Source organism: Gymnogyps californianus, chromosome 1 (genome assembly GCF_018139145.2).
Source record: "Gymnogyps californianus isolate 813 chromosome 1, ASM1813914v2, whole genome shotgun sequence".
Taxonomy (NCBI): domain Eukaryota; kingdom Metazoa; phylum Chordata; class Aves; order Accipitriformes; family Cathartidae; genus Gymnogyps; species Gymnogyps californianus.
Genome location: NC_059471.1, coordinates 92,909,257 through 92,981,345, shown reverse-complemented (window position 1 = coordinate 92,981,345; position 72,089 = coordinate 92,909,257). Strand labels below are relative to the sequence as shown.

At 40.3% G+C, this 72,089-nt stretch overlaps 1 protein-coding gene across 1 annotated transcript; it reads left to right on the top strand.

Annotated features, from left to right (window-relative positions):
- Positions 1-36,517: 36,517 nt before the first annotated feature.
- TMEM47 (transmembrane protein 47) lies at positions 36,518-64,213 on the top strand. The gene is made up of 3 exons (XM_050908532.1): positions 36,518-36,850; positions 51,536-51,676; positions 60,444-64,213. Exons 1-3 carry the CDS (start codon positions 36,625-36,627, stop codon positions 60,620-60,622), a joined length of 546 nt encoding a protein of 181 aa, XP_050764489.1. The 5' UTR covers positions 36,518-36,624; the 3' UTR covers positions 60,623-64,213.
- Positions 64,214-72,089: the final 7,876 nt, after the last annotated feature.

Sequence of the window (72,089 nt, the reverse complement as noted above, 5' to 3'; positions counted from 1 at the left end):
TCCTAAAACAAAACGATTATTTTATGTGTGTTTTTTTGGAGCCCAAAGATTTGCAAGGAATTGGGCTCTTTTGCAGCTCATCAGAGAGTTGTTTTTATAGCGTGAAATGGGAGGATATATATTGCATGCTGTAGGGCATGACAAAAGGATATATAGGTATGTTTAGGACACAAAGCCTGAAGAGATGTTAGAAGACACTTTTAGGTGAACAAGACTAAACAGTGTGATCATCTGCTCAATGCTATCTTTTTGGATCAGTTCTTGGAGTGAAGAATCTATCAAGTTTTATATCTTTGTTTGGGTGGTCAGTTTGGAGGAGTGGGGTGCAGTACTCAGCCTTTCTCCTCTTTCTTCTTTTATTTAGCAGCATAGAGATACCCACAGAAACCTCAAATTATTTCTAAATGTGCTAGCTCAAGCATAAGAGACTGCATAATCATTTAAGCATGGAACTGGGACCTTACTAATTTGTCCTACTACTTGACTCAGCGCTAGCTTTCCATTATATGGAGTAGCAGAGCCAAACAAGTCTCTGTTAGTCACATATGGGGAGTTATATTTTTATACATTTATCTCTATATTAATATTTACCTTAAAATTTTCTATCATCTAGGCACGTACCAGATGCACAAAACAGCACCATCCGTCCTCTGCCAAATGTGAAAACCAAAAGCATAGGAACTCTAGATCTTCCTAAAAGTCAGAATTTTAGGAGGAATTTTTAAATGCAGAATTATAAAGTGCAGAACAACATTTTTCTGTAGCTTCAATTAAAAAAATGTCTGGGCTGCTTTAAGTAAAATTCCTTCCAAACTTTTCAGACTGACCACCAACTTGAAATGTTTGAGGGTTAGTTTCTGAACTTTTTCTGGGTTGCATGAGAATGGAAACAGCAAATTATAATAAGAAATCTCATTAGCAATAAAGGATGCTTCCCAAACTCTCTGTGGTTTTAGTGGCTCCCAAAATCCTCTAATCAAGCTGAAGGGTTTTATACAAACACAAAGGGAGACACATGGATCCTGCATTGATTCCAGGGAAAGGTTCACTTTCAGAATTGTAATATTATAATACAAAAATTCATCTAGTAATCATTTTAATTAAATAAACCATGAAATGCATTATTATATTTAGATGCTGAGGCTTTAAGCAGGAGTGTAAATTTGAGAGTGATTAGATTCTTTGCAATGTTATTTTGCAGGTCCTTCTTACTGATCTTAGCAACATATCGTACAAACAGCCTTTCAGTGTCATTTGAATCCTGGTGTCATTGAAACAGTATCACAGGGAGGCAAGGCTTATTTAGTAGTTATATAATGTATTCCATATAAGTACCTGGATACGCAATGCAGCATTTTTTCTGTGGTGTGTCTGTAAAGTTACCCAAAACAAATCAAAATCTTTCTGCTTGATTTCTTTGGTCACTGGTGTTGTACAGATTTTCAAGAATGACTGCAGCCTTTACCCTATATTTGTTGCTCCTGCTTCTTTAAAATCCAGAGTTCAAGCACAGTAAAATCAATGGCAAAATCTGTTTATTTCAATGGAACCAGGTTTTGGCCCTAGCAGAATACACAGAGAACCAGCCCTCATCTTTTTTTACTGCCAATGGCTGTCTGTAGGCTTATTTCAAAAGAAAAAGAAGTCTTTCTAGAACATAACGCTTGGTGAGAAACAACCCAAAAGGTCCAGCAGGTCAAAAAAGGAAGAGGAATCTTTGAAAAAAATAAACAAAAAGGATTAGCTAAACTTTGTGTAATATTTATGAGAACTGTAAAATTCCTCTTGCCGAGCACAGGGGGCCTTAGAAGGTTGCTACTCTGCTGGGCTAATCCCTACCCAGTGCTCTCCAGCCCTGCCCAGGATCCCTGGAGCAGCAAGTCTCTTTGCCAGAAGGCAGTAACTCTACACTCAGTAGGTGAGAGCATGGTACTGATAAACACAAATCCTGCAGCAGGTGTTTGCGGAAAGAACATACAACTCCTGCTAAGTAAAAAAATACTTTGGTTATTCTCTCAAAGAAGGAAAACACTGGAGGTGCTGGTATATTGAAACCAAACAGTGTCCCAGTTCCCTAAGTTGAGCCCAGTAGCCTCTAATTGTCTCAGTTCAGTCAGATCAAATACTGGAACATCAGTGCTTGTAACACTGGGATTATGTGTCTGTCTCTAGCAGTTGCCAGTGCTTTAAAATCCAGAGACTTTTTATGCAGAAAGAATAAAAGAGGAAAACTTTCCTGGCAAACTCCCTCAATAGTTTCAAGCAAAATTGTGAAAAAAGTCTACTTTATGCTTCCAAGGATTATTTTTCAGTCAGAATTTTTTTTTTACATCTATTTCAGAGCTTTTGAAATTTATGTTTTGAAATTTAGCACATTACATTAATAAATCAGAACTCTGTGGAAACAAATTATGAGACATAGTTATACGTCAAAAAGATAAATCAGAACTTAATGGCCAGGATAGAAGATATTTTCTAATCAGACAGCTAGAGAACTAATTAATGTTATCATTTGTAAACCAACCAAAGAAATACAGCCATGTTCTTAGTTGGAATGCATAAATCTCACGGCAAAGTTAACACTTATCATTTGGATCATTTTGTCTAATGTTTATAAATCAGTCTGTTAAATAAGATTTGAGCAAGATCTATAAATTAACCCACTAAATTAAAAGTGTGGGGTTTCTGCTGATAGATAAGGACTTACAAGTGTTGGAGGTAACCAAACAGACAACAAATTCACATTCCTTGATTAGATGATGGTTAACCATTATAAATCAAAGCTGTAAATAATGTTAATCTCCTCAGATGTTCATGTTTCAGAAAGCTCATTTTAACAAAAAAGAGAAAAGCTGTGAATTTAAATTCAGTCTCCTCTTTAGCATACAAATAGAGTACGTAGTAAAGACCGAGAGGAGCATGAGTAGATTCTCCTATATGAACTGCCACAATACTAGCTTTTGTTCTGCTTTGTTTCTAAGCTTTGCAGCAAGTGATATACTGGTATATGACTTGCTATAAGACTGTGGTTCATACTATTACGCACATCTGCAAATCAAAGAATGACTGTTTTTCCCCCCAAAATGAACACGACTTGACAAGACGGAAGAGTATCAGACTTCCCTCTGTGGATTTTCATCCTCCCCTGCTCCAACTGTCTGTGCAAACAATGGGAAGTTGAATACATCTCATGCCAGAAGGCAGCAGGTTACTAAAATACCCATGACATATTTATGCAAGAAACATGCTGTATAACATATGGGCCTTGGGAGCCTTTCCCACCTTCTGTCTGTGTGTATTTTTTTTAACTGTGAGAAGGCCTGATGAAGAGATTTACTTCATCGGGAAAATGAATTTTAAGGCAGGATAAGAGAACAAAGCAATCAAAACGGGTGACTGTAGACACAAGCCTGAACTTCAAAGCACTTTACTAGTTCTAGTGAAATAATTCTTGCAAACTTTAAGTCAGATGCCTAAGCGTCATCCTGGGTTAACAGGTGGAGAAACCTGAGCCGTAAGGAGGCTGGAGCCAAAATGTTCAGCAGGGGCCACGGATTTTGAGTGCTTGACTGAACAAATACATCCAGGGCTTCAAGCTGAACATGAGAACATAGCAGCAATATAAATCAATGGTTTCTTTTGAGAATGCGGTTGTGGACTGAGGATGGCTGGAAAGGCAGCGGCGACAGCACTAGAGCTCAGTCACTTCTGGCTCCTGGCTTACTGCTGAAACCTTACCTCTTTCTAAAGACCTTGTCCCAGAAACCTTCACTTACATGACAGCTTTAAGCTTTAAGACTGCAAAGAATGAAGTATTTTCATACTACATAGTCCACAGCATGAGGAAGAAGGTTTCTGCAAATTATTTGGCCTATATAAATTTAGAAGCAGTTACATTTGACCCACATGGATACCTGGGAGGGGATCACTTGCTGTCACACAGAGGACCTAAGTCCAATAGATAAATACCTGAGCAGGGTTGGTAAGAAATGCAACAGTGTTTAGCAGCAAACTGAAAGTTTCAATTTCTGCCAAACTTTTGCTTCTTTTACTCCTTTGCTGTATCCTAACCAAAAGGTCTCCATCTCCTAAGCTAGGATTTGCTGTCTTTAATAGGATAGAGTGTGAAACGTCAACCCTGATTATAAATCAGGTTTCCTAGATCCCAGTCCTACAATATCACTCTCTTGTATCAATCAGCTCATTTGGGGTTTGCATGAGCACAGTTAGCATTAGATAAATTGTCCTAATCACTGAAAGTAGTTTCAGTAAGTAATTTTGAACACAAACTTCAACAGTTTGTCAGACACATGGGAATGGAGCCTTGAAAAAAAAAGACTGTGCTTACACAGAGAATTATCTACTAGAAACAGAAAATAGTTAAGTATCTTTATTTTATTCTTAAGAATAATATTTTTTTTTATGTTATTATTTAGATATTATAATTATTACTATACATTATTATTAGTTAGAATGTGGTAAACTAACAAGATTATCCATAGATGGATGTTTTTTCTTTCCTCTTTGGAACTGATTGTGTTACCATCAGTTTCTGTGTTTCACCAATGAAACTGGATAGTACCCTTAATTTGAAGGTTTCTGGGCAGCCGTGTGTGAGGAAATAGATTGGAAAAGATACCATTTACATTTATGTAATCAGCACACATGGATAAGCGTCCCTATTCAGGCAGCAGGAGATGTACCGTCTACGAATGTGCTAGCCTCGCTTCACTGGGAGAGCCACACGTTCCTAATTTGGCAAGCTGATGGCAGCTTTATAATCCCCACTTCTCTCAGTGAGGGGGGCGACCACGGTGACTGGTGAGAGAGCGTCTTTTATTGGCGCTGTTAAATCTGTAGCGATGTGTCAGCATCTGAGCCTTTATGAAGCTTCTCTAATTCTGGTAATCCAAGTGAAAGGATAGCTTTTGGAGGAATACGGCATCTCTCTCTTTCTGGCTCCCATGTGGAAGGGTCAGGAGTGAAAAGGGAAGTGAAGGAAAGTAACAACCCCAAAGCTTACACTACACAGTTCAACATTTCAAGCAAAATATAAAAAAGAAAAAAAAAAAAAGGAGGAGGAGGAATGAAGACAGGAGAAGAGGACAGTGAACCTTGCTGCTAGCAGTCTGCCAAACAGTTGCCAGATTTGCATTTGGGTAATTGCTATCTGACAAGAAAGGTTGTTTGATACACTTGTGATGGACTTCTAGCTCAGCCCTTCTCCAGCAGAGATTGGTAAAATACTCTGATATGTACTAGGAAAAAGCAGGAGTTAATACTGCAGTAGCAAGACAATTAATGTACTGCTTTGAATCCCTGAAGTCAAACCATGAGTCTTACAAACATCATACGCAACTTGCTAAAAGAGTAATTATGTCAGTTTCAATGCAAGTAAAGTGCTACAACTTTCAAGGCTGAACCTTTAGCTGTCTGCATTGGGCTGCAGTAGAGCTGCTTCAGTGAGTAGTGAAATATTGTGCCCAGTGTGTTTCGTTATAGATGTGAAGTGATGCTTCCCTTTATTCTTCGGTTTCTGCAACAGAGAAGATGATGTGGCCAAGCTCGTAAGGAGCAAATATTCATCACCAGCTTGAGGTAGTGCCATTGATTTGCACCAGAGCAATATGACATGAACAGAGAAACCTGCTTAAAACCGATGTCACATGTGAGCCCAGTATCGTCCCCAGAGCCAGGGATTCAAATCACCATGGGCGTGGCTCAGAGTCCCTTCAACTCCCTTCTCGGCTCTCAAGGCCAGGCACAGTGCTGTGCTACACGGTGTCACATCCCATTAAGTCACTTCATGTATGACATGATGCAACCTGACATAACATGTTTGGAGGGTTGAAAGAACGTTATCTCTGTGTCCACAGGCGCTGAACACCAAGCTACTAAGCCTAAGCATGCAGGCAGCGATTCAGGGAATCAGTGAATAGGGCTTGTCTTTTCTTTTGGGGAGATTACATTAAGGCATAATCATGAATCATTTTTCACTTACTTTACATAAGTCATACTAGGAGTCTTAAAATTCAGATTTTATGCCTTTAGATATACTTTTTCACCTCATAAGAATTAGCAACCATGCAGAGAACTTGAACAAACCCCAGGACTCCAACGCCAGTACAGATGTCTGGGTTTGGAAAAACACTCCTTTCATTATGAGATTTATGAAACTTGGAGTCAGTGAATTTCTAATTTAGATTTTTTACTTATGTTAGAAAGTGGTTTATGCTTATCTAGCATAGACCCAAGCACAGGTGTAGACCTATTTGTATGATGAGTGAGGAGGATGCAAGGGACTGAGTGTTGACCTACTAAAATTAATAAATGTAGATTCTGTTTCCATCTTTGCCTGTGACAGAGTATATGATGCTTATCAACTGATTTTTTTCTCTGGGCCAGAGATGGTGAAACAGTATCATACAACAAGATCAGTAGATGTCTACTGATTTAAAGTATAAGGATCTCTCAGTCATATTTTCTCTGCATTGATTTAATTCTCACTATAAATAAGCTTCAAAATAAAAGATAATTTGATTTTTAAATAATCCAAATTTTTTCCTGTTCAGAAAATGACAAATCAATATACTTTGACAGCTTTGACATTTTTACCAAATTGAAATTAGGTTAAATCAATCCTGTCAACTCATGTATTCTGATCAAAAAAAGAAAAGAAAACCAAAAGCAAAGTTCCTGGTCAAGTTTACCTGCTAAATTGCTTGCAATGATTTATTTGTCTCCAGTGAAGACAGTTAGCTTTAGTGACTGTTGAACATATACCCCACTTGAAATTTAGTTACTTAAATACATTTGCATTGAAAGCCCATGCAGAGACTAGAATAGGAATATCTGCATCAGCCTCCCACCCCCATCCTCCCAGATTTCTTCCCTGGCAGACAGGCACATAAAGAGCAGTTGCCGGCATTGCAATTGCTATGTCTAATCCTGTTTGGGGTGGGTCTAGCTCCATGGCTCCAGCTTGGAGGGATGAGCAAATTCCATGTGGGACACAGGTGTCAGATGAAGGCGGCCTTGCCCAAGCGAGGTCCACTGAGTGTGGCACTGGCCCAGGTATCTCCACCCGGAGCTCCTCCAACAGGCTCTGAGGCACAGCAGCCCCAGAGGAAGATACCGGGGCGGGGGGGATGAGGGGCTGGCGTGAGGCTCAGCTGCCCCCATATTCAGTGTGCAGTTGTCCCTTCTCTGTACACAATAGCATCAGAAAGCTTTCGGTAGGGTTGTCCCTCCCACTTCTGTTCACTCTGCTTTGTCTGAGCCATCTGCCTAAGCACTGGTCATAGAACCCTAATTCCTCATGTAATCTCTGTTTGCAATAAGCCTAAATGCTTCCGTATCACCTGCAAGCAACCCCTCTAGCTACCTGGGATGAGAAACGAGCAGGCTGCATCACAGCTGTAGGTGCCATGATGAAAACTGACCACTTCTTTATCACGGGACAACAGACTGGTGGGTGCAGTGCTGTGAAGCCGTGGGGGGCGACAAGCATCACTCCCGGCCTCCCAAACTCTTGTTGTTCCTCAAGTTGTCTTGCTCAGGGGTGAATTCAGAGGTTTTGAGACCCAGGCAGATTCCCTGTTTAATTCTCCTCTCTCCCTCCCTGTGTGGTATCCATGTCTTTTCTACTTACAGTGGTGTACATGCTGAAAGCATCCCTGATTCGGAGTGACATGTTTCAGTTTGGAGCATTCAGAAACTCACAACGTATTTTGTTTAGATGCCTGCCTCTTTGATCAGCTGCAGTCACAAGCTCCTGCGTGAATCTTCTCAAATGAGCAAGTGAGTGAACGTGCCTGAGACTGCCGTGTTCAGAAGGTTGTAATTCTAGCTGAATCAGACCAATTTTACTGTCACATTTTATCAAAAGCAGAAATCAAAACTTGTGCAGGAAACATAGGTAAGCTATACCATGCTGAAAGCCCTTTTCTTATATACATGGGCACATTTACTACATGTAGAAATACAGAGATATACCTACAGATCAGCTTATCATAATGTGTAGGCATGAAGTGTGTTTCTTTTTTAACTAGTTAGTTCGATTCATGATTTAAAGACAGTTATATATTTGTGAGCTCATTGATTTAACAGGTTAACTGGGAGAGAAAAATGTTTCTAATTTCATCTAATCATGAATACCTTCTGGTTACTCATCTAGTGACAGGAAAGGAATTGCATTATTTTCTTTTAAAGATGAGGGATTTGATGTATTCTGACAAAACATGGTTAGTATTGTCACACCAAAACCATATACTTTTCCAATCTGCATTTCCATAACTGACAGCTCCGAGACAACCCATATAAAGAGCAGTCATAAATAATAGCCCCAGTAAGGGTATATATACTGTGCTATCACTGTCCCTTGTTAGTGGAGTATTCACATTTTATAAACCAGTAGAATAAAATACTTTTACCTGTTGACTGAAGGCTTAATATTTTTTAGAAGTGCTGAGAATTCACTGTGTCGGTGAAAGCCAGCTGCATGTGCCTCACACTTCCCTAACGCCTAAACTGTGTTTTCCGAGTGGTTAAAAAGACAGAGGGAAGAAACGGAGACAAGTTCCCATGTACTGAGCTTCCCGTCATCTGGCTAGATGAAAAGACACACTGATAGATGGTGAAATGTAGTTCTCATAAATTTTTTAACAAGGAAGGCAGGACATGCAATAGCTTTTAGACTACATTTTAACCTAACTTAGAAGCAAAATGAATAGCGCATTACTGAAGCAGTATGAGGAAAGAAAATGCAAATCCCCAAAACCCCTGGATAATTAGTAACTCACCCAGCCCTGCACTCTTTCTAAATGTTGCATTAAATATGTACATGGAATTCTGATTAACCGTTAGATTGCTGCCAACATTTTTCTCCATTTGTATTGGCTTTGGACAGATTTCTGTCATGGAAAAAATATTTCACATACCAAATATCAGTCTCTGCTCTTGTAATTTTCTGCAATTATCCTAAATTGAGTGACTCCAAAATGATTTTGCTACCTAAAAAAATATGACCTCAAAGTGTGTCTAATGGTATTTTGATAGCAGGAAAACATAAAACTTAGAAATACAAGTAGTCACCTTTCAACTGTAAAGGAAGTAGAGCAAGTCCCACCTTTTGTGTATGGGAAAATCAATCATTAAGTGTCAGCAGACACCCAGTTTGCCAAGGGAGCTGTTCCAGACATACCACAGTTGTTTTGTTTTGGGTTTTTTTTAATATGCTATTGATTTTCTAAACAGTTGAGTATGGTTTATAATAGCAATAACCTGCATGAAGCCAGCCATTACACAGGTAACACCTAGTTTATAGAACATTAGCTTTTGCCTCCAGTAGTTAATTGAGAAACTAGATTGAAAGGGGGGTGTTAGTTTTTGTTTGTTTCTTTCTTTTGTTATTAGTAATGAGTGACATTAAGGTGAACATTACTCGCATATTTTCAGGTGCTTTTGGAGTGGGGGGAAGATACGAATGATCAGCCATCCCCTTCTTTTTTTTTAAGGCATTAACTGGCCAGTAGTTTTGCAACCGGATCACATACAGGCTGCATTTCATCAACGTATTTAAGCATGTGTTTACTCCCTACTGGAATTACATGCACTGAAAATTAAACATGCATTTAAGGGCTTTGGCTGAATTAGGCTGTTTAAAAGAGCTTTGGTTCCTAAATGAGAGGTGGCAAGGGATTATTTGTATGTATCCTAACTCAAAAAATTGGAACCTGGTCTTCATGTTTTCCCCTAAAGCAAGTAGAATACTGGCCACTTTATCATGTGTGTTAGATGTGAATAATTTGGGGTTGTATTCAATTCTGATATTATTAAGAATCCTTAAGAAAGTTATTCCTACCCTGTTAAAGGAGATATGAATGTTAAAAACTATGAAGTACACAAATTACAAAAGCCTATTTCAAGTGTGCCTCATTGCAGGTTGTTGCTGCCATCTTCTCATGCACTGATATCTGCCCTGCAGCACTATTTACTGACTCCACCTCTCTTTCTCTGATTTATCTTTTTTTTTTCCTTCTTTTTAATAAGCATATTGCTTTTCAATACATTTAGCATGCAAGTTTAGTGAAATGGTCATATTAGTTATTGATGGTTGTAGCTAATGTAATATTATTCATCTTGTTACAGAGAGTGAAAGTCAATATTTTTTAATCCTGTAACCACAAAACTATTTATGCTGTGGTGTCATCTCTTGTACTGCATCCCAATCCATTTCCACAGAGGTTTGAAGGGTTCCAGAATAATTTTGTTGGTTTATCTCCCTATTGGTTGTTTCATTTTAATATATATGTGCTAGTGTTAATAGTTTTGACAAAACATATCCAGTCATTATACAAAACATAGCAGAATCTCATATTCCTATTTTGTTTAAAATATGTTCAAGTCAACAGATAGTTACTTATAGGTACAAACTGTGAAAACCTCCAGGCTGGGATATGCTCTGATCCGTAGATATGAATTACTAAAACAGTAATAAAGATCATATGCAAAAATTTGATTTCTGTACTTCAGTCTGAGGTGCTTGGTTCAGACCTCTAAACTCATTTGCTTTTAATCAGTACCTGTAAAAATCTATACGTTTAAGGGAGGCATTATTCATAGAGAAGGCTGTTCTTTTTCTTAGAAGCCTGAAAATTGAAACAGCAGCCATACAATTCTCAGCATTTACAAAACTGAAATATATTGTGTGTTGTTTGAGGGGAGGACTGATTTTTGGGTTTTTTTGGTTTTGTTTTTCCCTGAATGCATGATATGCACAAGAGGTACCACCCTTGTAGGATATATTACTGAAAGAACTATGAAAGCAAAGGGGCTGTAAGCTTTTAGGCTCTGTCTATCAAGTCTGATATTTTGACCACTGTAAATTGTAGTCTTCTACTTTTGGCACTATTTTTGGTAACTTTTCAGTGATAATTCAGTGGATTTAGAAGAGAGGTCTAGCATTCAAATAAGAGCTTCAAGGTAGGCGAAATCTAAGCTCTAAATAACTTCATACTGGTTGTAGAATAGTTTATTACAACATCTCAAAAGCTGTGTTTGGATGAACTTAGTGGAGCTATTAATTACTTTCTGTACTTATTACTATTAATACTATTTCTATAAGCTTTGGAATTAAAAATGTAAATAAGATATTAAGCTGCCTAAGTATTTAAAAGGTTTAAAGGAAAAAAGGCTTGCATCACTGTTTAGTGTTTCAGTGACCTCCAAAGGACAGATAACCGTGAAGACCAGCAAAATCGGACATTCACTGCAAAAAACCATTAACTTATTATTATCACATATTAACACATCATATATCTCTCACTCTTCCAAATTCTGCTTATATTTCTGGAAGCTGTAAGCTCTGAGCTACATATGGCGGCAGTGAGTGGCGAGGCTCACAGAGCAGTCGGAAGAGCTGCTCTGTAAATCATCCTGTTCATTAGGAAATGGTAGTTAAGGAGTAACTGTGCTTGCACTTCACTTTACAGCCTCGTACATCAGCTGAGCACTGTGCCCACTGTTGGTGCCGGATTCCCAAGTAAGGGACGTCAGCGTTGTTAGACTGTAAAGTCGTCCTCCTTCTCTGACGTCTGAGGGACACAGGGCTAGCAACCCCACACTCTGACGCCTCATGATTGACTCACAGCAATATGCAAAGTAGGAAAGTCAGGCTTCTTCTAGTCAAATGGGAATCTGAAATGTGTCTGATGTTCTCCTAACCAGTCGCCCCTACAAGGCATTGAGGAATGTGTGTTTTAGATCACCTACATGCTCAGTCCAAAACTCATGTGCGTGTTTTACATCCCTGGTTCAGAAGCCTTAGCTTTCTTATCTTGATTTGGGATAGCTCAGCTTTGTGTCCTGGACGGCCTCAGTTTGATCCCTGGTTTGTTATATAGGAGGGCATCTGAAAAGGTGCCTTTTCTACTATTCAAGCTGGTGTGAGCTTGGAGAATTTCTGTTGGTCAGCAGAAATATATCACCCACTGGTATACCAGTGCAGGCACCCGGGTGGGTCTGTCTGACAGACTCCCCTCAGTGCCTGAGCTACGTGGCCTAGGAGGCCCACCTGCACCTGCTGGATTTCAACAAAAGCCTGTGTTGGGAGAATACTAATGAGCCATACCAGCAGAGATATCAGTTGTAGTACAGCACATTCACTCCTCTGGCATTTTCATTTGAAGTAAATAATTCTGTGACTATACCTCAGTCTCTCAGAAAATAAATTGAAGCCATAACAGCTTCAGTGTTTTCATTACCTGTCCTATATGGAAAGCATGAGCTGGGGAAGCTCTCCAGAACTGTGTTGACATCTTCTTCTCTGAGACTCTTCTTGTCTTCCTTCTCCTGATGCGTACCTGAAGGCTTCATTGGTACCAAGAGAAGAGCAGCCTCTTGCAACGGCTGCACTGCAGAAACATTCCATCCTAAGATTGGAGGGAAGCATTGCACAATCCAGCTAGATTAAAGCAGATTAAAAGACATATCTATTAAGCGGAAAAACAACTGGAAGCGAATTTCAGGATAGTTCAGTAGCAGATGCAGGAATCCCTGGGTGAAAGTCCACGCTATGCAAATCCAACTAAATCTGTGAACTTATGGTGTGTACACTGGAATTGGCACATGGTGCTGCTATTAGGAACATGCCACCTGCTCCCTGGCTATGGTGTGGGAACTTGTATGTTCTCAACACACCACCGTCACTTCGCAAATGCACCAGCCATATCTGGAGAAGCTTCGCTGTTGCATGGAGACGGGGACCAGGAGGTCATAAGACAGCTAAAGACTTTCTTCAGCTGAAATCGCTGGCCATAAACCTGATGTGGGGTGTCAACTAGATGGTCTTTTCAACCGTCAAGTCTAGGAATGGTCATGTTGAGAGGGCATTGTGCAAAAGCTTCTAGCTCTGCAGGAACTAGATGTCTTTGTCAGGTATCCAGCTCTCTTCATTTCACACGCACTGGTATACTGCTATCTACAGAAGTTGTAAGAGTCTTGAGGATGAAAGCCTTGTTCACTTTAACAAAAAATTCTAGTAAACCACTGATTTTGAAAACCTCTTGCTTCTGCTTTTAAATAGGAAGATGGGAGTCTAACTTTGGATTCTTAATCTGAATGGAAAAGATGAAGAGATTTCAGATCTTACTTAACTTTTCAATTTGCAAATCAATTTTTATTCCATATATTCAAATACAGATATTGTAAAATTAGGTACTTAATTGTGATTTTAAATAGAGCTGGAATACTTATTAATTGCCACATTTGCAGCATTTGAATTCTTTTCATCTGTCAGTATATTAAGTGAAAAAGGAACATTCAAAGGCAGAATGGGAAAATTTTTACTGGGAATTATGTGCTTGTGTTGAGAAACAGAATGCAATCTGAGAGCAGGGAAGACCAAGGCTGAAGTAAATCCCCTGACAAAGACCAAAAGAACTCAGTTGTAATACATTCTCTTTCATGAAACAAAATATTGTATCTTATTGAATCTTGTGCATAATATAAAAACTAGAAGATTGTTTTAGTGCCTGGAGATGATTACTATTCTCAGCAGCCATAAGAGAGACAGGTCTTTGTCTCGATCTCATTAAGGACTCTCCAAGTTTTGCTCAGCCCTTGAGAAAAGAAATGTTTTAGGCTGCTCTGCAGTGATTGTTTTATCATCTGCAAGGAAAGTTGCCTGATGGCCCTACAGGATCTCCACATGGGGAGCACAAAATCTACCTGAGATTATATCTTATGCAGTCATATAAGGGTATGACACAAGATACAACAAAATGTTGGAGTCTTGGAGTTAAAATCTGACCATGTAAATAAATTGAAGCACATGGAGAAGTATGTTAACTTACACTTACATTTGGAAGGCCCAGGCTTAGCTGTGCATTTCTTTCATCTCTGTTTTGTGTCAAACAGACTCTTAAAACTCTTTTCATGTTTTTCTTTGGTGGGTAAATAATAACAACAAGTCAACATCAACCATCTCTTGCACATTAACAATTTTAATTTTAATGCATCCAATGATGCCTGGCTTAATGGTCTTTTTGACTTAGTTGCCAATATCAGCAGGATGAGCTTGATAATTGACAAGGGTATGTAATTGATTGTCGCAGGTGGAATGTACCACTTGTTGTATACACTGAGAAGTGCCTTCAGAGACTGTGGGTTTTGATCTCTAAAAATGTAAATTGTTTTGGCTTTGAAGGATGAAATTTGGTCTTTAAGGCAGTCAAAGGGTAGCTGAAAGAGGAAAAAAAGGGCTCATTGAGGCAAATCAAATCTGAGCTGTAAGCCAGCTATAAATTGCTGGCAAAATATCTTTTCTGCAGACCCAGTTTTCAGCAGCAGCTTTGACAAAGAACAATGAGCAGCAACGGAAACTCAAGAGCAGAACAGGTGCCTCCAAGAAAGTGTCATTGCTGTCATCCAAAAGGAGTAACCAGGATCTTGTATCCGATGACAGTTGAGAATGCAGTATGGAAAAAAAAAAGTCTCATCAACACTAGTGTTGCTTTTAAACATGATGTTTGGCTTGTTCCACAAGGACAAAGGGGAAATAGGCATGACTGCTCATATCCCAAGCTGAACAGAAATGGGAAATTCTGCTACTTTTTGAAGGGAAAGTACAGGCTTTAAACTCCAGTGCAAAAAAAAGGAATAACTGTGCCTTATTTTCCTCACCTTCACGAATGAAAACTTGAAAGAGCAGAGAAGTAGTTTTCTTAGAAATAAGCTGGAACAATATTTTGCCCCCACCTATTAAAATAGCACTTTCATCTAAAAGATTCAGACATGTGCTATGCCCTTTAATTTTCAGTACATTTCATAATGTTCAAATGACTGAAGGGGACCATCTTCTTCAAGATTTTTACCACAGATAGTTCACTTGTGGAAAACATCCCTCATGACTACTTGAAATTTCCCCTCATATAGCAACGTGGTATCTTCATAGTGGAATTCAGGAGTTACAAATTACAAGAGGAGACAGAAAAGGTCCAAATATGCCAGAGAAGCATTTGTTCTGAAGCTGGGAATAAGATATATGACCTTCCTGTCATCTTCAGGAATGATAGATAAGTGAAGTGGGCTAATGGAGCGACACAAAGGTGCACTGTGAGCTATTCATCCAGAAAAATGTTATCTGCATTTTAATGTTATGGGTGGTAGCAACCTTTGAAGCTGGTTTAAGAAAATAAGTTTTGGAAGTTTTGCCACCTCATTGTAATGGATGACTATACAATAAAGTCACAGCTATAACAATATCTGGTAGTGATACTTACATAAAGTTGGGCAAAGACAGCCTGCAGGTTTTTCTGAGCTTTTTCTTTCCTAGAGTTTTTGTGGCACTCATCACCACAGTATCTAAGTATCCTCTGGTTAATTAGATATGCATGATAAGTTCCTTACTGGGAGCCTGCTTCCTAGTTTAGGAGGTTTTGCTTTGGGTAAACATGGCATTTTTACTCTTTTCCATCCCCCATTAATTTAATGATGGTGAGAAAGCTTCTCTCAAAGAGGCTCCTGCAGTGCACCCTGAATGTCATCATTAGTCTGGAAGTTCATTTCTCAGCTAAATATTTTAGCTGAAATTATATATTTCCTGCTCTTGCATACTTTCATGTAGGCTCTTTAGCTTACCTTTTCCCACAAGATTGCAACTACCTTGACAGATTATGGCCAAAGACTTGGCTAGTTGGACCCTAACTTGCTAAAGGTGTTGAAAGTGAACCTTATGTTGGAATTAAAAGTCTGCAAGAAGCTCGCAGAGCAATCAAAGCACAGCGGCGGCCTGGACCATTGACATGCCATGTATGAACTTGCTTCCACGTTCGTCCCTGATATGACAAGTGCCACAACCCAGTTTGGAACTTCTGATGCTGGGACATGGACTTGGATGGGGCTCTGTGAGGCCTTCCCAGCCTCCTGAGCCAAGAGATTTTTGTCTGTGCTAAGTGAAAGACTAAGAAGTCCAACAGGACCCCAGAGCCGTGCATAACTCTCACAAATACCGTTCACAAAGAGCACGGGCGCAGCTCCTTCACACTATTGCCCTGTTGCAGCTCTTAGTGCTTCTGTCTTGCCCACATGAGGTTCTGCTCTGGTCTGTATAGGTTCTTACACTGTATTGGTGCCCTATACTTTTAATGAGAATCCAATTAATTCTTTTTCTTGGGACACTGTTGTGGCTGAAGCCTGTGAATTTGCTTTGCTGAGCTTACCACTTCAATGACTTATCTATATATATTTATTCATCATAATATGCATAATAATAATTTTATAAAAATATTTGTTTCCTACTGGAACTGGCCACCAACAATTGCTTTTATCTGAGAATTTTATGAACAGTGGAGAAAGGAAAAATCCTTTCTTTTAAACTGTAAAATGCCGTAAGTGGCCACATTTTTATAAAAGCTGTCAAAGTTTTGTGAATCTTGAGGAAATTAGTAAGACTGCAACCTGTTTGTAGATGGCTTGTGAGGATCATTGAATACATTAGTTTTAATGGCCAATTTTACCACTGTTAGCTCAATCAGCACAAGAATTATATTTCTGAAAGCTAAGACAACTTGGACACATTATCCAAATTTCCTTCCAACATGTTGGAAGCAAAGCAAACTGCTGTGTTTACTGAAGAGGACAGCTTTGCTGTGAGAGTTTATTTTTATTCCTCTTCTTACTCAGTTACAGGGAAAGAGCCTATAATTATTGACTATCTTTTAGTGGTGATTTACTTGGCGAAGATTGATTAGCACAATCAGTCACTCTAAAGCAATTTTCATCACCAAATATTAGATGGTTTCTTTTCCTACTTGATTAGCAGTCCTGCTGCAGGTTACATTGTAGACGTAATTCTATAAACACGGCTTGCAAAGTGTTGTTATATGGCAAATCCATATCTAAATATAGAAATTCTTAAATATTTATGGGTACTAATTGTGTGCATGCGCATGTGCACACATGCGTGTGTGTGTTTGTATATATGCATATGAAGAAAATCTGAAAATGTCGATTATATTCTAAATATGGAGCCAAAGATTTGGATTCAGAGATTAATCTTCCATATATGTATATGAACAATATTTTTGTTTGATGTTATCATCCTGCCCCAGCATAATCTGCGTAAAAGAAATAAAAAAGTCCTTAGACATGCTTAGCAGAAAGTAATTCACATTTGTCCTTAAAAGTACAGCTAGCTTAATACATTTTAACTCAGGAATTGTGTTCAGATTGTTTTGGGGTTTTTTATTTATTTGGAATGCTTGTTTTTTGAGCTATTCTGTTTTAAGCTTTGGGCTTTAAAGGCTGCAGTCTTTGGCTCTGTTCTCTAGGGCTGACCTTAGGTGAACTGCTACCCCAACTGAAGAAATCAGATGTAATTCCTATCCTAAAATCTTCCTCAGATTGAAAAGAAAGCAGAAGCAACCATGTTCAAGTACAGATTCAGCAGAGCTGCTAAAGTGTCTGCAACTCTGGGTATTGCAAGGCAATGTGTATAGTATAGATCAAATAATATAGCTCACTCTTAGAGCCATGTAAACAATACGTTTGCCTATAAAAATGTTATACATGCATTAAAAAAACCCCAGGTTTAATCAGCAACTGAACATCATTGATTCTGCGTCTTGGTGCAGTTTCCTATGCTATACAAACACAATGTAGTTGTGTAGCAGTACAGCAGTGGTTGTGCTGCAAAAGGAGAGGCTGACTGTGAAGCCTGTGTAGGGGAGTAGTACTTGGGAGAGGGATGAGTTCGACAGGTAGTTGCAGTAGGTCCCCGTCTCCCACCAGGGCTAGCAGCCAGCGTGAGGAGGTTCCCAGTCTCCTTTGGTGGCTGAGATGAAATTATTTCCTGATTTCCCCAGAACTGTTTTTCCTGCTAAGTAAATTCAGTCTTTCACTTTGCCTTGAGTTTCCTTTCAGTGCCAGCTTGGCTACTCAGTTCCAACAGCGGATACAACATTTTAGACCAAAAATGTGTTTACATAGTGAAGCAGGAGAAATGAAAGCCTTTTGAAGTTTCAGTGGACTTTCTGTCTTCAAATGGGGCAAGTCTTCCTGGTTTGGCACAACCCAGCTCACAGTTGTGCACAGGAGAATGTACTCTCCTGTTTCTCCTCCTCTCCTGCAAGTCAGAAAGGCAGATAAAAACGGGAAGACAATCTTGCATTTAAAAATCAAAACTGAGCAAAGCTTCTCAATTTTTCTTGAGTTGCTAAATATGTAGCACTGTTTTCAGTGAAAACTTAGCTCTGTATTTCTCTTATTTTTTTGTGCACTCACGTTGTATATACTATAAGAGTTAATGGAGTTGTAACTTACCATACACAATGAACGAACATGAGAAAATGATGTTGTCATGAAAAGTCACGTAATTGCAACCTTATAAAATACTGAAAAAAATAAGTTCATATTTTTGCAAATATGTCTGGGCTTTCTCTTATATAAACACACAGTCCCAGAGGTAAATGTTTAAAAAGGATTCCCCCGATCTGAAGACAAAAACTACGTGTTCACATGGAAGTCCAAGTTTGAATTCTTGCTTACCAAGTAGCCGCAAAGAATAAGTAACCAGGCTAGTACACACAATTCTTTTCTCTAAGCATGGTACCAGGCTGTAAAATTTATAGATACAAAAACCTGAGGAAAGAAAAGCAGATATGTAAGATTTTAGAAAGGTAACTCTCTTGTATCACCGTAACACACAAAAAACCATGACAATATCATCACAAGGAAATGCTATTATTCTGTGTAATTTTTGTATTCTTTCTAACAGAGGCTTAAATCACTAATGTAGAACCTAAGTTAACAAAAAGAATAGGAAAATTTCTTGAGTCTCCAATACTCCATTTTTTCCTTAAGTATATATATTTAGTTCTTAATGTATGGGATATTAGCAAATATAGCACTTGTTACAACATAGGAGATGTTAATAGTAGGAATTGCCAGTACATTAAATTTAAACTGTAACCTCTTTGCAGACTTTTTTTGCAAACTCTCACCATTAGAAGCAGCGATGCTAGCAGGCAGTGTCCAGCATGGTGAGGCTTTTTATGTCAGGCCATTTTCCATTTCTGAATTGTCTCTGTACCACTAGTAGCATACACATACCACAGTTTGGGACCCCTTAATTTTTGTCAGGAACCTGGGTGAAAGCAGTGAGCTCATGTAGAAGGATGACAAAAGTTTTTACTTAGCCAAATGAGAGATGCTGAGATTATTTTAAATAGTATTTGTGGCAAATCACTATATTCCAGTTGAACAATAATGAAGAAAACTCACTGGCCTGTAATGATTTCTGATTCTTGTAAAACCTTTGATTATTCAGCTGGAGAAGATCTCTCAGATCACGCGGTACGACCTCCTGTGTGGAGCATGATGTTCCTGTACAGTAAACCAACAAGAAATGTATCTAACTTATTTTTGAACACCATTAATGAAGGTGACTCAGGTTCATCAGTAGAAAGCATTTTTCCATTATCTAATTGCTTGTCTGCTAAGAAATGTTTCCTTTTATCTAATTCTGATTTTTTAATTTTACACCATTAATTCTGATTTGATTTCTAAAGAGAAAACAAGCAGTTAGTCCTTTAGCTTTCTCTTCAGATGTAAGCAACTGGTAAATAGCTTCAAAGACAATTAAGTAATGCCAACTTAGTGCTCCGTAATATATGATAATCACCTTTACCATGGCTGCATTTCAAATGAGACAAAAAAAAAAAAAAGGCAACTTAGATAGATATTTGGTTTAAAAAAAGGCTTTAAAAAAATATCTCCTGAGTAGCCAAATCTAAAATATTAGACACAGGAACCAAACCCAACCTTTTATAAATAATGTATTTCCAACTGAAGTGAGGGATACATTTAGTTTTTGTTAGATCTGAGTGGATACTTTCAAAATACTCTGGCAGACAAAATACTGATACTGGAAATCTCAATTACATATTTGCACTGAAGAACATACTACTGAATTACATTTATTAGCATAAAATCCCATTATAAGCCCTCAAATCCATTTGAGTGCTACCTGTAACTATTACATTTCACAAAAGCAGGAATTAGAAAATATATAAGCAATCTTTAATTCAAATCCTGGACTGTGCCTTTGAAATGTGTGTTATAAATAGCAAATCATAGAAGACATCAAATCAGAAAATAAGAAGTATCTTTTATGACTGGTTTTCATTGTGATGTAAGTTCAAACTTTTGCAAGAAACCTTTTAAATGATAGGCTGGAAATGAAGGTTTTCTGCTGAAGAACATTGCAAATTCCCATCTCAGTGAGTGATTATGAGCATTGCCTGATGTCAACAGCCAGTGTGGTAGTTTATACTCTACTTGGCTCTCCTTTTAAGTCCCAGGCTTATATCACACTATTTTCTCTAAACTCATTATAGTTGGGACTAAAATGTGCCCATAAGTCATAACATTTTCCTGGAGACCATCTGGTGTCCAAAGTCACGGGACTGTTGGCTGCTCTGCGTGACCTCACATGCAGTTAATCTTAAATGTGTTACTCTTCATTTAGTGGAGGAGAAAATGAAGTCAAGAGGGTCTCCTTCGGTTGCAAAGAAGGAAAGCTTAAAAGGAAAGAGAAACATTTGAAATAGATGTCAGAACAGTAAGTGATGATACCTAACCCTGTGGAGCTGAGGTTGAGAGCTTAAAAGCTCCTTTCTAATTTTCAGATGAAGGGTAATTATTAGACAGCAAGGTTCAAATTAAAAAAAAAACAACCAGTAAAAGTTGCAACATGAGAATTGAGACAACAGACAAGTGACTACAGAGAAACGCTGCTTTATTTTGGTCAGAGTTGGATTTTTAAAACAGATCTTCCTCTCCAAGGAGTGAAAGTCCTGCCTGCTGCTGTGAGGGGTTCGACACTACAACCTGTGTGCTGCCAGATGCTTCCCCGAGAGCCGCTTCCCTGCAGCTGCTGCAGCTGCTTGCCTAAGAGCCCTGCGCTGGGGATTGCACGTGAGGGGCACATCTCCTCACCCTGCTGTTGCAGGATGCTCTGCATTGTCCCTCCAACAAAAAGCTGTCTCTAGCAAGGGCAAAGTGGATTTATGCCTCCTTCACCTGTGCGACACCCTGAACCTCGCCAGAGGCTGCAGCCATAGCCACCAGCTCAGATAACCAGCATCTGCATCTCCTCCTGTAAATAACAACAGTCTGTATGCCTCGATGGGGATGTCTTCACCTAGCGGTATTCTCGGGACTTTTTTCCTCTTTCTCTTCAACACGAGAATAAATCCATAATTGTAAAGCTGCTCAGAGGGATGGTGGAGAATTGTTTCTTCCATGCTTTAAGGAGAACCCCAACACGTAGATGATGCTCAGAGCAAATTCTTTGACCACATTTATCCTCATTCTACAGGGAACAGAATAGAGCCCTTGTCTGCCAGCATTAGGATTCATACAATCAGACATGGTTACTTTATTTGTATTTATTTTTATCCACTGAAAGAAAATAGCATTCTTTTTCCAGAAGAGATTAATTTTATTTTATTTTTTCCAGAGAAAGCAGCATACCCCAAATTGGAAGATGTACACTTAAGGACATTATAACACTGGAAATAAAACAGCAACCACAAATCCAGCAAGAAGTCTGGGGATTGTTCTGAAAGGCAAATAATAAAATGACATTTTACTGGTGATGATGCCTATTCTAGACAGGCAGTGACAGCTGAGTGTCAGTGATGGATGAAGCAATTCCTATGTGTGTATACATAGGCACTAGCAAAGCCACCAGGACTTGGTATTCTTTCCAGTGATGTTAATTGGGGTTTTGCCATTAAAATTAGCTTGAGCAGACTTCGGCCCTTAATTACCACGAGTCTAATTGTACATATCTACAAGGAAGAATTTAAATAAGTAATATTTTTAAGCCTCTTCAACTATATGAATGACTATTTGACACCCAATCGAATTATTTTAGCGAGATACCCAGAGACCTCCCAAGCTCAGACCTAGCTGGAGACCAGGAATGAATTTGCTTCCAGAGGCATTAAGCATATAATTGCAGGGTGGATTGATGCCACCTGGATAAAAGAACCCAGATGAGCTGCAGATGTCAGGTGTCCAGTCAACCTAAAAAAACCCCCAAACCAACTGCACAGTACTGAAGATAGATATAGTATTGTCCAGCCTTGGCTTTAGACAAAGTAAATGTCTGAAGAGATCATTGATGCTGGGGGACAAAACAATGAAATATTCCCCTGATAAGTGGTTGTTTTTAATTAAATGGCAGATGTGTGAAGCTGCTAAAAGATTTAGAACATTATAAACCTTGAAAAGATATATTAATAAGCTTACCATTGGTAGTATATATAACTACCAACGGTACATAAAAACATATGCACACCCTCTTATTTGCACAAAATTACTGCCATTAAAAATACAAGTGCTGATGAGTCAATGTTGTGACCCTCTGTACCTTTGATCAAAGTACTTCTTGTTATATCTTTGATTTACTGAATTCTAACATGTGGAAAAGCATTTAAAAAGGACTCTGGTCTGAGAGTCATAATTGTTTCAGACACTGATGCGTAACAAAAATGACAATTCATTTTTTCTACGCCAAATATCATAGCTAAGCACTCTAATCTATTTCTTTATTGTAACCATTTGATAGCAATCTATGCACAATGCTCAAGTCTAAAACTATTAGATCAACTATTATAAAAGAAGTTTGGCTGACAGACAAAGTCTGATAGAAGATAGCAATACCAAGATTCCTGCTAATAGTTGTACTTCATGTGGCTAAACTTATCTGAGTGGAACTAGAGTACCAAGGTGTTCACAAGAAAATATATTAAAAATCATTCATTTAAGGCACTGAAGTCCCTCTCAGCTTGCCCCATGGGATATGCTTTTCATCCCAGACCTTCAAAATGAGCAGGGATACTAGCAACCCAATGATAATCCCACTTGCAAGAAAACTAAAGTTTACTTTCATTTCAAAGTGAGCTTAGGCATTTCGAAGTGCCTAAGGTATCTGATCTTACTTGTTTTAGGAGTTCCATATTGATACACAAAGTTATATAATTTATAGTCAATCATGAAAAGTTTTGCCATTTATATACAGACCCATATCTTCTGATTTATTTATCCTGAGCTATATCAAGGTTAATAGAGTTATACTAAATCTCATTGCCTGTGAATGCAATTACCAAAAATTTGACATGTAGTTAAAGAGGAGCCTTCAGCAGGTCCTGCTGCTGGATACATGTTGCTGTATTAGAACCTCCCTGCTAAAGTGCAGACATTAATTTTTACCAGTGTTTAAATTAAATGTTTGATTCTGCACCACAATAAAATAAATTGAAGGGAATAGTGGAGATCAATGCTATTCATATAATTTCTACATTATGCGTACATCCGGGGCTTTACCAAGACAGAAGGATGTGCATTTCTGACAGTTACTCTTTTCTTCCTCCACTTAAAATATATGTGGTATACATATGTATTTATAGGCAGATTATATTTAAGCATATTACATGTATGTTGTATGTGTTTTATATACAAGTGCATATATACATTTGAAGGTAAAGTAAAACCATGAAATAAGAAAGTTTCCGTTTATTTACACTGTTTTCCACAACCAATAGGTATGTGAAAAGGTGATTAAAAAAACATTGCAACTCAAAATAGATTATCAGGCAGTTCCCTCATCTAAATGAATGCCTATGTTTCTGGAAAAAATAGATTGCCTTTTTAAAAAGATGAAGGTACCTTCTGCTGTGACTAATCTTATCCAACCATCTGAGAAAGGCATAGCAGGAAACAATTTATTGAGTGTAATTATTCAGTATGCAGGTAGCAGTAAATAACAAACACGAGCTTCTTAGAGTATACAGTCAGTAGAAGAAACACCTAATTACTGAGGATTTTTGCAAGTCTCTTTTTAGACCAGAGTCAACATCCAGCTCTTAGGAATAGTGCATCATGATCTGCTGTGGAAAGACTGTGGACCAACAAATCAGCATTGGATATTGTCGCTGTATTTCTGTGACAGTGATAAAATGGATAATAATGCAGAATATGGATAATACAGCAGTCTCATTTTATGAAATATAAGAACTCATAATTACTCAACCAAGTTGTTAATATAATATAAAATAATCTTAATTAAAAGTTTCTGCTGCCTTATCCTCTTCTCTGGCTGTATAAAATGTATATTGTTTCAATTACAGTATTTTGGAATCTATCAATTCATCATCTTCTAGATGGCTATTGTCAGAAACTATACAAGCCTGAGATATAAGATGGGTAAAAATGTCATTTAGACTTCATAGTCCCTCCAAAAGGAAATCAATTATTCATTACATTGATCTCTTCAGCATATAGAAAGGGAGCCTAAATGTGCCTTCCAGAAATTTGGCATATGCAACATACAGAATGCTAATACTAATATTCCTCACTTCCTACTATTCTGCTCCCTTTTTGTCTTCTTTGGCTGCTTCAAACAGTGAGATGACTCTTCTGGTAAGAGGTTGGTCCTTATTTCTTGGCCTCATTCTCATAAAATAAGAAGTTACTGGAAATAGCCTGTAGCTGTTGTTTGTTCCCCTGAGAAAGAAACTTCCTATTTTTGGAATGGGTTCCTTCCTGTCCCTCACTCTATCAATGTCTATCAGTACTAAATTATCTTCTAAGGACTTGAAGACCCTTGAATTTTATCATTTTATTTCAATCCCACATGCCTTTTTACCTTTCTTTTTTAAGTCCTCGCGTATGCAAATGCATTAAAATAATAATTTTCAATTTTTAATTAAATATTTTTAAAGATATTTAATTTCTTAGTGTTAAACTGCTATTCTAAGCACCTTCATTCTAAACATCAAGGAAGTTTAGTGCAAAGACAGTGCTGGTAGCATCACCTCTATTTTGTACTTCCTCTTTCAGAGCCTTGAAAGATTTGCAAATATATCACCTGGATAGCTTGCTTTATATTGTCCTTTAGATTCTTTGGTGGATACGTGAAGAATTTATATGGCTGATAATCCTACAGACAATGCCACATTGCCTCGTATTCTGAAAGTTTGACCAAAAAAAAAAAAAAAAAAGAATGTGTTAATGCACTAGTGAATAGTCATACTGGGTTTTTGCATATTTTCTTCCTTTTGTGCTGGTATTTTTAATAGTGGTAAGAGCTGTTCCGATTGCAATTTTATATTTAAAATCAAATTTAATCACATTTACCTAAATGCAGACTCAATTTTGTCATCCTTCTTTATTGCTGATACCACATCAAGAAATATGGAATAATCCCCCAGTAACAGCATTTTATTCAAGACTGTTCAGTGGGTTTCTAGGTGACCAGGATGTGTTATTGGATGATATTTCATCTCCTTCATTCTGCCTCTTTTGTTCAACACACATATTATTTAAACTGTAGGCTGGTGTCTTCCCGTGTCTTTTGCAGTTTTCAGTGTCCTTCCTCCTATAAATATTCTTTGCCCTCCCACTATATGGCTCTTTATTGTTATGGTATGAACTAGTCCCATTGCTTCTCTCAGTTTTGTCATTCTCATATTTACAATATCGGTGTTATTGGATGTGGCATCTCCTCTGATGCCAGCATATACATTCTAGTGCTGCTTTTTTATGTTTTTTTTTTTTTTATGCTTTGAATTGAGTTATAGCTTTCACTAGTATTAGACTTTGCTCTGACAACTCAGGATGCCTTGCATCTATTATCTATCCTAGCCTATATTCTTCTTAAAGCCCTATACTCACAGTTTGATCACACTATGAACTGCATAAAAAATAAACTCCATGTGTTTCCTTTTGCTTTTTCTATTCTCCTTTAAAGGTGACTTTTTTAATACAATATGCCTATTAAATGAGCATCAATTTTTTGCGTTTTTATGTGTAATCCATCTTTTCTATGTCAGTCACAGATAGCACACAGACTATCAGGTATCCAAACCTTTGAATTCAGTAATACATGAGTGTATCTGAGTTTCCACAATTGATTACTCTTAACATTGTCATAGGGACTACAAATTGCATTGTATTGCATTGATATTTCAGCAGTTTCAGTTTAGCAGTTCAACCTTGCTGCTGCTTCTTGCACATTCTGAATACTTCCTTGTACATTATGATTCTTTAATTTCTCTGTACTCTTTTTCTGAAGAAAAAACACATAGAAGCAAGGAAAACGCAGAGTTCCCAGCCTGCTAAGTATGAAAGGTCAGCCTGATCCAGGAGCTTTCAGAAAATCTTATTAAACTCCTGCTACTCATTACATTGTCTTCTAAAGTTCCCAAATGCAAATGTAACAGCCACCAAAAGCAAGAACAAATGCATATGGCTCATTAATACAAGAAATAAACCAATGCATGGAGTGGAAGTCAGAGTCATCATTTTAAAGTGCTTTGAGATAGGAAGGCTACTGAATATTTGACAGAAATTATTGTCTCCAAATTGCATGGCTATTTCTAATTCTCACAACAGTCCTCTGTGTCCTCCCCTCACTGGGAAGTACTATTCTTGCCACAGAATTCATTAATTTTAATTAAGAAATCAATTTGAAAAAAACCCCACATTTTGCTACTACATTTTGAAATTCACATTCTTCTTGCTTCTTTCTTGGAGTGGGAAGAGGAGACAAATTCAGTATGACAAACCTTAATTTGCATAGTTATGAAGCCAGGGACATGGAGTCACTCCAAGTCAATACGGAGATGCTAGTTTATCATGTCCACGTACACTTGTTCATACACAGCACCATCTGATGCTTATGTGGTAAACAGAAATACTGGTGTTAAGCTAAAGTTGTCACACAATTCAGCAAGATTTGAAAATAATTATGGCACAGACAGTTTGGATCTGATCCCAACCCTCAAGGATGTCACACAATTTCCATAAAGCTGACACTTAAAAAAACCAAAAAAAACCCCAAAAAAACCCCATAAATTTAAAACTTTGGGTGGTTGTAGACAACAAAACGGAGTAACTCACTTAAAATAGCAAGGAGTGGAGAATTCTGGGTAAATACTTTGAAATTAATTTCTATTTTCATTGGTAATAGTCAGGCCAAATTCTGCAGTGTTTAAAAGTTTCTGCTCTTCGCTAACTTTCTTCTGGCAGCCTGTGAGGCCGGTGCCAGCCCTGGTCTCTGCCAGATGGAGCGCAAAGAGGAAAACATCTACCTCTGTCTGCCAGGGCACTGAAGACATGTCTAACCTAAAGTATGCATGTGAAGACTCCTTCCAGAGTGGGAATTGCTGCTATTAAGCACAAGAGGCCAGACATTATTTTCTTTTGTATCAGGATACCTTTATGTCACTGCACTCTACCAACAATGTGAAGTGAATTGCTATAGATGAGAGGCTGACCCAACATTGCTGTAAAATCACTGGCATTCACATGGAGAACTTCGCTGTCAGGCACACTATTTCAGAGGGGAGCCAGGGTAGTGGGATAAGAGTTGATGTAGGCTAAAAAGAAGAACAAACTCTTCCAACCAACTCCTGTCTCACACCCTTCTTTCACAATGCTGGCAATTAATTTGTTTTCAGTATAGTGCCACTGTTTCTAGTCAGTTTTTGGATCCCAAATGCCATTTTTAGACAGCCAGCCATAAGATCCAACACGGCCAAGGAATCCGTTCTTCTCAGACCTCAGACCTGCACTGCCAACATGCATTCATCTTCTTTGTGCAAAGGCAAGCACCCAGCATGTGGCTCCCCCGCTTCCTAATGCTCCTTGTACATTCAGGCTGCATCCGTTTGTGAATCGGTTCCTTCATTCTTCACACTGATGGGGCTCTTCAAACAGTTGAATCCTACTCAAAACAGAAAGGCAATTTCTAACCCACATTTTGGAGATGGAGGGATGCACAGTGCAAAAGGTCTATAACGGTTCATCTCAAAACGAGCAGCGTACCACAGACATCTGTTCTCAGTGTGCCTCTGCATACGCTGCCTACCGCCAAGACTCCAGCAGCAGGGCAAAACCAGCATTGCTGGTGCCAGCAGTTGGCTGTCATCCCACTGTGGTCCCAGAAGGACATAAAGCTGTGGGGATTGTATAATGTTTCTCTAAGTGATAAAAGAAAAGGGAAAATCTCAGCGCACCCCTGCACTCCTGAAATTGAAAAGGAACTTGAATTTTTTTATTTATTGATTTTTAAAAAGCTATACCAAAACACAAATGTTTCAAGGGGCTGCGAAGGGGAGAAAGGGGAATGAAATGATACTGCAAAAAAGTATGGGATATTTATTACCAGTGCTTGTTCTGCACCTAGTCTGCATTCCTAACGTATTCATCTACTCAAATCAATAAGAGTTTGGGGTATGCAAAGAATCTGGGACTGGGTTTAATTTTCATGCTAGTCAAAGTGATTTTTCTTCAATCTATCATATACAGTATTTGACATATGGCTTTTCTCTCAATCAGTAATTGACTGGTACATGCTTTGTGCTCCAGTGAAGGTAGATTTAATACACTGGACATCGGTGTGAGCTATTTTTGTCTTTTGAATGACAAATTTAATTTTTGTAATGTGTATTGTACTATTGTTTCTACTAATTTCACATTCTTCACCAGCTCTTTGGTCCCTCGTTTCATAACTAATGTTTCACTTCAAGTGAACAAGGATCTTGAAGACATCAAAGGTGCCTTGATGTCTCTCAATAGACCATGACAGCCTCCTTCATTCTCCATATTTCTTAAGGTGGAGACATCCAGTGAAGGAAGAAACACAGGACTGTGGTAAACAGACTTACGAAAAGTGACTCACTGTTTTTTCAGTGATGTTACCAGTGGATTTTCATTGCCCAGATTAAGTGGACTAGGGGATTGAGCAATTTACCTAACCAGCTAGCGGAGAGATGCACACATTAAGAGAAAGTATAACGGTCATCTTCCATGAGAGGTTTTTTTTTTTGGCTCAAACTGATTTTTTGGCTCAAACTTAAATTCATTTTTCTGGTTTTAAAGTGATTTGATAAACAAAACTCTTAAAAATAGATCTAGAGACATGTCCTAATTAACATCCATTATTTTCTCAGTCTTCTAAAAATTTGCCCTATTTGCTGAAGCTTTGTATTCAATTCCCTTAAAAATTTATTTTAAGTTCTTAAGACTGCTCACTGCAAGCCTTTCTTGGCTGTATTTCTGACTGCAAGTTTCCCTTTACTTTCATTTTTACTACTTTTATATGACTGAGAGAAGCCAAATGAATATCTTTTACTGGCAGTCTTAATATGAACAACAAAGCAACTGGAGCTGTAGAGCACCACTTCTTGGCTAAAAACAAGTGGTGAGTGTACAATGTGGAGGAGGGAGCAGGAGGAAAGGGAACTGCTAAGTCTCAATTTTCTTTTTCTTAAATGTTAAACATGCATGAAGTTAATCTGACAGAAGAGGAGATTACAAGAAATAGGATGGGTCTAAAATACGTGTTATAGATTCTCAGGGTATCCAAAAACCAGCCAGGATATAAAAAAAAAAAAAAAAAAAAAGCCAGGAGACTGTCCTTTCCCTCATTTAGGAGAAAGATCTGAACAATTTGCTTAAAGACAGTGCAAAGAGTACAACTCTAATTCTCCCATATAATAATAAAACAATAGCCTTGCTAGACTACTAATAGGGGAAAGAAAAAAAAAAGGGGGGGGGGGGATATTTAGAATTAGGCTCCAGGATCGTCCTCAACAAGCACTAGCTGCCCTTCCTCATCTGCATTTTTACTTAAGGGCAACACAGAAAGAGAGGAAATGGAAGGAGATGAAAGGGCTGGAGTTTAGAAGAGGGAACTGCAGGACCACTGCTGAGGGACGTCTTGTGCCTGGTATTTGTCATGCCAAATGGACCACAGGAAGGTAAAAGCCTAAGGGAGCACAGACCTGGGATTGGTCTCACACCTGGAATAGCAGCGAAACTTCCAGCCTTGGCTGTCCTTCCCACTAGCAGGGGAGCTAGATCCATAGTATGGATGCTGGGTAGGAATGGCTTTCTAGGTGACCTTCATGTTAACCAAAGAAATCAAGGTGCATAGATATAGCACAAATCCTGACTTCTTGCTGTGTTTTGTAAATTCCCATATATCCCTTTTTTCAAATGCTGATTTTTGTCATTAATTTTAATTAGATTAGCTCTAACATTGCAGTTAGCAGCATTCTCTTAGTACAGCAGAATAAAATGAACCAGCTTGCTCTCTCTAAATACTTTGCCATTTTAAGTGGAGTACTAGGAGAAAAAAACACACAAAACAAAACAAAAACGAATGTCACGTTACAAATGCAATGAAAAAAACAGCAACATCAATCCAGCCAATGAAAAATCCATTTCTGTTGATGCTTGAGGGCATACGAGAAGTGTTAAAATATATGAGTGAGGAAATGCACTCAGTCAGATGTACAAATGACAACGATTTGGGGAAAGATTCAAAACATTGTGAAAGAAATTCCAACAGGCATCAACAAGCAGAACAAATACACTTTCTCAGATATGATGTCTGGGAGGTTTCGCAGAAGCTCATTTGACCATATGAGGTGACGATGTATGAGGAGATAACATTTTTACAATCCCAGCCTCTGCAGAAAAAAAGGATATTAAAATCTGCAGTAACGATGCTCATCTTCTTAGTTTTGGATAAATCAGTCACATTGAATTTTCTGTGTATCACTAGCTTAACCATACATTTTCCCTTGGTATATCTACCACCTGTTGCAAAGAGTAGTTTGTACTTACCTTTCTTATTTCCTTTAATATGTCATATTCAGCTTCATCACAATCTTCAAATGACATTTTGTTTTCTTGTATGGAAATAACACTATTTTCTATTCTTACCAAGATAAAATTTTCCCATGCTTTTTCAGTATCTGCCTCGTTTTTTTCTCAGTGACTGTGCACTTTGTGGCACAGCCACTACTAAACCACTACTGAGAAACTAAAGGTTTCTTCTGCTGTATAGTGACAGGTTCACCATGGTTAAGGAAAATGCAGTAGCTCTTAGGTGGTGATGTACTTTGCAATTTGGGTGCTATTTGGCTTTAGAATCTAATTTAAAACCAAGCATGCTAGCAGCAGCGACCTCAACCCATGCATAATTCAGACCCTAACCCACTTCAGGGAAAGATAACTGAACTGCTGCCTCAGTACTACTGCTATTATCACAGGGTCTAGTCCTAAGATACCGTGCATAATGGAAGAAGTACCACAGAAATCAACATCTTGCTTGCATGGATACTTGTTTAAAGGTTGCAGGGCTGGAAGCTTCTCAGGGGATCTCTGCCACACAGCTCTTCTTATTGACTCTGCAAAGAATTGACAATAGAGGTAGCAGGCAGCGTGGTACGTAGGGACTGGGCTTCGACTGCTTGTTACTGCTCTCATGTAAGAGTCTCGTTCGTGACTGAAGGGGGAAAAGGCTTGTCTTCCTCAGTTTTCCTCATGCAGTGTCTATCACGTTCAGGTCAATCTCTTCAGCTCTTTGACTTGGAATGACCCGTGACTAGGTATATAGTTCTTGCGGCTGTGACTTATGACAGTATGAGGAGTACTCTCCGCAAATATGCAGACAAGGAGGGGGAGCAGCCAATGCACTGGAGGGCAGGACTGTGATTCTGAAGGACCTGGTCAGGCTGAAGCAATGGTCTGGCAGGAACCTCACAGAGTTCAAGAACGCGAATGCAAATCTTGCATCTTGTGGGGGGATTATCCCATGCACCAGTACAGGCTGGGGTATGACCAGCTAGGAAGCAGCTCTGCACAAAACAACCTGGTGGTCAAGGTGGGCAGCAAGCTGAACAAGAGCCAGCAATGCACCCTTGCAGCAAAGAAGGCCAACTGCATCCTGGGCTGTCTTAGCAAGAACGTAACCAGCAGGTCCAGGAGGGTGGTCCACCACCTCTATTCAGCACTTGTGAGACCATTTCTGGAGTGCTCTGTCCAGAATTTTGGCTCCCCAGTGCAGGAAAGATATTGACATACTGAAGTGAGTCCTGCACAGGGCAACGACGATGGTCAGAGCACTTGATGTACGAGAAGAAGCTGAGAGAGATGAGTTTATTGAGCCCAGAGAAGTAAAGGCTCAAGGAGATCTTATTACTACCTGACCAGAGGACACAAAAATGGTGGTGCCAGACTCTTCAAAGAAGTGCATGGTGATAGGACACGAGGCAATAGAGAAAAGCTGGAACACGGTAAATTCTCATCAGATATGAGAAGCTTTTTTACCAGGAGGGCATTCAAACACAATGACACCGGGGCCCAGAGAGGCTGTGGGATTTCCATCCTTGGAGATGTTCAAGCCTCGAGCGGACATGGCCCTGAGCAACCTGATCTGATTAGACCTGGTTTTCAGCAGCAGGTTGGGCTAGATGACCCCTGAAGTTCCCCTTCCAGACTAAATTACTCTTTGAGGCTGTGGTCTATGGATGCAGTGGTACAACGGATGAGAGAGAGAGAGAGCCAAAAGAAAAATAGAGAAGTCAGAGAGAAAGGAAAAAAAAAGTTGTAATACTCAAAACACAACTGGAGAAAAGACATCAGAGAAAGGGTAAATGCTGATGCTGTAGTGATATCCTAAGAAAAAACACCTCTGTTGAGAAATGGGGTGTCATTTTAGAAATGAACTACTACAATGTTCACTTTTAGAATATCCTTAAGTATCTCAGAAAAATACTACTCATGGGAAATGCTTTAAATTAGAATTATTCTATTTTAAGTTATATGTAGAATAATATATTGTATTTTAAAAGATATTGTTGCTCCAAAGTTTAGCACTTAGAAGTCTGGAAATGACAAGATTTAAACTGATTTAATTCAGCTGTTTCTACATATGTACTGAATAATGTTAATGGTGGCATACTAACTTAATACATGAGCATGAGCTATGTTTCCAGAGGATCCCTGCCTCTCCGAGGAAATGAAGCAGTCAGTCAGTACTTCTTAGAGGCTTTAATATTTATTTATTGCATTTTACCTCCATACTGACTTTTTATTGAATACAACAGTATTATTCTCTTGGGATACTTCTATGGTCTTTGTGACTTTAGCATATGGGTTCTCATAAACAGTAATGAACATCTCTGTCAGATTTGGAGACGGTATATTTTTTCCTTTTTCCTAAGAGGGATTTCATGTACAGACTGATCAAGATTCATCAAAACTGCCCACTGATGGTAAGAGAAATTTTGGGTGTTTTGCACCTGATATTTGGGAATATTTAACAAGCTTGTAATATCTTACATGTTAAAAACGTCCTTGTAATTGATTTAATCTGTCAACATGAGCTCCAAACCTGAATCCAGGTAAGCCATTCAGACATTTCAAAAGTTAATAATTCGTACAGTGGAAATGTACATTGTGTGAAATTACACTGACCTGCAACTTATGTCATCAGCAAAGGTCAGGTCTTCGTAGTGACACAGAGGAGATCCTTATCAGTTGAACTACTAGTTTCAGTAGCTGTTCCTTCCGTAGACTGACCCTCCAGGGAGGCAGGGTAGAGACTTTTCCAGTTGATTTCATATCCATTCACTAACGGAAAAAAGATGGTCACAGTACTCCTTAAATCAAAGACAAATTTCCGAGGCAAAGGTGCTTGTAACTTTGTTACAAACTCTGCTATTTTGGTTTTTCCTTGCTGTCTTTTCCCATTTTGCCTCTATTCACTTAATCTTTGCTGGTACATTTACACTGCCTCTGCTGCCTCCTTTCCAGCCTTCCTTTCCCTCTGTGAAGCCCAGGCTGCCTTCCTAACCCTTGAACCCTTCATGTCTGATGGTGCCTTAGGACCAAGGGGTCCGCCACGTGGGCTGTTTCTCCCATGCTCCTTGAGCAGAACATCTCTGAGGCGGGGGTACATCTCCCTGTTCCTTTTCACGCCCAGAGCGGGCTCTCCCAGGTACTTCAGGAACAGTGGGTGGCCAGGAGGCGGAGGCTGGAGCATGCCCAAGCATCCATTTGCTGATACACCGTTCATTCAGGCACAGAAGCTGTAAATGGATGCAGCACGCTCACTACAGATGAAATCTTCAGAGAATTTAAGATGCAAACACATCTCTCTTGAGCATAGCAAGCTGCAGGGCGGTGTGCAGGTTGTGGTTGGGTTTGTGCTTCGGAGGGGCTGTATGTCAACCTTCTGCTTCTCACCGAGAAACCTGTTGAAGTCTTTGTTTTTTGTAGACAGTGAAAATATCTCTTTTTCAGACTACATATGACTGAACTTTAGCTGGAACTTAAAAAAAAAAAAAAAAATCAACCTGAGGCAGGTATCTTGCAGAGGCAACTCCAGCCCAAACAGCAAGGGTTTAATAAAGTAAAAACAAATTGAGTCTTGTACAGAAACTGCTGGCAACATTAACTATAGGCACCAGTGCTATTTCTGTATATAATATCCCAAGTTTTCATATATGCTAGTAAGCCGTTGACATTTTCTCCTCCTTTTTATGAAATACTAGAACAGAACCATGATTCTGCATTTCATACAGTTTTGAGATAGTGTGTTTAGCTTGGCACACCTATGCTCTTTATCAATTTTTAAATCCTTTCTCTTTTTTTTAATTATATTTCCTACATTCTTCCAATAATTAACATTTTACAATTGGGAGGCAATAGAAACATGACTCAAACAAACTAATTGGCTAACATATTAATGTCTGGTACATACTTACCGAAGTAATACCAGACATTAAAAAAACCCAACAAAACCCCACAAAAACCCAAACCCAAACATCTAATTTCCTTCCAAGTTCTAGCAGTGACAGGTCAAGGAAATGCATTTCTTCTTGAGGATTAATGACAGCCTGGTGTTAGTTGATTCACAGATACCTATGGCTAAGAGCCCTTAGAAATACACCTAACTTCTGTTAACGTCACACAATTTGTATATGCACTCTGATACACCTACTACGGTATCAGGGTACTGAGCCTTGGTTGTTGTGTTTTTAACAGAGGCGGCACCAAAATACTGAAGAAAAGGAGAAATTGTTGCAATACATGTAAGTGTTCTCTAACATAATATCACTGGGAAACTAGGACTAAACCTCCTATGCTAAGTCCTATGAACAGCTGTAAGAGCAAAGCTGTTTGTGCTCCAAGGAGCTTGCAATGTAAATAATATTCTTTCTTTCTGTTTCAGCCTTAAAGGACTACGAACAGAGTGAAATGAAACTTGGAAGAAAGTTGTGTAAACCATTAGGATTTAATCCTGCACCTTTTGAAATTAATGAGAACATTCCTACAGTTAGAAGAAAGAAAGATCAGGATCTTAGAAAGAAAACTGAAGCTTTGAGGGAAAAAGGCTAAATAATAGGGATATAATCATTAGCAGTTATGGAACAGATTTTTTCTGTTTCTTCACTAGATGATGGCTTTCCCAGCTTGATTTTTCTCTTCCCATTTTATAGTTCTCCCTCAAATGTAAGTAGCAGCATTCGCTTTAAAATCTGCGGGTTGAATCTTCCTCTTCTTCAATAATCCTTAATGGACATTATACACTATCTTCGTGTCTGTGTGTGTTTCTATCTTAGGAGGGAGAGCTGCTTTAGACAGTGAATTATACTAGTACCCATGTTTAATAACAAACCAAAACATTTGCCCTTGACATTCTCAGCACCGTAATGCTAATTAAGCAAAATCAACAGAGATGAAATGAAAACCGGGCGAAGTACTTATCCTTCCTCAAGATTTAATTTGGGATCAGAAACGCCGCTGACGGGAGAGGGAAGCGGGAATCGCAAGTACGTCTGCGCACGAACAATGAAATGCTGAATTATTTTTTAAACCTTCCACTAATAACTTGTGATTTAAAGGTCACTTCAGAAAAGGAATCAAGGTCAGACACGGCTAATCCTGCATCCGAGGCGGCCTTTCGGTTCTCCCGGTTTCTCGTTTCTCGCCGTAGCGGCGCGCTAACGCGGAGCTGGCAGCGGGGGCGGGTGGGGCCGGGGTTGCCCAGACCCCGCTGCCCTCCCCGGCACGGCACGGCCCGGCACGGCCCGCCCGGGACACCCTTCGCTTCCACGCGTGACGCCTGGCCACACGCGCAGGGTGACGGCGCGCACGATCACGGGTCCACCAGGAAGACCGGTGCCTCCTCCCGCCCCCCCCCCGCCCCCGGCGCGGCAGCGGGGCCGGGGGCAGACGAGGCCGCTCGGGAGCGGCGAGGCGAGGCGGGTCGGGAAGCGAGGCGGGCGGCTCCCAGCGCCGCCTGCGGCGGGGGGAAAGTTCCCCAAACTTCGCCCCGGCGGGGAGGAGCGGGGCCGGTACGGGCCGCGCCCCCGCCCCGCTCCCGGCCCCCGCGCACACGGCGCCGCCGCTCCCGCCCCTTCCCCGGCGGAGCGCGGCCCGGCCGGGCCCCGCCGCGGCCGCCGCCTCCCCCGGCAGGGGCGGGCAGGGGGAGGAGCGCGTCGGGCCGGGCCGGGCCGGGCGGCGCCGGGGGGACTAGGGGAGCTGCTGCACCTGATACACCGGGGCGGGAGCGCGGCGAAGGAGCGAGGGAGGGAGCGGCGCTGCCCGCTGGCTGCGAAAGCCTCTCCCCGCCGTTAGTCAGCGCTGGTCTCGCTGCTTCTCCCTCCGCCCGCGCGGAGCTGGGCTCTCGCTCCTATTCCCCTCGGGGCCGGCGGCAGCGCGTCCTCCTCCTCCTCCTTCCCCCCGGGCCCCATGGCTTCGGCCGGCAGCGGCATGGAGGAGGTGCGCGTCTCGGTGCTGACCCCGCTGAAGCTGGTGGGGCTGGTGTGCATCTTCCTGGCGCTGTGCCTGGACCTGGGAGCTGTGCTGAGCCCCGCCTGGGTGACGGCGGACCACCAGTACTACCTGTCCCTCTGGGAGTCCTGCCGCAAGCCCGGCAACTTGGACAGCTGGCTCTGCGAGTCGACGCTGCACAGCGGTGAGATACGGCTGCCCCGGGGCCGGGCCTGCCCTGCGCGCCCCCGGCTCGGCTCCCCTCCGCCGGCGGCACCCCGACCGCGCAGCCGCCCTCTGCCTGGCCCCTGCCCCGTCCCTCCTTCGGCCCTTTCTGCCTTTTCCCCCCCACCTCGGCCGCTTCCCGCTTCCCTGGCCGCACCCCGGGCACTGAGACTTACCCCCTCCGTGTCCTGGCTGCCCCGCCAGCATCCCCCGAGCCGCCTCTCCTTCACCCTTGTCTTCTCTGGGACTGTGTCCCAGCCCCTTCCCGGGGCCAGCCCCTACCCGGACCGGAGCAGTGCCTGGGGCCCTGCCTCGCCATCCGCCGCTGCCCCTCCGGGCTCACCGCCTCGCCCGCTGCCGCCCCTGCTCCCCGTCCGGCTCCCTGCTCCGGCCGCCGCCGGGAAAAGTCCCCGGCACCTTTGTCCTCCCGCCCTCCCCGCACCCCTCCCGTTCCGGAGCCGCTTCGCCCGTCCCCATCCTCCTCATCCTCCTCCCTGCCTCCCCGGTCCCGACGCTTGCCCTCCCCGGGCTGCGCGGCCCCGACCCCGCATCTCCCTGGTTTGCGGGTTGGGGCGAAGGCGGCGGCGGCGGTCTCTGTAAATAGCGTGTGCTGGAGGGGGGAGCGCTGAGAGTCCGTGCTCGGCTCGTCCCTCTGCCTGCGAGATCGTCTAGGGTGCAGGAGAGATGTGAGGCTGGCTTCTGTGAGCGAAAGGGGTGACTGATTTCCTATCTGCCGTGGACTGTGTTTTCACAAAGGATCCCGAGTTTGGACTAGTTTTGATTATCTTTCCGTGTGGCGGTTGTTCTCATACAGCGAGAAGCTGTTGGGGATCAAGTATCTTAGAATTCCACCCCCCCACCCCCCCGCGAAGTCACTAGTCTTGGAAAGTTGGGGCTTCCTAAACCAAAACCGCTTGTTATTTTGTCCCGAGTGAGGACGCCAGGACTCTGGCTCTCTCTCCATCCCCCTGGGTGTGCTTGTGTGTGTCTTTCTTTAGCAGGTACTGATCTTCCCAGTGTCTTTCATACTCCTCTGCCTTCTTGCCACGCTCCCTGTTTTGATTTCTTGATGCTCATTCGTTCTTCAGCTTTCTAGGTCTTTAGTCATAGATTTTTTTTTTTTTTTAAATGTCATTTCACTGTTGTTTGGAGTACGTAAAAAACGGGTTGTGAATGATACAAACAAGCTGCCTGTTGAATATTTTTCAGTAAATTCTTTTGTAGTACCATAATTGTTGCGGTTTTCATGGGTTGTTTTATTTACTTTATGCCTGATAGCAACTTCTGGAGTCCCAGCAGAAACGTTGACAAATGAAGCCAGCCTCTTCTCCGCCCCCCCCCCCCCCCCCCCCCCCGTTTTCATCCACATCCCTGTCCTCCCCACACACACACGCTTGTATTGCTAAATCATCCATTTGGATCGCTGTGCTCTCCGGTTGGGTAAATCACACAGGGACAAGATGTTTGTTTTGGGAAAGAAGGCAAGGGGCTGACTGTATATTCTAGATGATTCCTTTTTTCCTCGCTTCTCTGAAATCCTTGTGTAGGTTCTGGGAAATAACTGATCTCTGCTTCAGTAGAAATTGCACAGGTTCCTTTGCTGCTGTGCTTATTTTTTTTCTGTCATTGTGTGGAGTAATATTTGAGGGTTTGAATGTTGTTTGGGGTTTTGTTTTAAATCATGTAATGCCAAAACGAATTGTAAAGAGATGTCGGTTTCAATCAGTTACCAGGGTATCTACACAAACTTTGGAGAGCTTTCTTTTCCTTCCCCAGTATAAATGGAAATTTATGTAGGAATGTCAGCTTCTACGTGTCTCCTTAGCAACGTGAATCCTTTGCCCCTTCTGCCTGTCTCCTGAAATAGTATCCCCTTGATTGCAGAAAGACTTTTCAGATGGCTTGAATGAGAACCTGCTTCAAAGCCCCCCCCACCTCTGCACACACTTTATTGGGCTCCCTCCTCAATCCATCTCCCTGCCAGGCATGCGTGTATACACACACACATACACACAAGTGGGACATTAAGAAAAGCAGGACAGCTTATGGAACAGCATAAAAGGACACTAATCTCTCTCATTGTTTTATTGGTCACCTGTCTGTTTGTGGGAAGGTGGAAGATGAATGGGTGAGGATGGATAGGAATGAAACGTAGTTTTACTGGATGCTGTGTATTGAAAATTTGTCCTCTCCCAGTGCTTTCTTCTATCCTGTGCAAAAATTCCTGCCTGTCCAGTTTTATTCAGGTTCCTTGAATGAGCTTTACTCATTTTCCTCAGATACTTTCCAGCCTAGTGGAGCCAGGTTTCACAAGCTACTGGGGAAGAAGTGAATGATTGTTCTATTTGAGGTGACTGGAATAAACCCTTCACTTTCCTCGTGTTTGGCACACAATGCTGCATTCTGAGGAAACCTGAAATACGAGAAACTGTACTGTTCTCCCTCTGCCTTCTGCTAGTGTGTTACAATTCCCATTAAAGTCAACGGGAAGGCTCCCAGTCAGTTCACCAAGTTGGACTGGGCTCATATTTGAGACCATTTTGTGTGCTTGCCTTAATATTTTAAGTGCACTTTCCTCCTACATCGGGAATCTAGCAAGCGGTATATTTTGGAGATAGTGGAGAGCTCCCACAGGGAGAGCTCCCACAGGGAAAGCTCTTTTAGCTTGATACCGGTGCAAGCAGCTTTGTAGCTAGCTAGCTAGCTGTGAAAAGCAGTAGTGCACACAGGAAAAAGGCATCTTCACCCATGGTTTTAAGAGATTTACTTCATCATCCCTTGAAGGAGAGCACCTCAAGTGGCACCATCAAGGGCAAGCTCATGCTAGAAGCTGTTAAAGCATATTCGAGGTTTAATTAAAAACTTTTGTTGTAATTAGATGTAGGACCCCTGACTGCTATCAAAAGGGCAACTTAGTGGAGAGCAGAAGGAAATGTACAGAGCATGATTACATTGGCTGTTATAGCAGGAAATAATCCCTCGGTTTTCCTTGAGTGTTGCTAGTGCTTGGAGTATGTGTTCTTGCATTCATTCATTCACTGTTTTGGGGGCTTTTTTTATAGCTTGCAAGCAATCCTTTGCTCTCATACTGCTTTTCAAGTTGTGTAAGTACTTCACAATATTGACGGTTCAAGTATGTAAAATAGTGAGTCAGATTAATTTTTAGAAATCTGAAGATTATAAAATATCTCATCTTAATTTGCTTTTCTTCTTTTTGAGTCTTTAGGGTCTATGTAAATCACCTGTTCAATTTTGTTTCCCTGTAATTGCAGGAGCTAGAAAGGAAGGTATTCTTGCATATCCCTCGTCTCCCTCTTCCCTTGATGAAATTCTAAAATTCCCACTAATAACAACTTCAGGAGCTGAAAAACTAACAAAGTTGCCAGTATGGAAAGCTTCGTGATAGAATCTTGAGATCCAGCAACGCTGCTTTACAGTTTCACCAGCTGTCTGGGCATAAAATTATTTTCTATGATCAAAGCTTAACTTGGCTAATGCACAAGTTGTCTTTAAGTCAGCTGTATTTTAAACTCATGTGCTAAACTAAAAAAAAAAAATTGCAGGGTTTGGAGTGTTCCTTTGGTGTCTTTAAACAGAATTTTTTTTTAGACCTCATTTGAAGTGGCTTATGTCTAATTTGTGATGGCTCATTTACAGATTTATCAAGAGTTGAGAGTTATGTATGAATATTTATTTCTATCACAGCATCTGCCTAAAATTAAATGCATCTTACGTACAACTGCCTGGTGTGTCTGTACCTGTACAGGTAGTTGTCTTCTTCCTGCAGAATTAATAACAGTAAATTTGAATTTGTGCAATAGACTGCAGCCATTATGGTTCTTTAAATCAAAGATACACAAATACGATGTGGAAGACATATATGGTTCCATAAAATCTGATCTGCAGGTAAACATTGTGTATTTTGGCTTCAATACATGTATATGCTATTCATAGAAAACAATGGCTCCTTTGCAGCATTTCAGTTTATTGTAAAAATAGCGTCTATAAAAATACGTTTGAATGGTTTCATACTGATTAACTGTATTCCTTCTGGTGAATGGGAGTATATGGCTTTGTTACTTAACAACCTGTACATTTGTTTATGCAACGTTCAGTTTTCTTTAAGAATATTACACTCTTTAAGAACTGTCCATGAATGTTTGAAAGACAAAACATTCTCAAGGAAATAAGTGCAACAGGGTCTCTGTACGTGTTTAAACTTAGTGGTGAACAAACCATAAAGGTAAGCTTAACTTACAGCATAGTGCAGTAAAACAACTTGAGTCTAGTTTTAGGCTTATAATTCTGTTCTAATTTGTTGTTAAAATAAAAAAAGCGTCAGAGGCTGCTCATTGGGTAGCACTTGAAAGGGTTTAACCTTAATTATATATTAGATGCAGATATCTGAATTGACATGGCTCAAAAGTCTTGGGTGGTATCTGCTTGTTTTGAACCTGAGGAGTTTTCCAAGGGGAAACTGTTAGCTCAAAAGCAGCTTCCTCATTAGAAGATCTGGATCATTGCTCAGAGTTGATGTTGACACATATTTGTAAAAAGCTCAGCAAGGCTGATAGTTTGCTATAAAATAATGTAAGAACAACAAATGTAATTTTACTAAGTCTGAAGAAAGTGGCTCATACAATGTAAGGAGGAATATTCCTTCTGGTTTTGAAAACTGTAGTCTGTCATTTTGCATATTACTCTCTTTAATAATCATCCCCAACACTTTATCTGAAGGTGGATATAAAATCAAAAGCCATACTACTTAAAACTCAGCATCTAAGACCCTGAGCAAGCTGACCTAACTTCGAAGTTGAGTCTGACTTGGAGATCGGCCCTGCTTTCCATGGGGAGCTGGACTAGATGGCCTCCAGAGGTCCTTCCCCACCTAAATTATTCTGTGATTCTATGATGACTGATACTCTGTTTATGCCTGATGTCTACCTGGCTCCTTCAATGTGTTCAAAATGCCTTGAATTTGTTAACTATCCCTCACAATAGCCCCAGATAGAATATTTTAAGGTATGCTCCCTCTTTTACAGGTGGACCAGTTATTTTAGCCTCAGATTTCCCAAGGCCATGCTCTGTGGGAGCAGCAGATCTCCTGTCAGTACTCTGGACCTTTTAGAATGATGGAGGCTGCCATTTCAGCCACCCTTCTCCAACCAGCTAAAAGACATGGTTACAGTACATTTGTGTGTAATAGATGAAGTTTGTGTGAGTTTATCTGATCAGCTCAAGAGCACCATACACCTTATCATTGATAATACTGTTAAAATAATCAAGGAAGACTTCTAGCCTTAGTGGGTTATTGTTACTGCTGCTGTTCATTGCAATTTTAAAATCGGTATTGTATGCCATTGCTTTAAGTCTTGTTTATTAAATAAAGAAGTCTTGCACCAGTAAGTTAAAAGATGTTCCTTGTGTTAGGGATAATGTAAGTGGTTTAAATATTTGATGAGATTTTATATTTAGAATCACGTAGAGAGTAACCTTGCCTCTGTTACTGATTTGTGGCCAAAGATAACCACATAAGATTCAAGGTAACAAGCAGGAGGCGGGGTAAAGTCTAGCCAGCTGTATTGCTTTATGTGTTTTTACTTGTTCCAGTTCTGTAATATAAAGGCCATTGTTTTGATGGGAAGTACTCCTTGAACTATTTTAAATGCTAATTGTTTTTCTCAAGGAACAATGGAATGAGTTTTGAAAATTGCAAAAGATTGCCAGTTTGCTTGAAGAACATCGGTAACTGTGGGAATTAATTACATTCCTGTTCCAATGCGAAGCATACTTCTTCAGATTGCTAAAATGTAGTAGTATATCTAGAAGAGGTCAGAAAATGTGAGCTTTTCTTGAAAAGCTTGTATAACACATCTCCCACACTTCTCTCCTAATGACATAATTCTAAGATTTCCAGGTTTTTGTGAGGTTCTTGGAGTTGTGGGTGTGTGTGTTTTTGTTTTTTTTATTGAATGAATGAATATCCAATAATTAAAATGGCATAGTAGTGAGCTAATCTCAGAAGAATGCCATGTAACCAATGGAACAAATGCCTGAGTACATGCTGTACTATTCTGTGAATGAATTATAGATTACATGATTTTCTGTAATGTTGTGCTTGTCTTGAAGTCCTCTGTTGGCAAAAGTGATGTGCAATGCATGTTGCCTTTAAATAATAAAATAAAGATCTATATAATGACACCACTTATCTCTTTATTTGAACATGCGCTGCATTTAAAGGATTTTACTCCGTGATTTTAGAAATAAAGGCAGACCACGGCTCAGAGAGCAGCTGTACACCCCACCCCCCCCCAAGTGTATATATTTTGTATAAATAAGGAATGTAAGCTTTAATCTTCAGGAGAGATGTGTGTCAGTGGGCAGATGAGCGACCACCTGCTATATTTCAAGTTGCTCATACATCTGTAACCCCCCCAGGCATTAGACTGTCTTGTCTTGCAAAATCTGTCTCCTTTGCACAACAGCAGAGTTGCTTCCCATATTTTTATTGCTTTTGTTGTTCAGTCTGATCTCCTGTAGACAGGGGAGATAAAGCTTGCGGTGGTGTTGAAGCACACAGAAAGTTTGAGTCCAGCAGTCTTGGGGCCACACGTAGTCTGATGAACGCAGCAGCTGAAACGGAGACATCAGGCAGATTAATGCCATCTGTACTTTATGCAAAACTGCAGTAGAGACCATCCTGAGAAACTGAGACCATTTCTGCTTTGTGTGCTGCTCACTTCTCTGGGAACCAAACTGTCCCCTGCATGCTCAGTGGCATCTTTGGGTGGAAGGCAGGGGAGCTCTGCTCGCCATTGAAAGGTGAGCGGAGTCTGCACAATGGCTGCCTAATTATTCCCCCAACCTAGCAAGCACGTCCTTCCCAGGCTGAGGAGGGTGGGTGGTAGAGCACCTACTGCCTGGAGCATCCTGCCAGCAGGCTGTTATCTTGCCTGGAACAGAGCTGGCCTCTTCCACTCTGGTCACAATTATCTTGCTGTGGAGAAAAGGAAAGCCATAGGAGGAGCCCAAGCGAGAGGAACACAACTCTCTAGGTGACTGCTAAGGACTCTTTCCCTCTGAGGTGAGAGAGCCCTGAGTCTGGGCTGCCTTACAGTAATGCTCAGCATTTTTGTATGTCAGTGGAAAGGTGTGTAAACAGCACCGGAAAGTTGGAAAGGACCAGTTAGGTAAGAGGCATTTCAAGGCAAGACTCAGATTTTAATTCCTTTGTACCTATTTGTTCGCAGACCCCATAGATCTCATGCTTATCTTTTCCAGCTTGGGTCTAGCAGATGGAAGAGGAGAGCAGTTTCAGTCTACCCTAGTGGTTAAGAAATTCTTCTGGGAAATGGGAGCAGAGGTTCAGGTCTGGATCCGGAGCTGAGAAGCAAAGACCTTGCAGTTTCTGAGAAGCCCTCTACTCCCTGGTATATTGCAGCTAAGGAGGTGCCTGCCTTTCCTCCTTCATTAGTCAGCTGCCATCGTTAGCCATTAGCATTCTGCATCTCGGCAAGACACAGGCGTACCCGGGTTTGCCCCAGTTAGCTGTTTTTTGGGTGTGTCTCTGTGCTTGTTCTCTTTTTCTTTGATTGGCTCTAAATGACTCTCCACTCGGCATCTGGAACACTAAATCATCTTACAAGTGTCTTGTACAGTAAATGGAAAGTGACTGATGCCTTATGTGGAGCCTCTGAATTACCCTTAGGAGGCACTTAGGGATTTTGGCACCCAGCATAAAATGCTCAAATTTCTGTTTGGGTGTTGTCAAAATCCTGGTGAATTAGAGCTATAAAGAAAGCCTCACTGTTAAGTCCACCTGTGTTGTGTGAGACTTGGGTTATCAAGGGCTTTGTCCCATGTGCTGTTGTGTGTGGATAAAGACCAATTTCTTAGGGAATAGCTCAGTACGTAAACCTCCTGTTGAAGAAGCAGCAGAAAATAGTTTTGTCTCTTCCACAAACAGCTTCTTTTTAACATATTGTGTTGGGTTTGTGTGGCGGGGCTTTGGTAGCAGGGGAGGGGCTACAGGGCTGGCTCCTGTGAGAAGCTGCTAGAAGCTTCCCTGGCTCCAACTCGGACCCACCGCTGGCCAAGGCGAGCCCATCAGCGACGGTGGTAGCACCTCTGGGTTAGCTTATTTAAGAAGGGGAAAAAAGACTGCTGAAAAAAAACCTGCAGCAGAGAGAGGGGTGGGATGTGAGAGAAACAGCCATGCAGACCCCGAGGTCAGTGAGGAAGGAGAGGGAGGAGGTGCGCCGGAGCAGAGATTCCCCTGCAGCCTGTGGTGAGACGGCAGGCTGTGCCCCTGCAGCCCGTGGAGGTTAGTGGTGGAGCAGAGATTCCCCTGCAGCCCGTGGAGGACCCCACGCCGGAGCAGGTGGCTGGGCCTGGAGAAGGCCGTGACTCTGTGGGAAAGCCCACGCTGGAGCAGTTTGCGGAGGACTGCAGCCTGTGGAAAGGACTTGAGTTGAAGAAGCTCTTGGAGGGCTGACCCCTATGGGAGGGACCCCACGCTGGAGCAGGGGAAGAGTGTGAGGAGTCCTCCCCCTGAGGAGGAAGGAGCGGCAGAAACGACGTGTGATAAACTGACCGCAATCCCCATTCCCCGTCCCCCTGCACTGCTGCAGGGGGAAGGTGTGTTTTTAAGACATGGTTCTATTTCTCATCATCCTACTCTGATTTGATTGATAACAAATTAAACTGATATGTTTTTTTTTCCCCAAGTCGAGTCTGTTTTGCCTGTGACCATAATTGGTGAGTGATCCCTCCCTGCCCTGGTCTCGACTCAGGAGCCGTTCGTTGTATTTTCTCCTCCCCGTCCCACCAGGGGCGAGGAGTGAGCGAGCGGCCGCGTGGTGCTTTGTTGCCTGCTGGGCCTAAACCAGGACACATATCTGTGACCTCACATAGTTATTTCATGTGTTCAAAGTCATGGCTTTCAGAAGAAAGCCTTGACGTAGAGTGTGTGAGTTCTGTCTTAAGGAAATTATGCATTCAGCCACAGCTGGCTGGTTCCCACAGCTCTGGTAATGCTTTTTAAGTGTCTTAGTGACTTGAGGATCCACACGCACAAGTCATTTGCATACTTTAGAAAAACCTTATTCAAAAAGCAAATGTAAAAGCCAGAGTATGTCTGTGCAGCAGCTAGCAGTAATAAGCATACTATACAAACTGACAACGAGCAGGAAATATTTATTTATTTATTTATTGTGATTTTTGTACAAGGCTCCACTGTGGAAAGCTGTGGCTAGAGCAGCTTACTGGAGGTTTGGTATGGATCCTGCCAGAAAGCGCTTCTCTCTGCAGTGTGCAGAAGTGTACGCTACAGAGTCTCAAAACACTGTACTTGTGGTGCTGGCTGTACAAGAGCAGAGGAGTATGGACTGAGTAACTTATGGACACTGGGCTTCCTAGCTTTAGCCAATATCCCCTTCATCCACAGCAGAATTCCTCTGAGTAGCTCCTTAGAAACCATCATTTTGGCTCAGGTGAGGTTCCAAAGAACTGACTTCTCCATGGAGTAATTTTATGTGAGAACTTAATGGCCACTGCAGTACTTACTTTACCTCGGTATTTCCACTGAATTCAGTGGAGCTTGGCCTTCCACAGAAGTCTGTGCATCTGATCATGCTGAAGAAAGAGGAAATCTTACTGATTGTGTGACAAATGCACTTTTAGAAACTAGATTCTACCTTTGTGTTTTTATGTAATCACAACACTTTTTAAACTTGTGTTGGCTATTTGATGGCTAAGTTGATGAGTGTTTATAAACTTCGAAATAGTTTTGAATATGAAGCAATTAGGAATATCTCTAGCTATCTTATTTATCTTAGTTGATTGTTATGACATTCAGTGGGTTATATTTAATTTCTTATGCGTGGGTGCCTCAACTTTCTGTGCTTTACTTGACACGTTCTTTCAAATTCATTATTCTTGAATTTAAATGCTATTATTATAATTTCTAAGAATATTTATTGGCTGAGGACAGGTACGTGATAAGTGGAAGCTTTGCAATGAATCAGAAAAACCTACCTAAAAGTGTTGTTGTGTTTTGTTTCTTGCCAAGATTTTGTAGAAGGTCAGTCATTACCTTCATCATGTAACAGCTGCATGCATTTTCTTACTTTAGCCTCTATGAGGAGAGGACTTGGTGGAGAACCATTGTATGAAAGAAAGGAATACTTGATTGTTTCTTAAGAGATTAATTCAGTTCACTTGCATTATCTGAAAGAGCCCTATACACAAATGTTTCACATATTCCACAGTATGTTTTTATGTCCACCACTTCTTTTACTGTGGAATACCATGTAGGTAAAATATTTATTTTTTGAGGAACTTGCTGAAAACATGAAATCTATGACAATGCTAGCCTTTTGTGTTGCTTTTTCTTGTATTACAAAATGACCTGGTTATTAAAATAAACATTTCAGAACTTCGAGATGTTTTCTCCTTCTTTTATAACTTTTCTGATTTTATCCTAGTACTGAAGTATTATTTTGCCCAAGAAATAGAACAGATAGAGCTGTTCTTAGTTAAAAATGAATATACAGCTTAAAGCCTTAGGTCATTTCATTTGGAGGGAAGAAGGGAGGAGAGTCACACATTTCAATGTGCAATTAACACTTCCATATCATTAAGAAACAGGCAGAATTTCCAAAGAGCAATGAGACCAAGCTGTCCTTACAAAAAGGCACTGACTTATGTGTGAGGGATTAACTGAAAAGAAACATTGTCATCATGGTTTGGGGGTTTGTTTGAGGGGTTTTTTTTGCTGAAGATGGTAATTTTAATAAATTTTACACCATGTATGTTTTGAAAATACGTGTTAAGTACCTATGTTCATATTTATATATATTTCCAAATATTGAAATCCACATCCCTAAACTAATAGGCAGATTGTTATAATGAAAATTACGCAAACACTATCATCACCGTCAGAACTGCAGTATATATTTCCCATGGTTATAGACATTGTGATGCTTCTTGTGCAGTACAAAAACATGTTTGGATTTTCAGACCTAAAAATAGTATACATTAAGTGAGGCTTTTCTTAAGAAATCTGTCTTGAGTTACTTAATGATTGTCAAAAATGTGTTAATTCTAGTTGTTCGGATGGGATAGGTGGCATTATCAGTGTCATTCTTAACATATTGCTAAAATGATGGAACAGTGAAAAAATATAAAGTTATGCTTTCTGTTGGCTCTACAGTTATAAGCCAACAAAACAACTTAATTTGGGCATGACTGTGAGGTGACAGTGCTTTGTAGAATCTAAAAGTTTATTAAGATTTGTGAGTGTGATTTTACTAGTTCCTAACATTTTTCTTAGATAGTGGATGTGTAGTGTAAATAAACTGTAGTGATGTACAGTGAAAAATACTGATGTGCATTCTTAAAGTGTAACCAAATTGTGTTTTGAATCCCGGAAACTAATAATTATCATCTATAAGGTCCCATTTTGCTCATGTTTATGCATGTTTCTATCTCTATGAGAACAAGCAGTCTCACTGAACTGCTGAGGCTCCTGAACTGAGTATAGTAACTTACTTGCAAGATTGGTGCGTGCCTAGAAATGGTGCAAGCATATTTTGGATACCCTGAAGTAGGCTTAAGATGTTTATGTTCTGTGTACCAGTAACACTATGTAACAGAGCAATCTGCTGTTCCCATTTTGATGCTGTGTCTTATAAATCACTCCTGGGTAGTCCAAGGAACGCTACAGATTTTTATTGTAGAAAACTGTCTTTGCTGTATGTGGTTATATTGTTGTCGCTGTCCAACTTACAGGGTGTTCTTCCTTCAGAGGTAGTGATTCAATTTTCTTTGGATGTTTCTTTTCTTTTGTATAAAGTCCAGTGGCTTGGATTTTTTCTTAAAAAATAATTGCTGTTAAGTAGAAGCAGAAGATTTTACTTCCTTAATCCAACGTAAGCTTTATTTTGTCACCAGATCAAATGGCTTTCAGAATTGAAAGTTAAGGTGTTTCTAAGATGACAAGGAGATTTAAACGTAGTTTCCATGGTAGGCAATATAGGAAAATTCAGTCCAGTATTCTTTGTGCACGAATGTCTGACCTTCGTGATGTTCTTTAGCCAGAGTCCCTTTCAGCTGCAGCTCAAGGCAAAGGATGGTAGCATTGTATGCTCCTGTGAAGGGAGACTGGAGCTAAAATAAAGAGGCAATTCCAGACATTGTGGCCTAGAGCACAACGTTCAATACCTGATCCTCAGCTAGTAGTGAGGAACATTAAGAGCCTTGGTTTTGTCCTACTGTCAACATCACTGAGTAGGTTCTCTTACTCAAGAAATTAATTTTGTTTAACTAAGTTCTTTTTTAGTTGGGAGTGTAGGTGTCTTCCAGCACTCATTTGTCCTTTTACCTCCCACATCAGTACTATCGTAAGGTAGTTTGTTTATTTTTTAACCTTTCCAAAATCCATAGATGTATCTGTCCTGGAAGTTAAACTATATTTCAACCCCATGCTTATATCATCTTTGCCTTAGTTATTTTCAATTGTTTGGCGGTCTTGCTAATGTGGTTTTAGAAAGCAATAGGATACTAAACTTTTTTTCCGTTTAGTTGCTACTCCAATGTTGCGCACCTTTCGTTTGCATTAGACTTTGGCGTCTGATCAATGCGAAGATAACAGTTAATATTTTATTATTTGTAGCAGCTTTCAAAAATCTTAGTTTCTGAGTTTTCCCATCTGGCACTTTGATTTATTTCATCAATTTTGTATGGCTTTTAACTTTGGGGCGATATGGATTTATGTGTCTAGTCTTTGTATCTGTGTAATTTTCTAGTGCAAGGATTCCTTTCATGTTGTTCCAAAGTGGTCCATTCTGTTTACTTATTTCTGTATTTTATATCTGTAATGCACTCTGATATTGGAAGAATACTTTCTAAATCATCAGTACACTAACCACTTGGTGTTTCTGAAGGATCATGTCAGCGTTAAAAACCACTCTTCATAGCGTTCCCATCCATAACTAAAATCGTATTTCCATCCCAATAATAGTAAAGCAGTGGGGCACACAGCAAACTGACGTTAGAGATTGCATGCCTGATGGTAGGAGAATGAGAGATTGTTCCCAGCCTTGGGTTTTGGTCTAGTAAGAAAACAAGTAAAATAGCTTGGAAGGTTGAGTACTTAGTAATTAAAGTATTAGTAAACAACATGCCTGGATTTCTAAAAAGAATGAAAATAAATGTGTGTACTTGCACAAACACGCCTTTAAAATAACTTTCTTTTTTAGCAGTGCTAAAAATCCTCTATTCATTTTCTGCTTTTAATCTCCTTCATCCTTTTTCGTATAATATATGAAGGCTTTTTGGTGATAATAGCTGCCAGCCTTCCGTTCCCAAACCCCACAGCTGCACTGTTGGTATCTTCAGCAGATTAGATCCCTCTTAAATCTGAATGTACTGTTTTTTAAAACACTGACTTTTGCTCTTTTCAAAAAGAGAATGTGGATTTTTGTTGTTGTTCTTATTTTAGTAACCTTAAGATCTCTAAATTTATTTTGGAAATAATCTTATTTTTTTGAACTATGTAATGCGTTTGGACATTTTATTCTGAATATCGTATGAGTGCTAGTATTTTCAAAGTAGTGAGAGATGCATTGGATCCATAGGTCCTTTTCCCACAAGCTGATTTTAGGTCATCTTCCTTGAACTACTAAATAGTAGTGATAAACAGTAAATAGCGATCTGATTCTTTTTCTTGATGCCCGTTATTGGAGAGAGACAAGGTCTTATATAGTCTTTTGCAAAGAGAGACAGCATAAAGCCCGTGCCTTTCTAAAATGCTACAGAAGCTCTTAAGTTAGCTCTTGGATGTTGTATAGACCCATGATGGCCATCAGCGTGCAAATGGATTTTGTTTTATGTGATTTAAGACTGCAAGGATGTTGTTTATAACTGCATCCATTATGTATGAAAGCAACTAGAAAATACACTGGGCCAAATCCAGAAGTTGCTTTCGGGGGAAGAAAAGAAAAAATGACACTTTAGGATAACTGATGTTTTAAAATGAACTCCAGACATGACTCGGTCTCATCTAATGATCATTACTGCCTTTATAAGGGCTTGAATTCCACCTTTTTTTTTAGTGTTGAATTTTTTTTTTTTTTTATTCCTTTGAGCATCTCCTTCCTGTACCTTAATTTTGTTATTCGTATTATCTGGCCTTGGTACTTCCCAAGTGACAGGTGTATATGATGAGCCTCCATGCATTTCCCTTCTATGTCATACTAATCAGCTCAAGCAGAGCTTTGACTTTCACTCTTTTCTGTGAGAAAGTTACGACAAACTGGGGGTCAGCTAACACATGCTAGCTAATCCTGACCCAGCCTCAATTTCTCATTCTAAATTGAACAAAAACCAGGAGACCAAATTATTCAGTCTTACTCGAGCCAAAATCCCAATGAGGCCAACTAAGCCTTGAAAAACTGTGGGAGGTTGCGGCACTTTGCTCCTGAGTTGCATCTGTATAAAGGTGTATCACTAATTGGGAGAAAAGAAATCCAAAGCATAGTTGTTCATTTACCCAAGCCTTGATGCAGCCTCTGTGTTCCTCATATTCTGTTGTTTCTGTCATGCCTATGGGCTTGTTTTACTGAAATTGTATATTTCCCCCCCCCCCCTCTTTTTTTCCCCCTAGACTGGCAGATAGCTACTCTTGCTTTGCTGTTGGGTGGCGCTGCCATTATTCTCATAGCTTTCCTGGTTGGGTTGATCTCTATCTGCGTGGGATCTCGGAGGCGGTTCTACAGACCAGTTGCAGTCATGCTCTTTGCTGCAGGTAAGCAGATTACTGGCACCATTACGAAAATTTCATGAGAGCAGCTTCACTTTTGTGAAGGAAGACATGCCTTGTTCTGCATATTAATCCAGGGGCATTTGGTTTACTTCTGTGTTAACTCTGGTGAGGTTTTTCAGGATACCGGTTCTGCACGGCATTAATCATCTTTGCAGTTGTGCTGTTACTAGTTCATAAACAATTATTTATTTGCATTATATTTATTGTTTTGTGAAGTACATGCAGCGGGGGAAACGACAGAGGATAAATCTCAAAGTACCATTTTTAATCTGTGACTTTGTGCTGCTTGATGTCCCCATTTTTATTCTTCATGCAAAGCCATTTCTGTTATTTTAATATTCTTCCTTTTACAATTTTAAAACAGGAAAATTAATGCCCAAATGTGAACCCTTGAAGCCCTACATGTGAAAATAAATAGGATTATGTTGCAAGGTGTTTATATATGCCCCTGTGCCATGAGGAATTAATTTCATTGTGTCAGCTTGCTTACTTAGTTATTAATTTAACAAGCTGTCACAGTGTAGTCCCTGTTTGGTTTTAAAAACATGAAAATAGAACAGTTTATATAAACTATCACAAAATCTTAAGGGAGACCTATGAATCTGAATTGTCCGTAAGACTGGTCCAGTGAGAGACAATTACAATATCAAATCATCTCCTTTTGTACATTCTGGTGTTTTGGGGCTTAGTCAGCACGGATGTTTCTCTTTCTCCTGAGATTCACCAAGCATGGTTTGCCTTCATCCTGTCACTCCTATCTGCATTGGAGCCAGCAGCTTAAGCCCCTTCTGATAGCCCATAATGAAGAGGATGACAGAACCTAGTCATCGGGATGTATTAAAGAAAGCCACTTACAAGGATATGAAAAGATAAAAGCGCAGAATTTGCAGGGTATTCAGGAATGAAACAAAGCTCGGGGGAAGGCTCCTGCTGCCCCCTGCTGTTAATGTTACCTTAATTGAGCCTCAGCACTTCAAGATGCATTTTTTTTTGCTCAAGAGATATTGGTAGGTTATATTTCATTTGCTTTTAGGAAACGAATGCAACCTAGGACCAGATTTCCTGAGCGGAAATCGTATCTTTTTGTTCTATGTGTCGCATTGCTTGCTTGCTTGCTTGCTTGCTTGAATGAATAAAGGTACTGGTGCCATTATGTTAAAATTTAGTATTAATTCTGAGATTATAAAGCATGCTGGGCAGTTAACTTTGAAGGAAATGGGATTATTGAATTTCTGTAGTGGTTTCTTATTTGGCTTTTGATTTAATTTCTCATAACGTTGTGTAGTAACTTAGTAATTATTCAGCCATTCACTGCCTATCTTGCCATATTGCTCATTTACTATATAGTTAAGTTTGTACTAAAAAAAGAAACAATTTTCCCCAAGAAAAAAAATCCCCAAATCCTGCTGTTTGGCTTAAAGCTTAATCTATTTTCCTCTGCATAAAATTAGTTCTAGTCTTTACTACAAAAGGTTGGGGGTAGGGGGGTTTAATGCTTACTTGCAGCTGTACTGATTTTGGCTGGGATAGAGTTAATTTTCTTTGTAGTAGCTAGTATGGGGCTATGTTTTGGATTTGTGCTGAGAACAATGTTGATAACACAGGGATGTTTTCATTATTGCTGAGCAGTGCTTACACAGAGTCAAGGCCTTTTCTGCTTCTCACACCACCCCACCAGCGAGTAGGCTGGGGGTGCACAAGAATTTGGGAGGGGACACAGCCGGGACAGCTGACCCCAACTGACCAAAGGGATATCCCATACCATATGACATCATGCTGAGCCTATAAAGCTGGGGGAAGAAGAAGGAAGGGGGGGACATTCGGAGTGATGGCGTTTGTCTTCCCAAGTACCGTTTCGTGTGATGGAGCCCTGCTTTCCTGGAGATGGCTGAACACCTGCCTGCCGATGGGAAGTGGTGGATGAACTCCTTGTTTTGCTTTGCTTGCGTGCGCAGCTTTTGCTTTACCTATTAAACTGTCTTTCTCTCAACCCACGAGTTTTCTCACTTTTACCCTTCTGATTCTCTCCCCCATCCCACTGTGGGGGAGTGAGTGAGCGGCTGTGTGGTGCTTAGTTGCCAGCTGGGGTTAAACCATGACAGCATCAAAAAGGAAAATATATTGGTGCATTAGCTCATGAATGGTGTCCACCTCTTTCCTTTGCCTCTGTGTGTGTGTGCATGTGCATTTTAAATGGCCATGACCTGAAGCATATAAGAAGAGAGATGATGAGGCCAAGACAGCCTGCCCCATTCTTCTTCATTATCTGGCAAATCTGAGGAGAATCCTTTTGGGATTTGACGCTGACATTTTTAGTGTCATTTCCTACAGATTTTGTCTTTGTCAGCTATTTTTAGAGGTGAATGTGGACGGGCATATCTTGAAAGAATTATGGAAAGAATCCTCTACTGGAGAGGGGAAAGTTAAGATTGCAGCACGGTGGAGTTTGTGCCTTATGCAACTGTCCATGGATTCAAACCTTCACCTGTGGATTTCACCGAAGATCTTTGAGGATAAACCCTGCCCCGACCTGTGAATCTGCTGACAAGACCAAATATTCTGTATGACTGGTTAGGAGTCTGCCAGCTGCCCCTTGGAGAAGGACACAGGATGAATTGCCCAGAGACATTTAATGATCTGTGTGGGTGTCACGTAGAAAACATCACTGTGTGGGAGAAAGGACAAAATGGAAAAGTAGTTTCCAGGCACTTTAGAGTCCAAACAGTTGGTTCCAGGCATTTTTTTCTTCTAGTTTTAATTTATTTTTATTTATTTTTCTTTTTTTCTCAGCTTCAGGTTTCAGTTAGTGACTCTGTAGGTGAGGAAGAAGATTGACTGACTAGGCTGGAAGAGATGAGAAAGCAAAGGGACAAAAAAAATAATTCAACCTAAATACTGAGAATAAGCCAGCCAGTGATCAACAGATGTGAATGTGTTTAAAATACATACTGTCAGCTCTGTGTAATGGGGAGAGCAACAGGAATACCTCAGGTAATGGAAAAACGTGGAGCATACAGAGAGGCAGTTGTAGGACACTCTTGCGTGGAGCCACCTTGGCTCGTACAGCTCTTCCCAGCATTTTTGGTGTAGTAGAGGTCACTAGCTTACGTACTTGCTGGGGTGTCTTAGTGCTCATGAACCAAACTGGCCCTGAAAGCTGCATCCTCAAAGTACAAGCTCACAAACTTGTTAGTGTAGGAGTCTCACGATATGGTTACCAGATAACTGAGTGCTGAGTCCTAATTTACGGGTAGAAAGAGAAAGTGTAATTGTTGAAAGTCCATAAAAGCAAACAAAAAAGGTAATTTAAAAGATGTTTGCCTTCTGGGGCTATGTTTTAACACTTTCAACAATATTTAGAAGAATAACCTGTTGAGGCTAGTAAGCTTTTAACAGATTTCACAGGATGCTTTTACATGTAAGCTAGGGAAACAGTGGCTAAGTGAAAGTATTATAGGTGAGAGAGTAAAAAAAAAGACGGCAGATAATATTTGGAGAATATTTAGAGGATGTATCTTTCCTTTCTGACAGAGTCAGAGCACAGTCTGGCTGGATTGCGTCCTGAGTTCTGTGCTATTACCTATTTTCATAATGATGTGGAAGATGGAATAAAAGTCTACTTGTCAAATTTTACAGTGAAGCTAGAAAAAATAGCAGATACATTGGAGGACAATTTGATTTTGAGAAATTGATGGAATGGTCTGAAAAAGCAGGACTGACTTCAGTAGGATGTAGTGCAAGTTGCTACAGGGTGGCAAAAAGAGTCATAGCATCAAAGAAATATTGATAGAAAAGATACTCTGTAGGTCATGTAGTCCAACCTTCTTGTTGAGGCAGGACAGTTGCTAACACTAGGTCAATCAGCTGCAGCTTTGTCTGGACCAGTCTTGAAGAACTCCAAGGATGAAGATTCCACAACCTCTCCAACCATGTTGTCCTGGTGCCATACTACCCTCCTTATGATATTTTTTTCTTTCCTGATGTCCATCCTGAATCTCTGAAACTGAGATTTGTATCCATTACCATTATCTTAGGTTGCCTGGCACTACAAAGAAGAGGGTTTTTTTTCTATCATCGTTGTATCTACATTTTCAGGTAACTGTAGGCTGGTTTGAAATTGCTCCTTAGCCACCTCTTCCTGAGTCTAAATAAACCTAGCTCCCTCATCCTCCTCTTAAGGGTGATTTGCTCCAGGATTCTGATTATCTTGGCAGCCCTCTGGACCCTTGTCCTTTGGTTGGTGAATCCATGTTCACTACTGATTGCCGCTTTGTTCTGCATGTGCTTGGAGGTGGACTCCAAGAGGAGGTACTCCATACTAATGAGTTCCTTCTGCTCTGCGGTTTGATTGCTATAGATTGCTAGCCATATTTTAGCCATTTCTAGCCATAACAACCCAAACTAGACAGGTTAGATGCACAAAATAACTGGAAAGAAATCAAAAGAGGTACTGGCTTATTAGCCAACAAGCCTCACCAAGCAGTGGAGAGGGTTATTTAAAAAACTGTGGACAAAAGTCCTAGCAGACTTGTATTCACTTGGACTGTTTCCAGAAGGAAACCTCATCACAGGAAATACATGATTTGCAATCATCCGAGGTCAGATCAACCATCTAATGGAGGGGACATTCAAGGAACCGTTCAAAGTCAGGTTGGACAGGGCTCTGAGTAACCTGATCTAGTTGAAGATGTCCCTGCTTATTGCAGGGGGGCTGGACTAGATGACCTTTAAAGGTCCCTTCCAACCCAAAGTATTCTATGATTCTGTGTTTCCAGGGATTGAGTTGAGGCTGACCAGCCTATAATTCTGTGGATTTTTCACTTCTAGCCTTTTTAAAGATGGACACAAGATTAACCTTTTCCCAGTCATCTGAATATCTCCTGATCACTGTGATTCTTTGTAGATGATAGAGGCCTCATGATCACACTGGCCAACTCTTTCATCACCCTTGGGTCAATCCCATCTGTCCCCATAGATACAGATGCAACTCTTAAGTCATCCCTAACTTGTTCCTGCCCTGCTGACACCCTCCCAAACCATGTCACTTAGAGGTCTTGGAGAAGGCATCATGGTGCATCATCTGTCACTAGATGGGCTTTCCTGTCCATCATTGTATGAATATGTTTTCTGAACTTCATTTTGCAACTAATGCACCTGTGGCAATTGTTCTTTATTACCCTTTTTGCCATCTCCTAGCTTAATGTTGGGGTCCAGCTGGGCTTCAGCCTTCCTGATTTTGTATCTAAGTACTAAAACAGTGCTTTTATACTCCTGTCATTGTCTGTCCTTGTTTCCTGCTCGTGTGTGCCCCTTTCTTGCACATTCATTGAGAAAATCCCTGTTTGGCCAACTGGGCCTCCTGCTGAAATTCCTGGTCTTCCTGTGTAGCAGGGTGGCCTGTTCTTGAGCTAGCAATATTTTAAAAATCAGCATGGACCCCCTTTCTTTTCATGCTGCGTCCTAATTATTTGCACAGGTTGTATTAATTACAGACAACTTCCTAGAGAGCAGTCGCATGTGTGTTAATCTTTGAAACTGCAACACCCATTGGTTATTAATGAAGTGCTTTACTCATGTGAATGAGCAGGAGGGATGGTGTAGAGAACAGAAATACAGAACTTGCTAGCCAGCACCAACATTTTCATAAATATAGACCAATTAGAAAGCCACACCATAATTTTTTTTTTTTACAGCATAACTGTTATAGTCAAACATTTGAACAAGGAAAAAAAGATGACTGAAATTATATTTTCCTACTTTTAAAGCATTTGTTGTGATTTCTGCGTGTTTAATATGGTGAGTACATATAATTGCATATATTTCATGTAAATGGAATAAAACTAGTATTCCTGTGCAATTGTCTTGCAAGCATCATAGTGTTAGTCATAAAAAGGGGTCTAAACTTGAAGTGAATAGTCTAGTTTGAGATGACTAGTCTTTTTTGAGTAGCATTTTGAGGTGGATTTTTTTTTTTTTTAAGATTTCTTTTGCAGCCTTTTTTTTCTGTGGGAAAAGACTAGCGCTTCTGAAGAAAGGTAGTACACACGCTTCCCATAAGCAGGTCCACATAGCATGGAGTTCCTTTAAATTCATCGGAAGCAGATCAGTAGTTGCAAGCATTGGTTTTAACATCTTTTTGGGTCATACTGGTCATTTTTCATAACTTCACTAACTGTTCTTTCTAGCCTACACAGGTCCCTTCCCACTCTACAGGGAGAAACAATGACGGGAGGCAAAAATAGTGCAAAGTGATGACAGTGTTATGCAGTGTGGCTGTTTCTACTGACCAGTTGCTGCCAGCACTTTGAGTTTTACAATAGTGTAGCTGGACCAGTAGTAGCAAAAGCAGGAACCCTCACTATAAAAATGTCTAAAATACCTGTTGTGGGTATTGCTACTTTAGCAACATGTTCCTCCTCCAAAAGAATCACTTGTTTGTTTTGTTTTGACCAGTCCAATCTGTAGATTAAAATTCAGCATACTTCATATGTTGGATTGAGGGAAGGTGGAGGGCTTCCTTCGTTGGCTCTTGACACAGACACACAGATACAGAGCAGTTTCTGTATTGACTCAGCAGAGGTGCTCCATCCCCAGATCAGGAAGCCACTGAAAAACTTGCTTATTTCAATTTATCTTAGGAAATCCTTTTTGACTTTGAGTCGTCTTAAAGAAGTGTCTGAAAGCAGAGCACATGTTCAGGTGTTTTTGAGTATAATGATGTTCTCATTATATAGAATTGGAATGCATAATCTTTTCATAAGAGTAGGTGCTTCCCCTAGTGTACCCTGTCAAAATTTCTCCAGTGTTGCGCAGCGTTTTGTGAGCTGGCAGACAAAAATTATATTAAAATGGAATGACACAAAGTAACACTTCAATAACTTTAGCATTAAAAAATCCTGTGGATTTTGGTATCCACATCAGAAAATCCACTATTCCAAACATTATTCAGATTGTCAGTCTCAAGTAAGAGTCCAAAGACTAGTCTGTAGGCTAAGGTGAGGCAGGGGGAAGAAATTTGCAATGAGTGTTTTGTAAAGTGTTATCACCGAGGGTGTAATGAACATTGGAAATCATCTCCCCATACCAGTCCCATCCAGAGGACAGGGGAGCATTAGTCTCCAGGGCTAGGTGCCAGTTTGACAACACTAAAGAGTGCGTGTGGGAATGAAAAGGCAAATGACAAATTTTGAGTGTGCAAAGTGTTCAAGCAGTAGGAGAATATAATTAATGTTATTTTATTTTCCTGTAATTTCTCAGTGTAATTTCAGAAGGGCTTCTGTAGTCCAAAGCAGTCTTCCTCTCTGTTACCCACTGGCGTTTTATATTGGCACTGGCTTTGTAACAATTCTCTGAATGGTGTTCATTCTTCTTACAATACTTAAAAAACTGTAGAAAATGACCCAGTCATTGTTAAAGAAAGTAGTTATTATGGCATTGCATTGCATATCATTGCACTTCCTGTGCATAGAGTATGTCTCAGGCCTGCAAATACTTAAGCACGTCCCTAACTGTGTGGATGTGCCCACCCTGCCTGTAATCAGGGGGCTGGGGCAGTTTGCAGAGGCAGTCACGTGCTGAAGTCTTTAAAAATTGCTAGTGTTAAATGCTGGAAGGGAGCAATGCGATAAGGCCGTATCATATATTTGAGGGGCGAAAAGGATGTTTTGTACATTCCTGTGATGTTTGGTCTTTTGTGGGTGGCAGAACTAGAGGCCTCAAGAATCACTACATCATACAGCTTGTTCTTGTCTTCAAACCAAGTGTAATTTTCACCTGCTTACCTTGGAAACTGTTGTCCCAGTTTTCTGTTAACAGTGTGTCTGAATTTAAAAGAAAATGGATGCCGATGAAATGGAAACCTTCTTGTGAAAATTGGCGTTCTTCATCTGTGTATTTTCCTTTTCAGGTTACTGTATGTGGGGTTTTTTTGATGTAGCACAATAATTAACAGGTTTGCTGAATTCTACTGCAGACGTGTGGATCAGGCTGCAGGAGATCTGGCACTCTCAGAGACAGTGCTGTAGAACGTAATGATTTTTAAGCTTTTTACTGCCTTGGATTTGATCTGTTTTATTATCAGTTTTCATTATGAAGCATTTCTGACCCACCCCCTAAATTCATAATACAAGGCAATGTTTTGCCAGTTGGAAGTTTAGTGACTGATCAAACTTTATAGATTCCTTGGTATTCTGTGTAACAATATCATTAATTCTGATTACAGTGCACAGTAATGCATATGAAATATGTAATTCAGTGGGCCTCTACTGAACATAAATATGTATCACCTACTACAATGAATTATTTCTAGGCTAAGTAAATGATTTGATTCTGAGCTATATTTCTTAACACTCGTTTATTCTTGCTTCTCGTTTTGACTTATAATAGCTATAGAACAAGTGATCTTAAGTTTTGTTATTATGGAAAGAATAATGACTGCAAACTAAAATACAAAGGAGAGACAGCAAAGAATTGGGAAAAGATTGCTTTCACTATTTATTTCGTGGGCATCTGAAGGATCATTGTTATACCATAGCAATAACATTTGTTCGTCAACAAGGGAATATGGAAGAAGTGCTCTCTTCTCTGTGAATGAAATGAAGGTGATTTTTTTTTCAAAAAGAGCAGTACTTACAAGCTAAAAATGCACCAAGAGCATTTTAAATGTGAATTTCAGTTATGTGATGTTTTCCTTGTTTTATGGAAATGAATTAAGGCTTCTTCTGACATTTGTTTTTTTTTCCTCTTTCAGTTGTTCTTCAGGTGTGCAGCTTAGTCCTTTACCCAATCAAGTTCATCGAAACGGTCAGCTTGAAAATATACCATGAGTTCAACTGGGGCTATGGCCTGGCTTGGGGTGCAACTATATTTTCATTTGGGGGTGCCATTCTTTATTGCCTGAACCCTAAGAACTATGAAGACTATTACTAGAATCATTTAATGAAAAGAGAAATAACAAAAGGATTACCCCATCTTTTCTAACTCACAGTTTTTTTAGAACACTCGTGGAGCACCAAACAGTCTGCTCTGTTGATAAAATAGCCTTTGCCTTTTGGGTGTGAACACTATAAACAGCTTTTACAACCATTTAAAAGAACTGCAAACACTAGGATTGCTGATCTTACATAGGCAGATGCTACAAGCTGCTGATACATAAGCTTCATTTTTCCTGACAACAAGCAAAAGGATCTACATGACAGCGATCATTGTGAGAAAACTAGTTGGAATGAGAATGCAATGCCAGCATCTGCTGTTTCCTTCAGGGGAGCAGCTGGTATAGGCTCCATTTAGAAGTTTCCCTGTATCATAGAGGATTCAGATGTCTGATAAGCAGGCAATGGCATCTTGTACAATAGGCTGTGTTGGCCCCTTGTTACTTGCTCAAAAAAGCTCTTAAGGAATTAGTTGCAAGTGACTGTGTTGAGGGCAGTGAATGTAACTGGTTAATGACTTGTCTAATATCTGCATTCAACAGTCTTCTGGGAGAAAAATAAAAAAAAAAAGCCACCAACCACACAGGATTTCATGAATTGGTAATCCACATCACCGTGCCAGCTGTAGCAGATTGTTGAAGGAAGTCCAAACCCGGAGACATGTGCTTCTGACTGTGTAGCTGGAAGTTGTCTCAGCTCTGAGTATTTTGCTGGGAGGGTGGAGATAAGGGGGAGTAGAAAAGGCCTCATCTGTCCCTGAAGCATCTAAAATGCATGAATGAATTGCAGTTGTCCTAAGTACCCATTTAACTTCTAAACATTGTCATGAAAAGAATGCATATGGAACAAGTTCAGTTATATTTTTGAAAGGTATTTGTTAGTATAAATGAATATATATAGTACAAGTATAAATGCAGAGGGAGAGAGACTATTCGTCTTAAAATTGTAATATGAGCTGTGATGCAGTGGTTAAAATACTAACTTTGTATGCATTCTTGAGAGTCTTGGATTGGTACCCCCAATTTTGGTTGGTGTTACAAAATAAACATAAAATGGTTTGTCTTCTGTATATGCCCTTGTACAGACTCTGTGTTAGGGGAAATGCTTGAAAGTTCACATCAAGTTAAGGTAGAACTGGACAAAATAACTACTTGCTATTCCATGTGTAATCTAGTACTTACTAAAATTTGTTTTCTAAGGCTGTTGCAAAGAAAAAACTGCCATTTTTTAAAAATCTAGTTAGGTTGCAAGTGTCTCTGATCATCAAGAATACAGCTGAGACCCCATCATGTCCATATTAAAACATTAGCACCACAGGAGGTAATCTCTTGTTTTTAAAGGCTGAGTTTATAATGGACTGGCTGATGATTATGTACATCTAATTACTCCTTGCTTAGTATGTTTCCCACTTAAAAACATCCAGAGACTGTACACATGAAATGAAACCCAAGATAAAATAGGGAGAACTTTTACATGAATTTAATCCGCATCACTTTTATTTTTGTTTACGATTTGCTTATTTGGATATTTTCAATTAATTATGAACATATTTTTATACAATTCTAATCTTTAGAAATAACTATTTTTTTTAATGGAGAAATTTAAAATATATTCTATGTGGACCTCTGCAAAAGCAGGTATGCTGGGGTTGCACATCCACCTCTATACAAATGGTTTTCCTGGTGCCACAGAAAAGACTGCTGAATTACTCGATGTTAAGACCGCATCTACAGCGTTAATGCCTGTGCCACCATTTGCAGGGCACAGAGGTTCTGCAATGACCATGGGACCACAGGGCTGCCTTTAGGAGGTTGTTGTGAAAGTATTGCTGATGTACAGAGATGGTTTATAAAACTCTGGGGCTCTCTGGAGTTAAATCTTTACTGCCATGGCAGAATATTCCATATCAGCAGTCTTTCCAGGACCAGTGGTGATTAATTAGATTAGACAGAGCAAAATGATAGCTTGACTTTGAAGGGATTGTATGGCAATGCCTGGAGAACAAAAAGGGTGGGAGGAAAAATTATGTCCGTTTGTTTCACAGGCACCAGAAAGCATTTGTAACTCTGCTTTTTTTCCTGAGACTGACTTAAGGCAGACATTCAGTATATAGTTAACTCTCTATCTTTCTGAACAGCTGTGTAGTTCTGCTTTTAGTTAGCAGCATGGAGAACATTGTAGTTTGGCATGGGAATTAGGTTAACGTAGAGAAGCCCACTGTGAGAAGATGTCTGTACCTTTCTAGGAGGACGGTATTTTGGTGCTGACATTGCGTGGCACTTTGCCTATGCTGACAAGAAGGTACAGTGCTGAACCCATATCGTGTCCACTAATTTATCAAATCATTCTTCTTTATGTGGAGTTTGAGCAAAAACAACTGTCAGGCCTAAGGCATATGCAAATTAATGGCATGCGCTCTGAAAGTCACCCGGCTGTTAATATGAAAGAAGTTCAGGCAAAAAATTTACAAATGTGAATGCCTAAAGACAAGGTTCTTCATTCATATTTGAGTCAGAGATCTGATTTTCAGTCTCAACACCTGCTTTTCCTCTTGAAGATAATGCAGTCTATTAGGACCCACCTCTCAAACTCCTCAGGTCCTTTGCGTTTGGGCATCTAGTATATGGGTTTAGGTACCTACCTTTAGCTTATGTTGCTACTGCCGTTTCTTTTTTTCCCCCCTTACCATTGCCAATTTTGGCAAGCATTCTGTTTCTCAGCACTGAACTAAAAATAAATACAACATTATGCTGATTTTTTTTTCTAGCCACAAAAAGGATACATATCTGTGTCTTGAGTGTACGTACAACAAATTAATCATTTTGTATGTTGTGCTTGTTATGCCACCATTATTTCAGTTGTTTTATCTCACTGGCAGGATGATTCTCTCACACAACAAATCCATTGTTTTTCTTCCAAATATATATGAATAAATATATATATAGTAAACTTGCAAGCAGGGCTAGTTATTTGTATTTTTTAAGCTTAAAGTATACCGTCCGGTGCTGACAAGTACCTAGCACCTCTTCTGGATTTCTTGCACAACTTCGTTTAGCTTTTGTAAATTTTAAAAACAAATATAGAGAGACCTATGTGTTTGAAATATAAATGATATATATGGATTAGCATGTAACTGTATATTATTAAACATGCAATGAACTGACTGGTAAGTGAAGTCTAATCTTATGGCTAGCAATGTAATTTATTCAGACTGTATTTTTGTACAGAGCAGTGCACACTAACCTATTGCCTCTGTGTCCTCTATAATGCCTAAAACTGTGCCTAGAAATTTCATTTCTGTCCTTAAAGGAAAAAAAAAGACAACTAAATGCTTCATGTTGTTGATGGTATTGGTTTTTCTGATGTTGTTCTTTATTTATTTTTGAGAACTGTATGGTATGTTTATTAAATGAATCCATCAGAATATGGTTCGTTTTAAATGGTCGTTGTTAGCAGGGAAAGACACATGTTTTTTTATCAAAACTTTTAAGTTTGCAGTTTTAATACCATTTCTGCATTTCACGTTTTTTGTAGCTTACATAAAGTTTTATGTGAAAAAGTAACTGAAATAAAAAAAATTGTTACACTAACCAAATGTGCCTGTTTTGCTCTGAGTAGAATGTGTACGCAGCTGAAATGGCATGGTTTTCTGTTGAGCAGGCTGAGAAGGAACAGTCTGCTTAGCCTAATGAATGTGCCTGATATTCAGTTACCATACTAAAGGAGCTTATCAAAATACACAAGGGGAGAGAGGGAGGGATGCAGGATCTTGCTGATGTAACCCCTCCATCTCACTTGGCCATAGAACAAGTAGCACAGGGTAGGTGTCTGGGTGTCAGAGAGCCCATACTGCCTTTATAAAAATGCAAGTATTGTAACATCAGAAAACCAAATTGCTTTTAATGTGGTAAATAACAAGGCCATGTGTTGAAATGGGAATCTATACTGAGCACCTTGTTCCAGTGGGGGAATTTATTCGTTATAGACAGGTTTCTTTTTCACATTTCCAATAACTAATACTTTTTCCATGTTGATTCTGAAAGCCGGGTTACTTTTCACCCTGAAAAAAAAACAGATACTGGTTTTTGAACCTGAAACATGGTGTTGCAAAAATGGAAAAGCATATTTAAAACACTAAAGACATGATACTGTGTTGTTTCTACCGTTTGGTAACATACTGTCATCCTCTGCATCACTGGGTACCTCATGTGAGCAGGCAGCAGCGTGAAGAAGAGGCTGCCAGCAGAAAGCGATAGGAGAACAGAAGGCAGAAGCCTTGGCTTCAGTGGACTATTGCAATGAGTGAGTACAGGCACGAGGGTGGGGTGCACAGAGTGGAAATCAAGTCATGGAAAAGGAATTCAGAGCAGGGAGCGAGTATGATGGGGCTGGAGGATGGGGGTGTCTGAAGATTTGTTTTCTTTTGAAAAAGTACAATGAGGGAGGAAGTTCATAGGGAACTATGAATCCACCGCCACTGGGGAGAAAGGGAGCAAGCCAGAGGTGATGGAAGGCATATTTCTTGAAATCTGCATTAAAATTCTGGTTGTAGTCAGTGTGGCTTTAGGGGGCATATTCCCCAAGGGTTTGACCTGGGCTTAATGCCCAAATTTTAGGTCATCTGTGTGCCTACATGTTGACACAAGGTCAGAGGGGCCCACTGGCTTACCAGGGGAAGAAATTCAGCATAGGGTGAGGGTGCCTTACTCAAACCTTGTCTGTTCAAACATGCTGAATGATAGGAGCACTGGCCTGGCATGACCTGGCATGCCCTTGGTGTACCAAAGACATCCCAGCAGACTTGACAGTCTTGAGCGGTATCTCACAATGTGTTTGGTATCCACCATAAAAGTAGGCCTGCACTCTGCTGCTGAACCAGATGAAGTGTGGCTGGATGTACGGCATGTTGTGAACAAGAGAAAATGTGTGGAAGATGGTGTATGAGCCCAAGTTTTTTCCTACCAAAATGCAGTTTGAACATGAGCAAGCCACAGAGCACTTGGTGGAAACAAATGGTTTGAGGCCTGCAAGTGACGCTAAAAACTCCAGCGTACAAACTCGGGCAAACATAGCCAAAGCAAAACTCTTTGGAACTTTACAAAATCTTCTTTTAAGTTGATATTTTGGTGTTCTGCCTGTGGCCAGGGAGTTGTAATGCTTGCTTGTTTCTGTACCTTGAAGGAGTACTTCCCAAGTAAACGTTTTTGACTTAAATGTATAGGTGCGGTGGGATTTTGGAGATACAGAAGATTTTTCTGCTCTGTTAGTGACTTCCTGGCACACTCTTGATGGAAAGCAGTCCTCCTGGGCTTTTCCAACAGGCAGTAGCTTCAAAGAAGACTTTAAATCTTCCAGGTATCCAAAAAAGCTGAGTGTTCATCTGGAATTTGACACGACAAGCATTGCAACCTACAGGAAGGCTGAGTTTTGTGATTTTTCTTTTGTTCAGTTAATACTTACACCAAGTTTTTTGATTTGTGAGAAGAAACACTGGATGCAGGCAACCAGGTGGAAAATAGTAGTTCAGTGTCTCATTAAGAGCATGGTTTGTACATAGTTCCCCCACAATAAACAAAATGGGTCTGCAATCCAGTAGGCCATTGCCTACTCTTAGAGCGACTGGTTTGATTGGTATATAGAAACTCGTAATATCTATAAGGAATGTATGACTTGTTAGAGAGTGAAATACAGGTCTTTAACTAAGTTTTGAATTGTAATCGCAAAATCACAAAAGGTATATTCAATGATATCTGCTATTGCTTATTTTACTTCTCCTGCCTTCCTTTCTCGGTCCATTTTCTTTTGCTTTTTCAGACCTATGATATCATGCTATTGAACTATAAGATTTGATACATAAATGAATGAATATGTTAGGCCTGCCACTACAAGACAATATCTAAATGCACACAGCTAGACAGCAGGTGTTCATGGCGGGCAGGAGCCAGGGGCATGTTATCACTGATGATGGGTTCATCTTGGTGGAAGCAGCGTATCCTAGGACAGATGAATGGTGACTTCTGTGTTTCAGGAACGGTATCTGAGTTGGGTTCGGTTCCTGACTGCATTGCAGATCCTCTGCCTTGCAGCCTCCTCCCCCTCACCTGTGAGATGGAAGGTAAGAATTTGGCACCTTTCTGTCAAAGATGCTGAAGAGTGATATGGCTGAAACACCTGAAGTGTGAGTATTGGGACAGGCAGCAGAACTGTTTTGTGTATCTGATCGTGGTTACTGTAGTGGTACCATGTATGTTATGTCACACTGAAGAGGTTGTACAACAGGACAGCAGGGAGAGGAGTTGTCTGTTTACCTTTTGTACTCTGGATGGGATCTAGTCCTCTTCTGAAAGGAGACTGCCGTTCCCTGGGGTCGACCAGGCACGCTTGACATGGATAAGGTTTTGGAGGTCAGGGTAAAATGAACAAAGAGAGAGTGAGAGCACAAGTGAGCTGTAAACAGGGAGCCCGTTGTCCCATGTCAAGGTGAGAGACACCTGGGAGAAGTAAGTGACCTTTTCTCCTGCAGGAGAAACAGACCCAGAGCCAAGGTTCAAGGATGACAAATACTACAAGACACTCAAAATATCTGTAGAGTTAGTTTCAATTCCCTGAGAGGTGCTGGACTACAAAGCAGGTTTGGAGGCTTTTGTCAGCCCTGAACACATTCCCACCGAACATAAGCTTCCTGTGATGCTTTTGCCCTTGTAGGTGCCTTTGGTCACTACGTACCTTCTGAGCATCTCTGTGTACTGTACTGTGCACCGTAACTAAAACCCGGTCCTGAAGGGAGATGTGGCCCACTGTACAATGGAACTTAAGCTGGGCAGGACATGGTGGGATTTGGGATGGTCCTCAGTCCTGCCACAGTTCAAGATTGGATGCAGACAGCTGTGTCTCTTGGTGAATATGAAACTAGCTGTAACTGAGATAAATCGTAATGGTACAGGCGGGGTACAGAAGAATTTCTGCAGTAGCAGACAAGCCTTGGTATATAACAATGATGAATGGATTCATAAATGCCTTCCTAAATAAGAGGAATATTTTCTGAGTGACTCAGAGCTGCTGTGGGCCTGAATACTTACCTTTGTCTCCAGGTTGCTGTTCTATCACAGGAGGCAGAATCAGGGCCATTATCTTAAATTCTTTTCATTGAGAACAAGTCATGTTTTTTCTCAGAGAATTTTGTAATATTAGAATTATTTAAAATACTTAAATGTATTCAGGTTGTGAAACTTCAGCCCTTTTAAAATAATTTCTTAGCTGTGATGTCTGTTTTAGGTTTTGGTTTCTTTTTTTCCCTTTCAACTGCTTATCTATTTTTCTCATCAATAGGGAAAAGAAAACTAAAACATTTGAGCCACTTGGAAGTCAAGAGAACAGGAAAGCAAGGCTGAACATTGTACTTATCTTGGAATAACAGGACTGGGGGGGGACGACTAATTTCAGCTCTATCAGCTGATAGCTCACTAATGAAAACGTCTGAGAAAAAATGAAATGGATAGCAACTGAGAAATATGGCCCCTCTTTCTTTGTTTCTATCTCTTCCCATTTCTTCCCTTGTCGCTACAAGAAAAGAAACATTTGTTTCAGGATTTGTCCTGGTTATCATCTTTTGAAGTAAGTATGCCTGCTGTAAAGCTGTATAACTAAGTACTTGTTAAACTAATATCAAGAATTTCTAATGGAAATGTTTAGAACACCTAATTTCCAAGGCCTAATTGGAAGCAACTTAAATTACTACATCAATAAAATTTGCTTGAGGGGAAGCCAAAAGGGATTCATGTAAAGGAATAGGAAGTCCTAGCTGGAGAAAATTATTTTCACTGCAGAACATCTGAAAAGCTTTGCAGCTGTTGGATTAAAAGAAAAACTACTGAATTATTCTGAATTTTTTAACACATGGACGTTTTAACATAAAAGATCATGCAACTTGCAAAAGCAACAGGCAAAGATATTCTGAGAAGCGTAAGCGGGAACAGATTGCACTCCATTTGTTTGAAAACAACCCTTACCTGACTGAAGTGCAATGCCATTATACTCCCTACCAAACATCTTGTAATTCTAACACACTTATTTTTATGGCTGTTTTTAAAGCTGTAAGAGTGTGACAACATGGTGGTTTAGGCCTCAGGTTTTAAAATGCCAGTTCTCTTGGGAACCGAAGGTGCAAATCCAAACTACGCTCAGATCATGCCTTCATCCTGGCAAAGTGCATTTGATGCTATTTGCAGGTTGTGATTCTTGAGTCCCGTGGACAAAAGCTAAACCCTCAAGATTTTGACTGTTCTGTGTCTACACAAAAGAAGTCTTTGCAGCAGATGTGGGAAGTGGGGCTGGGAGGGAGCCATTTCAATTTTCTTACAAATTCTCCCTCTCTCCCTGCAGTTGTACTCAGACCTGTGCATGTCTGTGGGCAACAACTCTCCAAACCAGAGGGTGTGCAGTCCAGCTCTGCTGCTACTGAAGGGCTTTAGCCAGCTGCTCTCACACTGTCAAAGCAACAGTGAACTAAAGAGTATCTGCTTTTTCCCTGCTTGAGTCAGCAAAGATTTGTGTGCATAAAAAGTGAATAAGTAAAGGTGTAACCAGCTGTCCTGGTGGTGGCTGACAAAGTCCCAACCTCTTTAAAAAAAGTTGAAATTGTCACTAAGTGACCAGTGCTCTGGTGCACATGTGTGTCTGTAATAAATGACCTACACTCACACACTGAAGACGATGAAGCTTTTCGTACAGGCAAAATCTTCTCAGGAAATAAAATATATTGTAATGTTGGCAGGGAAGGATATGTAACTCTCATATCCTAGAGTTATTCTATGTACAGAGAAATGGAATACCATCAAACGCACATACATGCTTTCAATGTATAAACTTAAAAAATCAGAATATATATCAATGGAGAGTATAAGGACACCATTCTAGGATGCCGTTCACACTATCACTTTTTAGCAGAGCTTAACAGAAGACAAAGTGGGTGGCCATCTTAGTAAGAAATTAAGAACAGGGAGAAAAAAATGAGAACCTCACAAAAAACTAGCAAGCGTGAAAGTTTCATTATTCATCGGCTACACATCTTTCCCACAAAAACTGGCAATTGGAGAAGAATGTTTTCTCAAATTTGTATTTTAATGAGGAAGTTTTCTTGCTCATCATGTAAAGTTTAAAGCTAACACTGCTTTGCAAACCTTATTTTCTGAGAGATCTGAATAGATACAGGTTAATTATTTGCTTACAGTAAAGCTCTTCACATCTCTGATTCAATTCTGTGGGTCTCCTGCCGCTGAAGCTCCGGAGAATAGTTACACTAGTTCTTTTAAAGATCCCATTTTTAGTATTGCAGCAAAAGTTTACAAAAAAGTCAGATCAGCAGCCTCTGCCTCCCAATGCAGTCACATATCTGCGGAATTCAAAGCACTGTTCTCTAGAAGCTGCTAATTGCCTGTCAATCATCTGGCACGCTAGCAGCTCACACATTTTTGCTATCGACCTAGCAGATTAATAGTATAACCCAAACAAAGGAACAAAGGCTAAACTGTTCAATTGGGAAGGGTAATGTGTGGTCTTTTCAGGCCAAGATTAACAGAGAAACAGAAAAATGGTGTTCTTTGTAAAACTAAAGCTGCAGTGACCTTAACTCTGGCAAACAGACTGAATGAGTTCAGCACTATTTGCCAGCAAAACCTGAAACAGCAGTGCTTTAAAAAAAAAAGAAAACCCCCAAACCTTATATTGACAAATCTTTCCAAGCAAAATGAAGTAAAATTAAAATTAATTTGGTTTCATTTTTAGGAGTCAGCAGCATAGTGAAAGTGATTCACAAAGCAATGCTGGAAACTGTTGACCATTATGCCACAGCCTTATGCTGAATGTATTTTTAGTATCTGTGAGTCTATTTTCAGGACAAAACAGCACTGTTTAAAAAGGAGTGTTTAAATTTTCCTCTGGTATCTTTGGGACTTGTATTCTTGGATTGAGGTCAATCAGAATAAGGGTACTATTATTACTGAAATTAATATTTTTATAGTTACTTGTATATTCATCATAGCTAGGAATTCCGACTGAGACTAGGACTCCAGTGTGCTAGCACCGAGCCAACACCAAAGGCGAGCCCCTGAAAATTTCCAGTCCCTCTATACTGTGGAGTTTCCAGTCAAAGCTTCATAATTAAGATTGCAGTGACATTTGCTCTCTAAGTAGAGCAGTGCTGGATGAAGAGAAAAGATTGACTTGTGTGTGGATTGACTGCTCCGAAAAGCATTTTAGCTACCTTTATTGACATTTACTTGATATTAATTAGTTACCATCTGGAGAGAAAAATTCCTTTCAGGCTAAAAAAGAAGATATACAAAATGAGCCTCTGGTATTCCTTGATTTCTTGAGGCAGATTTTGTTTCCAAAGGTGTAATGACATATAGTTCTCCCTTTACCTTTGGCTTCTTGTTCCTGCTCACCATACCCATGTCCACAACCTCAGTTGTTCTAATACAATATTTTTCCAGGACTGCATGATAAATTTGAGTCATTGAAGTGATCCACTACACAATGAAGTGCTTGGGAAGTGAGTATTCTCAGCCCAGACCATTTCAGCAACAGACCAGCAGTGGTGAGCACCAGCAAGCGGGCAGGGGAGAACTGGCACCAGCTGCATTGCTGCAGCCAATGCACCACGTTGTCACACCCTCAGTCTCTGTATTGCGACCCCTTACTTAAGAGAACAGATATTCTCTTCATTGCTGCTGTTGCCAGTCCCAAATAATATCTGCTTTCCAGGCCAGATAAATCAGAAGCCCTGGGAAATGCTAAAAAGCAAAAATCAGAGTCTGAAGCAAGAATCGGCTATTCTGATATAGTCTGAGCTCCTAACAGGCCCAGGAGGCTCCCCCAATAATTTCTGCAGCAATTGCTTAAATTCTGTTTGAGCAGTACCTCCAGCCTCTGCATTGCTCCCAGTGGCTTTGGCTCAACCTGGTAACATCTTTCTTGCTTCTAGTCTCATGATCAGCTTAAATCTTCGTTTGCTGCCAAAGGGTCAGTTCCCATCAAGCAGTGGCCATGTGTTCAGTCACCTTCTCGTGTGCCCACGTTTTCGCATCCGTGCTGCTGTGCACTTGGGAGGTTGCGGCAGCTAATCCCAGAAAGGATGAAACCCACAGTCATTAGATTTCAGCAGAGCTCCTGTTTAGGATGAGGCAAAGCCTGGAGTCAGTGTGAAACCACATCCCAAGTGTCTTTAAAGATTTGAGCTTTGTCATAGCCGAAGGAAAGGAGGACCAGGAGTTGCAGCATACAGCTGGGTGAGGAGCCTGGTGTTTTGCAGGTAGTACCCTCAGGAGAACTCTCTGCACCCCTGGGGAGGGCAACTGGCTGAAACACAATCCTCAGCAAGCAGCAGCATTGGGATTTTGTAAGATGCCTGCAGGTATTTCAACTTGTGGCAAGAAAGGCTGTGTGAACCACATGTTTGGAGACCT

Excerpts from the sequence above, each read along its gene's own strand:
- TMEM47 (XM_050908532.1), top strand. The coding sequence starts at position 36,625 with ATGGCTTCGGCCGGCAGCGGCATGGAGGAGGTGCGCGTCTCGGTGCTG. Across the intron at positions 36,851-51,535 it reads CGAGTCGACGCTGCACAGCG|ACTGGCAGATAGCTACTCTT; the intron begins GTGAGATACGGC and ends TTTTCCCCCTAG. Across the intron at positions 51,677-60,443 it reads AGTCATGCTCTTTGCTGCAG|TTGTTCTTCAGGTGTGCAGC; the intron begins GTAAGCAGATTA and ends TTCCTCTTTCAG.